At 39.1% G+C, this 72,089-nt stretch overlaps 1 protein-coding gene across 1 annotated transcript; it reads right to left on the reverse strand.

Annotated features, from left to right (window-relative positions):
- Nucleotides 1-21,267: 21,267 nt before the first annotated feature.
- LOC110911792 (eukaryotic translation initiation factor 5A) lies at nt 21,268-23,877 on the reverse strand. Its single transcript, XM_022156446.2, has 5 exons — nt 23,612-23,877; nt 22,870-22,992; nt 22,724-22,780; nt 22,555-22,629; nt 21,268-21,594 (listed from the first exon to the last, which is right to left on the reverse strand). Exons 1-5 carry the CDS (start codon nt 23,732-23,734, stop codon nt 21,493-21,495), a joined length of 480 nt encoding a protein of 159 aa, XP_022012138.1. The 5' UTR covers nt 23,735-23,877; the 3' UTR covers nt 21,268-21,492.
- Between the last annotated feature and the right edge of the window lie 48,212 nt (nt 23,878-72,089).

Raw genomic sequence — 72,089 nt, forward strand, 5'->3', positions numbered from 1 at the left:
ATACTCAGTGATATCTGGGGTATTATCCCGGGACTTCTGATTTTGCGGAAGCAATGGCCTAGTCCCCGTATAATACTTTCTGCTTGCTTAAAATAAAAGCATCGCCCTCAGCATAAAAATGATGAAACATTGAAAAATGCTAATCATGTGCTGTTGAAGAAAAGATTCTCTAAAGGGAACATACCTAAAGTCGAACCATCATCTCTTTGCTGAACAGAAGTTCTGACCTGAGCTCTCACGGTTTCGCATTTAACCCTTTACAGATATCATCTAGGTATACTCACCTGTAAGATTGAATATTGGGATCTGGATACGGGAGTATATTCAAGAGGTGGGACACACATATAAGTTTAAGTTCGTTAATTCATCTAAATCGTATCCTGAACAGATTAAAGTTTGTATGAAAATTTAAGAGGATCAGTATATCGACAATCTAAGTGAATTGTTTAAGACTTAGTATGTTATCAAGCTTAACGGTGCTAGTAACTTGTTATCAGCTGATATGATTCCCTAACACGCTCACCAAAAATATGTTTGTAAATAGTTTACTTTTATTGCATTTAAATTTCTGTAATTCATTTTCTAGTTTAGAAATTTTATTCAAAATCCAAAAAGATTTTTCATTTCTGCTTTATTTTTCCGACAAACCAAAGTGGAGAGTTGATCTTCAGATTCAGAAGGTTGGAGCAGATGCAGAAAGATTCGAAGCTGGATGATGAGTTGGGAGCTTCATATTTTAATTAAAAAATGGAAAGTCAAAACAAGTTCATTAATTTGAGACTTGTAATTTTTCAGAAATTGTTTGTATAATTTGAGCAAAATCAATTTGTTTTGTCTTGTAATCAACCAAGGTCATTAAATTGGACTTGGTCGATAAATTGAGTAATCAGGATCATTAACTTGGACCTGAATACTTAAGTGGATTTCTAAAAACTGATGAACAGTTAATAGAAGTTTAAGTTTTGAAAAGATTATAATGTTATATGTTTGAGAAATAGGAATCAAGATCCCCATGGCAAAGAAAATGTTAAAGTTTGAACCAGAATTCGAGTCCCAGCATATCGAGAGGGGGAGTCTGCGAAAGGGGGAGTCAGAATTCTGGATCAACATTCAAAGGGGAGATTGAAGATTAGAGTTTGAAGATAGATGATTGAAGGATGCTTTACAATATCAAGACAATTCAGGGCAGAGAACGAAAGATCAAGACTAAAGACTGAAGACTGGATGCTAGAGACTTCGTCAACATCCAAGGGGGAGTCTGTTGATGCACTGGTGTCTGTTAACTTCGTCTTTATAGAGTCTTGTAATGTATTAGATTGATCAGGGCACGCAAAACGAGAAAACGGGTATATAGGTAATTCCGCTTGAAATGGTTTGATGATATTTTTAAACGGAATTAGCAAGTTCAAACGAGATTAGTAATTCCGCACGGAATTAACTAATTCCGCGTGAACTAGTAATTTCGTTTGTACCGTCCAAGCGGATTTAGACCGCCTATAAATAAATGTGTTCCTGACTCATTTGAAACGAAATTAGATCATAGTCTCTGTGTCGAGGTGCTGTCCATTTGTCATTTGAATTGTAAAAAGCTCAGGAGATCAATAAGAAGATAATCAGAAGGAAACAAGTTGTTTTACATCATTTACACTGATTCCGCCTTTGAATTTGATGCTGAACTACTCAGATTAACTCGTTAGGGTCACAAGACGATCCAACACATTACCGTCCGACCGGATAGGTCAACAAGTCAGCACTAAATGAGATGAAATGATGACACTTGAGTCGGATGGTTATCCGGTCGGATAGGTCAACAAGTCAACTTTTAACATGAAATGCAATGGCTGAATTTGAGTCGGATGGTCATCCGGTCGGATTGCCATCCGACCGGTGAACTTTAATAGCAAAAGTCAACCTAGTCTAACACTTAATGAAATTCAATAAGGTGTAACTTGAGTCGAATGGTCATCCGGTCGGGTTGCCATCCGACCGGTGAACATCACCTTGAAGATGAACAATAACAGTCAACATACTCACATACTATCGAACACAAAATCCAAGATTTCTTCAAACGGCTTAGAATTAACTTCTGAAAATTTGTAGGCTTGTAGATCAAGTGTTTTCGCACATAATATCCAAAAATTAGCAATTTTTAACCGTAAAAACCCGTTTCATTTTGCGTTTTTCAGTTAGAAACGTGAAAGATATGAAAAGATGAAGAAATTGAGCAATTCTGATGCGATTTTTTATCTGATTCTGATGAATTTCCGTGCGAATTTGCGTGTTTGATCCGTGCAATCGAGCTCCTGCTCTGATACCACTTGTTAGGACCGGTTGTGACTCCAAACGATTGCGTAACGACACGTGTGACTGTAGGTCCCGGTTTTTACTCCGAATCGATTGCGAAACGACCGTGCGACGTGCGGAATCCGTGCACGAACGAGATCGAAACACACGAAACGTAATATAATCGGTGATTCTATTGAAGATGTGAAAACGTACAATGAACCGTTAATCACCTTGCCACTTTCTCTCTCTAGTTTCTCTCTCTAGCTTCTAAGCTCCAAAGTTCACAAATGGCAAAAAGTCTCTAAAACTAAGCCTAAGGCTTCTATTTATAGGCACAAGGTATAAGGGGTTTCCCCTTATTTACAAGAATGCCACCTTGCCCTTTTTCCTAACTATTACATCATTAAGTCTAGAATTCTTCATTTGCTGCTACGGTTCTGATTGACGAAGGCGATAGACATTCTGCACTTACAAACTCCCCCTTGGATATTGCCGCAGTCAATCCGTAGTCTAACTCGTAGCGACTTGTCTTTCTCTTCCTCTTTGAGTCTTCTCGTAGGTTTGATATCATCAGCAACCACAGACTCCCTCTTTCTCGAACAGAATCCCAGTGAATCTATCTTCAGCTTCAGCTACTCCCCCTTTCAGTAGACTCTTCAGGCTCCCCCTTTCGTCAAGCTTCTGTGCTTTGGGATCGACACCTGGCTTTCTGGTTACAAGCTCTTCAGGATAGATTCCTGGCATTTTGAATCCACGCTTCCGTTTGCGTTGAGCTCGTCTTCAGACTCCCCCTTAGACTCGGCTGTCGGGATCGTAGTCTGGAATTACATCTGCAACACTCATACGTTTATAAGTGACAATGTTTTGAAATTGTCCAGAAATCATATTTTGGCTCTTCTCTTTTAAACTTTCTAAATCAACATCCTGGCTCTAAGATATAATAATATGAATATATCCAGGATAACTTGATTTTCTCCCCCCTATCAACAAACTTCATGGATTTGGCTGTTTCAGCGAACAGAATCGTAAACAGGCTCTATTCAACTAATTTTAACAATATAATCATCCAAATCCCTCACAGTTAATCATCCAAGTCCAATTTAATGACCTTGGAGATTTCACAAACTATTTTTGATTTTTGATTTTAAAATTTCAAGTTTCAAATTAATGAACTTGTTTATTTTCAGAAACACAATCAGCATACTTAGATTTTGAAACTCAGCATCTCAGACATCGGTTGTCGAAAATAAAAAAGAAATCAAAATCTTTTTGTATTTTTCTGAAATACAAAGCAGTAAAGAAATATTTACAAACATATTTACAGACAATATTTTTGTTTGAGTTCGTGTTTATAGGATCATATCAGTTTATGACAAATCACTAGCACCGTTGAGCTTTAAACACTTTAAGTTCTAAACGATTCACTTAGATTGTCAGTATACTGATCCACTTAAAATTTCACACAAAGTTCAACTGTTTCGAGATACGAATTAGTGTATTAAGGACTTAAACTTATTCGCGTGTCCCACCTCAGAATATACTCTCGTATCCAGATCCCAATATTCAGTCTTACAGGTGAATATACCACAGATGATATTTGTAAGGGGTAAGATGCGAGGGCCGTGAGAGCTCAGGTCGATACTTCCGTATACGCAGAGAGGGACGGCTTCGACTTTTGGTGTGTCCCCTTTAGAGGATATTTTATTTACAACAGCACACGATTATCATTTTGCAATGTTTCATCGTTTTTTATGCTGAGGGTGATGCTATTTTTCAAGCAATGCGAAAAGTATTATACGGGGACTAGGCCATTACTTCCGCAAAATTAGAAGTCCCGGGATAATACCCTAGATATCACTGAGTATAAAGACCTAGTATCTCAGAAAGAGGGATCTTTCAAACAAGATTTCAGGGGTTACCTATATATCCGAGAGATGTTCCCCACGAAATAAGTAAGTTTGAAATTTAGATTTATATCTCGAAAACAATCTACTAAGCATGTAAAAACCTACTGGCATATCATCAGTGAGACCATTTATCACATTATAGCATTACAATTATTTAGCGTACTGTGATTGTCTACTGATGTACTATCATTTCCTCTTTTTACACAAAAACTCAATTTTTTTTAATTTTATCATGTTTTTGACTTTTTCAAATTTTCTTACGTTTTTGGATTTTCTGACAATATCTCTTACTCCCCCTAAAATTCAAAACCATTTAAAGAAAATTTGACAAACCGATGAAGATAGCTTTGTCTCTCCATCCATTTTCTGCTTTTCATGCTCTGATTTGCAGAAAATATAATGTACCCCCATGATTTACAACACATTGATCCTTTACAGTTTTGAAAACCGTTTTTCAATCTTGTGAAATTAATCATGTTTGTTCCGCCGTGAGGGTTCCGGCATATTCAAGTAACTTTTTTTTTAATTTTGATTTTTGACAAATTTAAACAAACATATTTTTTATTTTTCAAATTTTTGATAAAATAAAAACATATTTTTGGTTTTTTTTTTAATTTTTCAATTTTTAGAGTTTTTAGAAATATTGATTATTTATGTACAGAAACTGATAAACTCCCTGTTCAACCAAACCAGGGTTCAGCAGCCTTCTCCTCCTGTGCCAGGCTGCTCATCAATTCTGTTTCTTGACAAACTTAAGTTTTGTTGAGCACCTGCACATTCACAAAAACTCAATTACTTGAACAATTTTGCCCAGGTCTGTTGGACCTTAGGCATTTCAACACAATATTCATTCAGTTTTGGAAAATCTTTGTCAGTTTTCACAAAAACTTTTTCATCTTTGATTTTAACTTTTTCATCATTCTTAGAAGTCACTTGTTTCTTAACCACTCGGTTCTGTCCTTTTGAAGCACTTCTTTTGTAAAATCGTGACTCGTTTTGATTATTTTGACTTTGAACAACAACTTTTGGTTTCCAAAATTGATTTTGCTTTGTTATATCAACTGATGTTTGCCAACTTTGTGTTGTTCTGAATCTAGGTGTGTGAGAATTCTGGGTTTGTCTTGAATCAGACCTAGTCTGTTTTGGTTTCCAAGTTTGATTCGAAGCAAACTTGTTTGTGTTGTATCTCCAAGTTTGTTTTGAATCAAATCTGATAGACTTTTGTTTCACATCTTCAGACTTCTGTTTTTCAACATCAACAGACTTTGTGTTTGGACACTTGCGTGCAACATGTCCAATTTGATCACATTTAAAGCATGTTTTCTTTGAAATATCTTTAGCCTGTTGTTGTTTCTTTTTCCGAGCATAGAACTCTTCATTAGATTGACGTCTAAATTGGAGTTCTTTCTCTTCTTCCGAGCTTTTCCCATGAACAAAATTTGTTTTCGTTTGAACATTTTGTTTTTCAAAACTTTTATTTTGATTCTGTTTCTTTTTATAACCCAAGCCTGCTTTCATATTCTTCTTTTTGTAACCGGGTTTGTCATAAAAAGTTTTCTTGCTCTTCCCAGCAAATTTTGAAATTTCTGATTTCTCAATTTCAACCATCTTAAAAACTTTATCAATCTTTTCTGAGATCACATTTTGAATCGGGAATACAATATCTAAGAATAATTTGTCCGATCCAATCATGATATAAACCAATCCTTTTGAATCATCATTCACAACTTTCTCAGATTTTGACTGTTTAAGATAACCATCATGAAAATTTCCCTCATTTTCATCATGTGATTCAGACTTACCTTTGGTTGACTCATCTTTCAAAACGCTTTCAACAACCTTACTTACCACCTCTGAATCATCATCTTCATCAGATTTGGCGTAAGTCACATCTATACTTTCAGGTAATTGGTCAACTATGTTCAGACCTTTTGCCACCTTTTCCTCATCATAAAAAGTATAATTGTTTGTCAATGGTGGTGGTACCTGATGAAATTCTGAACCAATACCTTTTTTATTCTTGTCAGTATCTTTGTCATCTGGTGTGATGTTGAAAATGCGTTCGAGAATGTACGAAGAGTTATGATAACTTTGAAGTTTTGTAACAATCTTTTCTTTTTCAACCAGAACTTGTTTGAGATTAGCAACTTCATCAACATACTTGTTTAATTCAAGTTTCTTTTCTTTGAACTTTCTCTCATATAGTTCTTTGGTTGTTAAAGTTTCAGACAATCTTTGATCAAAACATTTGATTTGGCTCTTCAAAGTATCATAAGCTTCTTGTACTCTCTGACTCGACCTCTTCAAAGAATCATATTCCTTTTGAAAATCTTGAAACTTATTTTCTTTTTCAACACAACCAACACATTTTGTTGTACACATTTGTCTATAAATTTCATTTTCCTTTTCAAGATCATGACATTTCTGTGTCAGCTTTTCAACTTTTTGTTTCAAAATTTCTTCTTTTTCCATCATTTCTTTACATTTTATTTTGAAAACATTTTCAATTTTATTTGTTTCAATTTCTTTTGTTTTTATTATTTCATCTTTTTCAGTGCAGGCTTTGCACATTTCTATGCAATTTCTGCACTTGTTTTCATTGTTATCAACAGTTTCAACATTCGATAGATCAGAAAATTCACTTACCTCAGTCTCTTTCAGCACCGGTTCTTCTGTCTGAACTTCCTCTTTCTTCTCTTCTTTCTGTTCTTCTTCAATCTTCTCCTCTTCTTCAACAGCAAGCTTTGCTGTAATCTTCACTTCTTCAACCATCTTTTTCAATTCTTCTTCTTTTCTCTTCTTCATCTCTACCACCTTTGGTAAACTCGCTTCACAAACTTCCTTTATCTTGCTTTCCAAATTCGGCAAATATTCTTTATCAGATAACCTTCTTGTGTTGAAAGTAGCCTGACTTGGAATCAATTTTGTTACAGCTTCAAAATCCACTTTTGATGGGTTAACAACTGGATTACCCCGTGGATCCATGTAACATTCCAATTCATCATTCCATCTTTTGGCTTTCTGGGCTTCTTTGAATGGTTCTCTGAATTTTTCAATTTCCCATCTCGCATAATCTCTTCTCCACCATCTGTCATGATCAACATTAGCTACAAATGCATATCCAACTGCATCTTCTTCAGGGAGAACTTGACTCCAGTCATAACCTTCATCGTCATGAATAACCGCCATTGCCCTAGATTTTGATGACCCTTCATCGATCTGTTTCTGATTCACATTTGATGATCCACTGGAACGATGATAAATTGCTTTCTTGTAGTAATCATCTCTGAATGTATTCGTTTGTTCGTCAGTTTCCTGTTTGTACACTCTCTCTTGAAGTGTCCTTTCTGTTTGCATTTGAAACAGGTAACTTTTGCCTTATCAAACCCCAATTTTGAATCACCAGATGCCAAAGATGATCTTCCAGTGATCTCCATGAAACGTTGTGCTCTCCTCATTGTGCTAGCCATGCACCATTTAATATCCATTAACTCCATCTCCTCTGGATCGATCTGATCATAATCTTCTTTTGTCATTTTTGGGTTTCCAACTTTTCCCGCGATCAGACTTTCGTACGATTCCAGGATGGATGCTAAGAACACCATTTGTTACTTGGCAGCTTCAGCATTCAGGCTTTGAGAGTTTTTCAGATCTATGGCGATATTGCAATGGACTATGTTTGGATTTGAAGAATTTGAACCAAATGAATGATAACCCGGATCTCTTGAAGAACTTTGCTAAGGTGAATCCTTTGAGCTTCCAGCACTAAATCCCGATTTTGACTTTTGATCAAACATATTTCCTCTGTAATACTACTCCACATTCTGTTGGTATGTTGTGTTGTTGACTTTATTGGTTTTTCTGATCTCCAATTCATGGCTTTCAAGTCTTTCAATCAACAAGTCAACTGTAAGATCCTCAGACTTGATCGTATTCTTCAACATCAAAGCATAATATTGTCAATCCATCTCATCTGGCAACGAGTCAAACAATTTATCGACTAACTCTTCTTGAGAGTATACAATCCCGTGTCTTGCCAGTTCCAACTTCAAGTGCCCAAAACTCTCAATCATTTGACAAACTGATTCATTCTCTAAACAACCAAATAAATCATACTCTTTTCTAAGCAATTTCTTTTTGTTCTTAATGATTTCGGCACTTCCCAAACATTTTCTTTCAAGAGCTTCCCATAATCCCTTAGATGTTTTCTCATTGTCAAGTAGTGAAATAATGTCTTCTCTTACTGATTGGTGTAACAATGTGATCATTTTGTTTTCAGCTACAATATTTTTAACATCTATTTCTGTGAACTCTTTTTCATTTACTAACTCTCCTCCCTCTTTTACTGGTTCTATATATCCATATTTTAATTTTAACCAGCTTTCAGGAACGAAAGCTTTTACCCAACCCTCAAACCGATTTTTCCACCAGTTATAATCTTCAATCTGCATTAGTTTCGGTGGTTTCTGTTGGCTTCCATACAGATTATCATACTTCAAATGATCAGAAATCTCTTTCGAATAATTTCTTGTTTCAGATCTTCTCTCGGATGATTCTGAAGTGAAAGCGTTGTAAAACGTATTGTAGAATTCTTCGCTGCTCGACATCTTCAGATAATTTCTTGGAATTTGAACTTTGTAAATCTTCTACAGAAATTCACACAAATGATCAGATAATATTGAAAATATCGTTTCAATTAAATGTGCAATGATTTTTTATTAAACGAGAATTGGATGAACAAATGATAAACAATCAGATGAACAAAGCTTGCTGGCCGATCGATTGATGTTATTGTATGCTGGTCGATCGGTTGGGGATACAAAACAATTCGATCGGTTGGCAAATTGCTAGCCGATCGAGTAGGTAATTCGTTCAAATGGAAGAATGCAAGCCGAACGGTTAAGTTATCTTCTGTTCGATCGGTTAGCAATTGCTAGCCGATCGGTTAGGACCAATGCTTGTTCGATCGGACAGGATCAGAAGCTGTCTGATCAGACAGTACTTAAAGCTTGTTCGAACGGTCAGAGCTAGCAGATCCAAGAGAGAACAGAGTGTTGTCCGATCGGTTAGCCAATGCTACTCGATCGGTTAGTACTAATGCAAACCGAACGATTTGTACCAAATGTTGTCCGATCGGTTAGCTAATGCTAGCCGATCGGTTGGAGTGCTACTATTCGATCGGTTAGCGCGCTGGTCGATTTAACTTTTGCTAGCCGAGCGACTTGGACCCAGACGCTGTCTGATCGGTTAGCCAATGCTAGCCGATCGGTTGGGATATAAAGCTGCTGTTCGATCGGTTAGTCAACACTAGCCGATTGATTGGGACTTAATGCTGTCCGATCGAACAGTAACTAATGTTGTTCGATCGGCTGAACTCTTATGAACTGATGACGAACAGTTTCAGCAAAAACGATCACAAAAATGCAGATTTCTCCCAAACGGCTTGGAATTTTGACCTGAAAATTTGTAGGGTTATAGATCAGCTAATTCCGCACAACATATCAAAAAAATTAGCCAATTTGAACCGTAAAAACCCTGTCAATTTTGCAAAACTCATAGAAAAACGTGAAGAACAAGAAACTTAAGAAGAATTTGACAAATCTGGATATTTTTGGTTCTGAATCTGATCGGATCTTGTACGAATCTGTGCGTATGATCTTCGCAACCGAGCTCCTGCTCTGATACCACTTGTAGGTCCCGGTTTTTACTCCGAATCGATTGCGAAACAACCGTGCAAAATGCGGAATCCGTGCACGAACGAGATCGAAACACACGAAACGTAATATAATCGGTGATTCTATTGAAGATGTGAAAACGTACAATGAACTGTGAATCACCTTGCCACTTTCTCTCTCTAGTTTCTCTCTCTAGCTTCTAAGCTCCAAAGTTCACAAATGGCAAAAAGTCTCTAAAACTAAGCCTAAGGCTTCTATTTATAGGCACAAGGTATAAGGGGTTTCCCCTTATTTACAAGAATGCCACCTTGCCCTTTTTCCTAACTATTACATCATTAAGTCTAGAATTCTTCATTTTCTGCTACGGTTCTGATTGACGAAGGCGATAGACATTCTGCACTAACAGTGACGTGCGGAATCCGTACACGTGCGTGGATCGAACACAAGATCGTACAATTTAACGTGATTCTTATTGATCAATTTGATGATTACAAGCTCCGAGAATCACGTTTGAGAACTTTCTCTCTCTAGACTTTCTCTCTCTAAGCACCAAGCTCCAAGTTCTCAAATGGCCAAAAGTCCTAAAACTAAACCCTAAGGCATCTATTTATAGGCCAAGGCTTATAAGGATTTCTCCTTATTTACAAGATTGCCACCTTGCCTTTATAACTACATCACTTAACATAAATTCTAGATCTCTTCTATTTCTGCTACGGTTTTGATTGACGGAGGCGATAGACATACTGCACTAACTCACACCCCCAAAATACCACATGCGGAAACCCCCGCGAGGCGTGTGACGTACCAGGATCTAGCCACCAATCACATTGAACTCATAACAAGTTTTGAAATAAAAGCTTTCATTATCATAAAGTGTTACAAAAACATTAAATGTAATTCATCGTGTTCAGCGGAAGCATAATACATGTTTAACTAAAACCCAAGTGTATGAAATCATCTAGTCTCGTTTCAAGTTTCTATGTTCCTCAACCCATGACCACTCTAGCATCCCAGACAGCAAGTTCCACATCCACACGTATCAATAACCTACGAGCATGCACACACGTGTATCAGACAACGCTAGTGAGTTCATAGTTTTACAAAACGTTAGTTACCAAGTGTTCAGTTCCGTTTATTGATTACAATGTTGATAATACCCCGAATACAAGACGGCTCCAGATTATTTTGCCCTTTCTCTAATGCTCCTATCAAAGCATTGGTCATGACTAGGTCATTAGTTCACACCCGTCCTCTCAGGTACGGGGTGGGGGTGCCAAACCTAAGTAGCGCTACCAACTAATACCCTGTTACCTCTCAAGTAACAAACAACAAGGAAGGACTTTAATGGTGATAAGATGAGTGTATTATCCAACATTCCAGACTTACCCAAAAGATGTATTCCTCTCAGGAATACCCATGATTTACCCGAAACCTATCCCTCTCAGGGATACCCACTGACTGTCCCAACCACCGGGACGCATGCTCAAGAGGAAAGAACTCACCTTTGATTTGCTCGGTACATTAGGTTACTTTACCCGTTCCAAGTTGATCAACCAAACCCTACCGTGGTTACCAATCAACATTAGTTACACAATCAAACAGGTCACGTATTTGTACACAGGAAATCACATATTCGCACATAGTTTGCATTTATCACAAGGTCACCCTATATCAGGTTGCCATTGCACATTTCTAACACACATTCACATCTCATGTGAATGTTACAAAGTATCACGTAACATGACAGGTGAGTTTGCTATACACACTAATCAAACCAAGTTTCTTATTCTCATTGACATGCAACAAGGATCGTGAACACACACGAGTATTCATCATCATCAACAACACGGGCACCTATTGTTCAATTTACACAACGAAATACCTCTGTGACGAAAGATCATCTTTCGTCAGAGCGAGGTACGACGAAACACCCCATGTTTCGTCGGGATCAAGGTGTGACGAAGGATCATATGTTCCGTCGAGCAAAACAGTTACAGGTCTCATCAGTTACAATTCTACGTGTTCTAGAACCCTAATTCATCATCAACGGGTTCAACCTGATCATCGATCAATCATCTAGTCCCCAATTAACATGCAACCATCATTCAGTTAACCCATTCAAGACATAACAGTTCTCTTTCATTAACATACGGATCAAGGTTAATAACCTATCATGTGAATTATCACGCTAATCAAACAAATCATCAATCCAATACTCCTTCTAATATGGATCCATTCTCACAGTTTGCTAACATAATTCATTCATCTAGGGTTTCCCTAACCGTGGTATGCCAAGCACGTAACGTCACGTAAAAACATATTCAATCATAACACTCTTGTATCAAACATACAGCCCATCACAAGAAACATCATGTATATATATATATACTGAGCACCTAATAAAACATAGTCACAAGATAACCAATTCATGCATTCCATATAAACATCACAAATTAACATCTAATCGTGTAATCTTGAGTATCAGTGATGAGCACACTAACCGAGAGATGGGTACGGGCTGAATACAAGATACAAGCTTCACAAAAAGAAAGAAAGCTTCGAATGAGAAGACTGCCGCTGAGAGAGATCTAGGGTTGCCCAAAAGATGTCGAGTACACACATATATGCGCTCATATATCAAAGGAAGTGGGTTGGGCCTAATGAGCGAGCTGGGCCGGAAGCCCTTACGGCGAAACATCTGCTCAACGATGAAACATGTGTTTTGTCAGGCAACATGTCGACGAAAAACCCATTTAAGACTTCACTTTTGTGTTTCGTCAGGCAACATGTGTTTCGTCGAGTCAGACTTTTGGCGAAAGAACATCTGATAAACTATTTTAAGACTTCACAATTAAAACTAATCCATTCACAATATTCAAAGCCCAAGAGAACATATCACTTATATGTCTGATTCATTTAAGTCTTCGGCCCAACTTACATACTAACGGTCCAATAAGAGCTTATATTTGAGTAAAAGTTGTCGGCCACTACTCATTTCATTTAAACAAAATTGTAATTACGTGTAATATGCATTTGTGTCAGGACCATTATGTGATAGTGTTTTCGGCCCATGTGTGATTATATTGGAGGTCTAATTAAAATGTTGAAGATATAAAGGTTGTCAGCCACACTTGAAAGTCAAGATCATTTTGTGGATTCAATCGTCAAACGGAGGGTTTGGAAATACGAGTTGTCACATCATCCCCAACTTGAAAGAAATTTCATCCCGAAATTTGACAAGTAGTCGTAGGGGAGTGAAGCGATAGATCAAGATGACTGTGGGTTTTCCTCGGGTGCCACAGATGTGCTAACAAAGGCTTTAGACACATCTACCTTTGAAAACTTGATCTCAAGGATTGGCATGCTGAACATGGAATAACAGGCAAAATCCTATTTTTCTATGAATAAAAGCATTAAAATGTTTTTCAGAAAATCAAAAACTCATCCTTAAAAATAGCTAAAAAATGAAAATTTTCATTAATCCTTAAAAGTCTGCCACAACCACTATTTTGGTGCAAACATCTGTTCTGTTGATATTATCCACTGCTGCAAGTCAACCTCTGTTCCTTCATTGTTCTTGGTAAAAACTGTTGTCAAACATCAGTGTTTTAACCCACTGATGACTATCCACTCATAGTTAAAAGTCAGCCACTGTTTTCATTTTCACCACTGTAAACTACTGATATTGACCATCAGTGGTTTCCTAAACAACTGTCATCCATTATTCATCAGAGGTTATCACGTCGACAGTACTTAGCGGTCATATCTTTTGTAACCGCTACCACGTCAGCATTCACTTTTTCCCCTATAAAACCCTGATCAAAACCCCAAACAGGTTTTTCAGTGTCGAATCGAATTCAAAATTCCTTTCAAAATCAGTTTTCATAAAATTCTATCAAAATCACTCATCTTCTTCATTCGCTCTCAACCACCTTCGATTCGCCATGGCTCTCCCACTAAAACCCCCCATAACTACCTGTGTGTACTTGAGAAACCAAGTCAATACATAACCTTTCACTCCATTATTGATGCTCTCTCGTCTTCAAAGTATAAAACTTTGTTGACCTGTAATGCACCCATTTACCTGGATACCCAACGAGAATTCTGGAAAAATGCAAAGCTTGAAGTTAAGGACAAAAAGCCCTTAGCTATTACTTCATCAATAAGAGGAATCCACGTTACTGTCACACCTCAAACCATTTCAGAGGTTTCTGAAATCAATGATCTTACAGGTAAAAGTTCTTTCCCAAATGAAGAATACCAAACTGATTTGATTGAGAGAGGGTATGAGGAACAAATGAAAAAGGATACTTTGCAAAAAGGCAGTTTTCCACCTGCCATGAGATTTTTATTCCATACCCTCCTCATGTGTGCGTCAAATAAAACAACAACTTTTAATGAAATACCATTGAAAATCCAATACTTGGGTTATGCTTTAATGGCTAATGTTAATTTTAACTACTCCCGGGAGATTTTCGATGACATGGTCAAAAATGTTAATAGTTTCAAAGAAAATAAAAAACCATTTTTATTGTTTCCAAGGTTTTTAAGTTTTTATTTACAAAAGAAATTTTCAAAGGATAATGCCCATGTGCTTATTCAAGGATATCCTTTTCAGATAAACAGCCTATCTTCTGAAACTTTCACAAGGCTGTCAAAACCTTCCAAAACACAAACAGAGGTAGCTGAGTAGAATTTAGCTGAGACAACCTCTACTCCTTAGGTTCCTGTTGTTGAGCCCACCGCTCCTGGTGATCACAGTAGCAGACCCACTGCTGTGAAACCCACACCAAAATCACCAAAAAACCCAAAAAGAAAATTACCAAAAAGCCCCCCAAACCCTCCAAAAAGGTAACTCTGAAAGATGAGATCCCAGAGCTAATACCTGTGACAACACAAAAGTCACCAATAACCATTGCTGCTACTTCCTCACAGCAGATGGAAGAAAGATCTCAACTTGAGCCCTAAAACTCCTCCTGCATCCTCTCAAAAGGATCAGGTTGTATCCATAGGGACACCACATTATGAAGCAATAGATTCACTTGAATCTATCTTCCACAGCCTTGCTCCCGGGGCAAATTCTCTTTCAACCCCCATCCTTACTGCACAAATTCCACCATTAATTATACCTCTGTTGGATGCACTTGATATGGACCAGACACAAATCAGTTCTTCTCAACCACCTATCAATGAGAATGTACCTCAACAAGTGACTGAGTCTGGTTCCTCTATCCTTGCTAACCCACCAACAGCTGAGGAGGCTACACTACAGGAATTATAAGTAATTCCTGTCAGTAGTTTAAGTGGGGCAGCTACTACAGGTGTTGAATCCACTGATTTACACCTAGACAGTAGTTTCATTAGTAAGACTCCCTTGAAGACAATTTCTTCTTTGGGAACCAAAGTGACCATTGGTGTGTTTCCATTATACACTGGTGTGCTTAAAATGGTAACCTCTACTGAAGAAAGAAGTCCCCAGTACCAACACAAAGGGGCATCAGTGGATGATTTTTGGGAAACTTTCCCTAAGTCAACCACTGGTACAACCACTCCTAGTGGGAAATCAGATGATCCCATTCATTTGGGTGATGATTTAAAATACAAAGAATTGACGGAGAGGGTTGATAAAATTTAAACATCTGTTGCAGATATCAAAAATATGCTGCAACAGTTGTTACAATCTCAAAAGGCTGCACCCACTGCTGCAACATCTGCTCCTTCCCCCACTGAGCTTTGGCAAATGTTTCAACCTATGCTTCATCAACAGAGACAGTATGCTGATCAACAACATGTAGTTCAGCTTCAAATGTTCAGAAATGTGATGGAAGCTAGGTACAAAGATACACAAGCTGATATCAAGGCAATCAAGGCCCATTTGCTTCAAAGCACTGGCACTTCTCCTCCCACCATCATTTATGTTGAAAAGCCTGATGATGCCAAAAGGGGGAGAAAGCAACATCACCATCACAACAACCACCTGCCAAAAAGCAGAAGACAACAGTTGACACATCAACTGTTGTAGTGACAACAGTGGTTGAAACACCAGTTGTTTCAACAGCTGTTAGTCAAACACCCACCATTTCAATCACTACCACTAAACCCACAAATACACCACCAACCTCTCCAAAGCACAAAAGGAGAAGAGTAACAAACATTGTACTAGAAAATGATACTTCTCCACTTCCAACATCTTCACAACCACTGACCCTAGCCACCATTCCAAACCCTGTTCCAATCTCTTCAGTTCAAGCTTTTTATCCAAACACTGCCTTAGCCCCTTTGGGAGTACAATATCCACTAGATCTTCCAGCAGTCAGGGAGGAAATCAAATCCTTCTACTCTGAAGATGACCCTGAAAGGAGGAAACTCCCATCTCTTCAAGGATATCCTTTGCCAAGAAACATAGAAGAGTATCTGAAATTAAAGGCCAAACAAGCAGAGGATATATCTCAAAGAGACATAAAGGAAAAGTCTGACAAAGCCATTCAAAGGAATTTACAATACCTGCTCACCAAAGTCAGAACCTTAGAGCAGTTCTTAAAAGATCTTTGTCAGAAATTATCAGAAAAAGATGATGAAAGTATGAGATAACTCTATATTGAACACATCATGGCATACAAGAAATACAGGGCAGAAAAGCATCAGTACAAGGAATGGACCATTAGTGAACTAAAAGAGGAGATAGCCAGAATTCAAAAGATGAATGAAGACAAAGTAAAGCAAACTCCTCCAGTCTGGGTCAATTTCAAAAAGAATGTACCAGAAAGGGATTTGAAGCTAAAAAGAATGAAAGAAGAGCTTATAGCTGTTGATTATGGGTCAAGGAATCATGTTACAAGGTGGTCAGAGGTAAAAGTGTTAGATACATACAAAAGGTTGGAAGAGTTAAGGAAGAAAGATCTCACTGCTCCCAAAAAGCCTGATTATCCAGAAGCAGTGGTTCCAGTCAAACAGAAATTGCCAATTAAAAGACCCACTGCTCCACCTGCTGCCATCCTTTATCAAAGAAGGAAACAAAAGCAGATGGATGCAGAAACAAAGAAGACAAGGCTCAAGAAGAATACATCATGAAGATGGTTCTTCAGACATTGATGGCAGAAAAACAAGACTTAGCACAATCTCAAGACCCTGCCAAAGTTGTTATCACCAGGCCTCCATCTCCAAACTCATCAACAATAAAGTCTCTCCCAAGAAACCCACTGGATTCGAAAATACTAAAGTGGAAGTCTGATCAAAAGACCCACGTATTGACTCTGCTCAAATCCAATGGTGAAGTGAAGCATATATCAAGGGAAAATGCACTTGGTGGGTGTAGAAGATCTACAAGATCTCCTTGAGCTTCCACTGTGTAGGGATGAGGATGATGAGGATTCCATGAACTTTGAATTACAATTCAAAGGTCAAGTTAGGGAACTTTTGATGAGACAATTAAAATCCAGAAAAATGAAGTGTTTTGGCATCATCTGTTCTAGGGGGAGATTGTTGGGATTGAACCCTACAAAGGAACAGTTGATAAAGCCAAAACTGGATCAGATCAGTGATCATAAGCAGTTGTTTGCATCAAATCTTTCCCCTTGAAAGTGGCCCTAACATCTGATGACCTATATGTACTGCTCTTCACAACAACTGCTGATCCCTAAAGACTGTTGAAGATAAAGCACTGATGCTCAATCTACTTATATGGTTCAAGTACTGCTGAAGACACAAAGCACTGCTGGAGCTATAACAGGGGAATGAAGAAGCAGTAGTTTAGTCTTGTATTGTATTTGTTTATTGTAATCAGTAGTTTATGATCAAGGTTTGTATAGGTCAGTTGTTAGAGGTTGTTAGGAGGTTAGATGTCACTTCCATGGTGACGTCAGCCAAAAGATGCTCAGTGGTTGTTCTGTACTATACATAGAACAGTACCCTGTACTGTTCTATTAGCTCTCTTTATCACCAAGTCATTCTGTAGGAACAATCATAGTGAGCTCTGGCGGAGGGGGAGATTATGTGCATGCATGCATTTTAATTGAGAATTGTAATAAATACAATCATTCGATTTCATGTCAAACATGTTTGCTTAAACTTATTCTCTCATTGATTGTGTGTTGAAAGTTTATTCCATCTAATTCCGCTGCAACTATCTCTGTTTCATCTTCATTTTTGTCAAACAAACACAATCATAAGAAACTCAGATCCTAACACTAAGCTTCCGGTCAACCTCCATTTATTCCGACCAACCTCCATTTATTCCGATCTTCTTTCTCTGCAATCTTTTTCTTCTTTTCTTCCTAATAATCATATGATCTCTAATAATCATGACGAAACCAAACCAAAATTTTCCAAACATTACCAATCTAATGCCAATTAAACTATAAACACTGCTATTGTTCACAGCGGATCAACCATATATAAAACCTGTTTTTGAGCCAAACCATATTGGTTTTAAAACTGCTTAAGATTGAGGCAAAACCAAATATGCCCAAACCAGTTCTAAAAGAAAATATACAACTATACCAGATTGGATCATTTTGAAAACCGATTTCATTGCATTATTTAATAAGCCATTCTCCCAAACCGGATTCAAAGTACATCTATACTCAAACGGACAGATCGAAACCGACTGGTTTCACCCAAACAGGTTTCTGGATCGGTTTCGGATCATTGTAGGGTCCGGTTTCTAATCTGGCGCAAACTGATGACCCTTTTTTCCATAGGTTATTACTGTGGAGGAAGCGGTGGTGGTGATGGTGATGGTGGAGGTGCTGATGGGTTAGAGAGAGATGGGGGAGAAGAAGATGAGGGGGTGAGCCATCTCTTTTTGGTATATTTTTAATGACAAGGGCATTTTAGTAATTTCACATCCACTTAACACCAAAAAATAACCCCTATCCGCGCCAGGGACTATCAGGGAACGAAATTACAAATTTGGGGACTATAGCTCTAATTTTAGAAAGTTAGGGACAAAAGGTGAAAAATGGACATACCACGGGGACTATCCGGGCATTTTTTCTTTCTTTTTTTTACAAGGTGTAGTTTTTTACATTAAATGCCTTGATCCAAGACTTTAACTTTATCATAACACTTTAATAATTACAGAGTTGGTCTTAATTGTTGTAATTTTTACATTCGTATGGTTTTTGTCACTAACCTATGTAAGACTTCTCGGCTAAATACGTGTGAAATGACTGAATTACCCTTAAACAACTAAGGAAAAAAATAAGAGATAGGTCCACCCTCGTCTTCTTCCTAAGTCCTCATTCCCCCTGTATCTCCCCCTCTCTCTCTTTCTCTCTCTCTCTCTCAAATCCTACCACCATACGACCAAATCTTATCCCCCCTCACTCACTCTATAAGAATCGGTCGGCCACCACCATGGGTGGCAAAGCCGGCGGTGGCGCAGGTGAGGGCAACAACATCGGCGGGGATAACAGTCGCGGTGGTGGCTGGCCATCTAAGTCGTGCCCGGGTTTTGATGAGTGATTTTTCATGACTAAAACGACAACGGTTTTATCCATTGCGGAAACAGAGACCCGCTGAATTGTTGAAGTTGTGCGGCTTTAATTACCTGATTCAATCTTTATTTCCAAATACAAGTTAACAAGAACCATAGGCGAAAGCAGAAGTTATTGAATCTTGATTGACCAATGAAATTACCCAAAGCCTTGAAGCATAAGTATATAGTTGACTTTGTGGATTACTTTTTTAATAGCTGTTGATACACTATGTCTGCGGTCTATGTCATCGAGTCGTGTCGAGTAGGGGTGTGCACGGTTCGGTTCGGTTCGGTTTTTGGGTAAAACCAAATTCGTAACCGAAAGTTCGGTTTTTGGTTTTTAAAAACCGTTCGGTTTCGGTTTTTCGGTTTCGGTTTTAGCAACGGTTTGGTTTTTCGGTTTTTGAAACAAATTATGTAAGATTCAAAGCTTAAAAGTATAATTCAAAGTTTAAGAATCTTTCTTGAATGTAAGTTAATATATTTAGTCTTTTAAATTTATATTATTCACATAAACCTAACCTTCTAATATATTTTAATGTTTCTCCAAAGTTTTTGTTAAGACGTTCTCTTTTATAATACTTTGAAAACCATTTAACTTTTATATTAAACTTTCTTAGTTCTTGTAAACAATGAATAATTTTAATGATAAATAAACATGGTAATGTTCTTATTATAAATATTTAACAAACAAGAATAAAATTAATAATTCTTAGTAGCATGGGTAAACACTTAAACAATTTAAACATAAAAATATATAGATACGGTATACTACTAAAACTTATCGGTTCGGTTATTTTCGGTTATTGAAAATGATTATCCGAAAACCGAACCGAAATTTTCGGTTATTAAAAATCCAAAAACCGAACCGTTGGTTTTGTTTCGTTCCGTTTTTTCGATCCAGATTTTTCGGTTATTTCGGTTACGGTTCGGTTATTTCGGTTTTCTGCTCACCCTACTGTCGAGTATGTAATAGGACAAAATGTTAGATTATGTTTTGGTTGTAAAGTTACATCTGTACAGAGGTACACATCCGTGCAAATGTAAGCTAGTCCGCACGGATGTGATACGTTCGTACGGAGGTGCCTAGGTCCGCACGAAGGTGATTCGTTGTAGTATAAATTGACGTGATGACTTGGGGTTAATCAGATTTTGCACAACTGACAGCGAAGCTTTGTCAGATTATTTTTAAGATTGTAATTGTTGATGAATTAACGAAAACATTGAAAAATTAACTAATCTTGTTATGTCACCAAATCAAATTGGATTATGCACTCTTTGACTAGGTTATGATGAATTAACGAGAACATTGAAAAATTAACTAATCTTGTTATGTCACCAAATCAAATTGGATTCTGCACTCATTGACTAGGTTATAGATATTACCTGAGCTAAATGTACATGGATAACGGTCAGGCTAATATCTCTGAGACATTTAACAAGATTCAAACAATGAAGATCTCTTTCTACTATTTTTTTTACTCATTTTCTTCATTTCTCATAAATTTAACCGTCAAAATGGACTGATTTTTCGAGTATTATAGTAAACACGTTTTTAACAATGCCTCTGAAAATTCAGCATAAAATTCAATCAGAATCATGTTAAAATTGGCAAAAAGACTTGGTTAATTGATGTGGGTCCTACGAAAAGAGGCGAGTCAATGACAACAAAGGCCACGACTCAGGTGACCCTCAACCCGTTTAGACTCTTATTAAGTGGTCTAGAACACTGTGTCAAGCACACGATGACGTGGACAGCGAAGTGAAGTGACGCTAATGTTGTGTCCTTTCGTTGTTACTATTACTATGTGTCGCCGATCAACATGATTTCAAAACAACAGCTACCAAACAGTATGCTTACCTGAAAACTAAATGACATTAATAGCTAACTTCCTCGCCTCTACATACCCGAGACCTCAACGACCATAGCAACAACACCCTTGTATTTCAATACCTTAAAAGGTAAGAATTTAGAAAACACAAACCACAGACAACATTATCATAATTGCAGCCCTAAACCAATATCATAGCTGCTGCAATAAAAGAAATTCGAAGTACATTACATGGAAATAAAAACCTTAAGATGCCCAAACAGAAATACAACAGCAAAAGCGTTTCCTGCTGCTGCCAATGATGGTGTACGAGTTTACTTGGGGCCAATGTCCTTAAGAGCACAAATCTGCTCCTCCCCCATCGCTGACATCACACTCACCACCAGGTCCTTACCCTCTGCAAATCCATCCTTGATCTACAAAATAACCATAACAAAGTCAGCTTCCGGAAAATACAATACAGATCCTATCTCAAAAACATGTTGACAAACCATTAATTAAATATGAAACAATTCATGTGGTCGCAGCATCTTGTTATGAGAGAGATTACAGTCTCAATCAAGATAGATGATTTGACAGATTTCGAGAATAATGAACCCAAACACCAACCATAAAGTTATTTGTGTCAATGACATCAAGAACATAACATGTAACCCATTTATCTAAACAGGCCAAACGGGTTGTAATCAGGTTAAATGGATTATAAACAGAATGGCAAGTTGTAATGAATGGGGTAGCAAAAGGATGGCGAGTTGACTTTGTAGAATGCTTTTTCCACTCTTGAACTTTAAACAGGTTGACGAGTCAAAACTGTTTAATTAAAAGGGTTTCGGCCTTTTTATTAATTAAGCGGGTTATAAATGACAACCCGAAACCGGTATACTTTCATACTGTTTCTTAGTTCGTGTCAGAAACTGCCACCCCAAAACCTATATATTTCTCCACAATCCTCATTATCAACAAATCGATGTCCACTGATTTAAATACGTTGACACATTGCACATATTTGGTGGCACGAGTCAAAAATGCAATTTTCCTAAAACCAAGAAAATAATTCTTTTTAAACCAATAGAGAAGGATAATTGAACCTTTAATGCCTTTACAAACACACTTAGTTCTCATACTTTGTCTTTTAAGAACTGAAGAATGAAATTTTTACTTCAAAAGACAACAATTTTAATGTGGGAAAAAATAGTCGAACAACAGAAATATCTATGGCTAAAGTTCATAACATTTTTTTTTTTTTTTTTTTTTGTAATTTTTTCCAAAATAAAGCATATGGTTATCGACTTAGTAATACAACAGAACATCATATATATAACAACCCCGTAAGAATTAACATAATGAAGCTGATGTATCGCATGAGCATGACATACCTGTGTCAGGAGAGCATCATCAGTTGGGAGCTTCAGATCATCCTTAGTGTTGCCATTTTCAGTCAACAAACTCACCTGAGATAATATAATAATCATAAATGTTAAATAATAATAAGGGCAGAATCTTAAGTATTACTAATAAAATAATTCAAAACAGATAGAATCGTACAAATCCATCCTCAGAAATATCAATTAGCTGGTAGTCAGTACGACTGACATGAGGAACCTACAAAACATATAGAATAAAAGAAGCGTTAAATTCAAGAAACGGGATAAAACTGTAAAGAAAAAAACAGAACAACAGAGATTAATTACATCACAGTTATGGGACGAGGGCACAATATCTTCAAGCTTTTTCCCATTAAAGATGTCAATTGCAACAAAGTGACACTTAGCATGACCGTGCTTGCCAGTCTTGGAGGTGGAAACTTCTACAACCTGTTACAATTCAATCACATATTCTGAGAGGATAAGTTCGACTTCACAACACATAAGTCCACGTATATCATAAATCCTTAACATCTTTAATTAATACAAATTTAATCACAGGAACAAGCAAAGCACAATGACCCTTTAACATGTTAGTTAATTTATGTATGAAACCAATATATATTATTGTTCAGGAGCATAATATTGAAACACAAATCAAAATCAAAAACTAATAATTCACTTGTAGGGCGGTGCATCCGATTCGAGTTTTCTACAGTAACCCCTCGAAAGCACAAGCTGCGACTCAGTGAGTGTTACAATAATAATACTTTTTTAGGTTAACTAAAAAACAGTTATGTTCAAACTTCAAAGCACAAAAGTATAGATCTTTATCCCAATTTCTCTGTAATAATATCTCCTAGTCTCATCTTGTGTTGTACAGTACAAGCAATTAATGCACATCTATCTGAACTGAACTGAACTGAACAAAACAAACAAGACACTACTGAATATCCAAATTCAAACCAACAGATCTAGGTCAAACATCATATAACAAACCAATAATTACATACACAAATCACATAACAACAAGACAATAATGATAATCGAATATTAAAAAGTAGTAAACCTTGCAAGCACGATTCTTGATGACGATGTGGCCGCCTTTGCGGATGGTACCGGCTTGCTGAGGGTAGGTTTTGGAAGCACCTGCATCGGCCTTTGATTCAAACTGATGCTCTTCGTCCGACATACTTAGCTTTTCAAGGTGTAGGGATCCAACTGAAGAGCTGACTGCAGAGGCGTAGATGATATGTTATGTGTGTGTATCGAGGGTTTACTATGCGGGTGTGGGCGGTCCGGATATCTATTAGCCGAGTTGAGTTGAGTGACTCGGCCACGTGCATAGCATGCCCAACCATGTTTTAAAAAGTTATCACTTGGGTTGAAATGTTGTTGAATCACTAAATAAATTGCATGTTTTTGTTGTGTTTAGGATTCTTCTAACTTTTACCAAACTATAGTTTTAATCACTAGTTAGACTTCCTATGTTTTGTTGTGGGTATTCGATTGCTATGGTTTGATATGTTATAGTATTGGTATGATTTTGATACTCGGTATATTAGTCAAAAGAAATATGTCTAAGATTATATCAACACATGTTTTACATTTATCGGAAATCAAAAACTAAATACTGGTACTGATGTTGTTCGGCTAGTATTTGTTCGGTTACTGACATTCGATATAGCTTACGGTTAGAAAAAGTACTTTAGTGCGATACGTCAAGAAAACTATAAGAGCAAAGAATGTACTGCTACTAATGTTGTTTGGATGGTGTCGATTGGGTTCGTCGCATAAAGAACAAGAAAACAACTATACTTGACCAATTCATATTAAACTTTAATTGAATGATATATAAAGAATAAGCACGGCGCAAGGGTATATTCGAAATTATATAAAATCAAATATTATATTACTAGGTTAAGCACCCGTGTGATACACGGGCTAAATGATGTAACATACTATAAACGGTAAGGTAAGAAAATGTAAAACTAATTGAGTAACGTAATAAAGATTACAACTTAACAAAAAAACCAACCATATAATCCAAGTCTAAATAATGTGAAAAGGACTAAGCAAAATAAAACAAAGTCAATATTTAGAAAAATCCGTAACAAAATGCAACGATCCCGTTCAACATCTTATAACAGTCGAAGTGAGTTCTAATATACTTTTAGATTCGAAAAACATAAACTCCAATTCGTCCAAAGCTACCAGCTGCAAATTTCAACAACTTTCTTCAAACCTTTAAGATTGTATCTTGGATTACCCTTTAAGATATCCATTCTAATATCAACACGTCACTGATGACCATCCTTGTCCTTCACTATTAATTGAAGCATTTTATCTAAACCATTTTTAATAATCTATGTTAAAAGAAAATAAGAATTAAAATTAGAACAAGAAAATAAAAGTAAATGAATATGAAATATAAAAAATGGAAGGGTTACAAAATTGTTTTAAATGGCACGCTAAGGAAAACACCGGCATTTTCTTGCTTGATATTATTATGGACAACATCAACAACCATAATATCATCACACGGTTCATCATTAGAAACTTGAATGATATCAAGGGCAACTTGTTGCATAACCTGATCAACTAATCTTGTGGAGGACAAACCAAATCCTCACAAGAATTAAAAACTGTCATCTCAAACTTTAAAGCATAAAGTAAATCAAATATAATAAAATGTCCATCAATTATTGACATATCTGGTGTTTGATACCACTCCAACCATTAGTGATGTAAACTTCTTCACCATTTTTTTCAAAACGAACATACCACGTGTGATTAGGAACTTAGGTTATCATGATTGGGTTACATTTTACAAAAACTTCATGAATTCACACCAACTTTTGTTGACAATTTTCCAAAACTTACATGTATTTCAGGGAACTAAGTGGATGTACGCGCGGTCTCTTTGCTCAAGGATTTCGTTTATCTTACAAGTTATTATGTGTCGATGCTCCGTTGCCACTTTTGTAGGATTTGTTTGTTATATACCGCCTCCTTGCGGAGATGTAGTGAACAAAACCTTGATCTTTGTTATGAAATGAAGTTGTAAACTTTTCAAACAATTATCTTATATTGTGTTGTAAGCTTTAAACTTAACTTTTGTTTTGGATGTTAAACTATCAATGGCAATTTGGAGTTATTTTATATTCATGTAGAATGTTTACTTATCGTGTGCAATGAGAACCTTTCAGATCACACCTCGTGCTTCCGCCTTTGAAAGGGGTGTGACATCATTGACTTATTGGTTTTCCCCACTACATAAATTAATCCAAACATTTTTTTGAAAACTTTTTTTTTATAAGTCATAAGTTACTAAGGCGGTGTTTATTTTTTCAGATGTAAAAAGTCTGCAGTCTGCGGATCACATCTGCAAACGTCTGCAGGAGAAGAGGTGGACCAAATGTCTACGGAGTGTAATAAAAAGAGTGTTTGATTATCTCACCTCTTTACCCCTTCCTCTGCTCACAGTTTCTCCACCACCACCACTCCTCGATCACCCATCCTCCTCCGCTTACCCCGCCACCAAAACCCCAGAACAATAACAATACTTCAGAATCTTCATCTATCTGTTTTACTTATAGATCCAAACAGTTAGGGTTTCCATCTCATTCAAATCATGTCAGATCACGAAGATCACAAATCTGAGTCGTTGATGGAGAAAATATCGGAGAAAGTACAGATCTCAAGAATGATTCTTCCTCATCATCAGATTCAGATGACGATAACAATATTTCAGCGATTAAGTGAAAGTGAAGATCTGAAGAGGTGTCTGGTGGTGCGGTCTAGGGTTTACTGCTTCAAGTAAAGAACGATAACTGCGGTGGAGGTTCTTGACGGTAACTGGGTTTTGCTGTAAACACAGTTCTTATCCTTTATTTTTGGTATATGACCGGGGTTTGAGATTAGGAGGAGAGGGGTGGAGAGAGGGTTGAAAGAGGTTGGAAGAGGTGGGAAGACATTGGACCACGTCTGTGTGGGGAAGAGGACGCGCTGAGGTTTGAAGACATTTTTTTAATGAAATGTCTTCTAAAAACAAACGGTCTGCAGAGCTAAACGCCTGCGCGTGGTCTGCACGACGCAGACATAAGAGGTCAGAAGAGATTTTTCTAAAAAAACTAACACCCCCTAAATCATTTTGATAAAAGTCCTTTTTGAGTGAAATAAACAATCCCAGACACCTACTAAAATTCAATTTCTTTTTTTAATCATAAAAGCATATGTAATGGTCAAGCCCCATAAACTCCATAGATGTGAGGTTATACGACTCGTGGCAAATGTGTAAGGGGGTAGGGGCGCAGGGGCGCTCCACTAGTGATGGAATTTCATCACTCATAACATCCAATCAAGTTTCGCAACGTCATCGAGCTTTATTCCATCACTAGTGATGGATTTTAGTGGAAATGCCCATTACTAATGATGGTTTTTTTTATTTATTGAATTATAAATAAACAATAAAACAATAAAATTAAACATTCATTAAAATAAAAAACAATATTTCTAAAACAATAAAGTTATGCGGATATCGAATCTCTGCCACCCACTTTCCCCAATTCCTCTGTATAACTCCAGGGTGTTGAGTTTTCTCCAGTTAAGACCGTGGGGTATGGTGGGGTGGGGTGTAACAACCCGCACTTTCGTGCGTTATTACTACTCGATATACTCCTTACGCCTAGCACCAAAGATTCGGATCATAATGTACCCACATCAGTTACATCGCTATATCGCAATATTTTAGCATATTTCCACACATATTATCACTATCACATCACGTTACACTTGCTGACAACCACGAAGATGTCAAGTGAGGATCAATTCTATCCTCCTTGATAGTCGTAATGTGTCGCAGTGCAACTCATTACTAAAATACATCTAACGTTCACGATGGCATTGAGAAAGGGCCTATTCTACCCTCCTCGATGACCGTGAAGCGTCGAAAGGAAATCGAATACTCGAAACGAAACTCAGTTAATGTATCCCAACATGGAAATATAGATATGTAAATATGACTCAGTGTAGCAAATTATAATAAATATATGAAATATGGATGAGAATGTGTAACCAAACTATCGCAACGCTTAACGATCGAAACGGAACGCCAAAACTTAGTTTGCCGAAGGCATCTGATCGAATGGCAGTTCGATCGGATGGCCATCCGATCGGACAGCTAGCTGATCGGATAGCCAGCTGATCGGACAGCCATCCGATCGGATGGTCGTCCGATCCACAGCACCACTTCACCTCCCTTCTCCTCTTTGCTTATAACTACCCCTCAGTCACATTAAGAACACTTGATGTGACTGTTGTTGTTCGGCCAGGCGCTCCAACCCCTTTATCTCTCGATTTCTCGCGATTCTTGTAAGTTTTCAACTCAAATCTTGTACTTCTTTGATCTACATGCACTCCTCCACCTTTCTATCTTTTAAATCTCAACTTTTAACCGTGAAATCAACGGATTTGAGGTGTTCTAGGGTGATGTCATCATGAAGTTCTTACGAACTTCAAGTTTTGGCCTCATTCCACCAAAAACAACTCAGATTCTAAGGATTCCCACACGAATAAACAACATTTTCACAACAGATCTACACATAATCATGAATAAAAGGATTAAAAGATGGTTTTCCAACTTTCTTTCAACTCTTTTACACTCAAAGCACTCAAGACCGGTAGAATCGGAGCTTATACCGACCTTCTGCTCATTTCTAGTGTCGTGTTGGTCCAAGATCTGATTTCTAACGAAGAGACGACCAATTTTGGGTTAAACATGGAAAAACCGTCAAGAACGGCCAGAACTGATGGAACGGGGTGGTTCCCGGCCATTAGAACAAGCCGGACTTGATGGAATTTCAGTTGTTTAGCACGTCATAGCAACGTCTCGACCAAAACCACCGAAAAACCTTCAAACTTTGTCGAATACAGCTGGAGCCGATCGGACAGGCCAGCCGATCGGACAGGTCAGCCGATCGGACAGACCAGCCGATCGTACAGGCTAACCGATCAGGCAGCCCATCCGATCGGATAGCAGCCCATCCGAACGGGCCGGCATTCGATCGGATTATCATTCGTTTCTTGTTTATCCCGCTATCGTTTAACGCGCTATCAAACGCTCACGCAATCAGTCTGTAATCAGGGTATTCCCAGACACTTTCCCGCCAATCCAACCAAACTGTGTTAACCTACCAAATACGCACTGTGAGTATACTTGGACCCCTTTTTATCGCATTTTGGGTGTAACATACGTTCCTAAAAAATCGAACTTATCAAACGAATTATTCAATCAATCAATTTATCACTTGCGAATAACTATTATGCATAGATATACGTGATGCTAGTTGCATATGTGCTAGGACTTATACTCGTGACGTCCCACCACGACTAGTATAGTACTATTGCGCCCGACGGGGTCTAGTTATGCCATCGAAGAATCGAGCATCGAGGACTTAGCTGGTAGTATCAGTTTTGTGAGTATATATGTCGTGTATTACGTTTATGCATGTGGAAATTCGCAGCACTTTTTAATCTATTACGCTACTACATATCAAACTTGTATACTCGCCAATACTTTAGTATTGACATTATTTTAACATATGTTGCAGGTTTAGTCGCAGTCTACATCAAACCAAGCTAGGATGTCTAGAAACTCACCTAAAATCTAGGTTGTCGGATTTGAATTGTTTGAGAGAACAAGAAACCTGTGATGACTTATGTGATTGTATTATTTGTTAGTATGGGATGACGAATGTAATAAATATTATCGCAATATAGTTGTTATGGATTCTCTTGAGCAATCCGAGTCACCTAGTGTCGCGCCCCGATGATTCCGCCATCAGTTGGGGTGTGACAGATTGGTATTCCGCCGATGATTCATTTTTTCGTATTGTAGAATGAGAATAGAGATGATTATAGAAGAGGTGGAGTGTATTGTAGTTGGATGTGGTAAGAAAAAGAATAGAAGTGTGAGTTTTATAGTGAAAAAATATTTTTTTACACGTAGCCGTTGGCCAACGGCTTGTTTGGTTTGGCCATTGAGAGCCCGCCATGTCATATCGATAGACCCGCCCCACGCCCGGCTTTAAACTCCCGCCCCTTGGGCCACGCCCAAACCCAAGCCCACCTGGGGTGGTGGCTTGGGCGTTTTCAGCCAACCCACGCCCCAACCCATGCCCTATACCCCACAGTCTAAGATTAAATTACATAATGAATAGCTAAATGTGTTGTTTACATCTGAATTGGAAGAATTTGGATTATGTTCATGCATGATTTAAAATTTTGTGGAGAGCATAAAGACAGGGGGAAACAGAATTGTTAGAAATAGAATTTGGTTTACAACGTGTGAAGACGGCGACGCGTCATATTCACCACGCGTGGAACAAGGTGGTGGCGGCGGTGTTTCACGGCCCATAATTCGTTAAATTCTAGCCATCACCTGGCGCCCCGGGTGCTCTAAGAAAGGGGGGTTACGGAGAGTTATATAACTTGTGTGTGTAGTAGGGTTATATCCTTCAATTATACATGTATATGTATGTATATATGTCTATGTGAGAGAGAAAAACCAAAGTTCGCGCCGCTATGCGTATCACGACAATGCTCTATAACCCCTCCCCCCTCTAACGCCGGGTAAGGGGGTGGGGGCAGTGTTCCGGGGCGCCATAGAGCGTAATTGCCCAATATAGCGCGATATAACCCCTCACTATGCATGGCCTAACATAGTTTCACTTTTAATAAACTTTTATTTGGAACTTATGATGTCGATCTTCTTGATTTACACAAAAACTTAGAAAGCAGTCATCATAAGAATAAAAAGCTTCCATAAAAGATTATTCAATAACAGAAAACTACCAATGAATAAGGTCATAAACATCATATATTAACACCACAAATGCAAGATCACAAAAAAAATATATAATCCTTTGCGACCTTCAATACTCCTCAACTCGAGTAGCATCACGAGCCATCTCTTTTTGGTTTCTTTTTAATGACAAGGGCATTTTAGTAATTTCACATCCACTTAACACCAAAAACTAACCCCTATCCGCGCCAGGGACTATCCGGGAACGAAATTGCAAATTTGGGGACTATAGCTATAATTTTAGAAAGTTAGGGACTAAAGGTGAAAAATGGACATACCACAGGGACTATCCGGGCATTTTTCTCTTTCTTTTTTTTACAAGGTGTAGTTTTTTACATTAAATGTCTTGATCCAAGACTTTAACTTTATCATAACACTTTAATAATTACAGAGTTGGTCTTAATTGTTGTAATTTTTACATTCGTATGGTTTTTGTCACTAACCTATGTTAGACTTCTCGGCTAAATATGTGTGAAATGACATAATTACCCTTAAACAACTAAGAAAAAAAAATAAGAGATAGGTCCACCCTCGTCTTCTTCCTAAGTCCTCATCCCCTCTCTCTCTCTCTCTCTCTCTCTCTCTCCCCCTCTCTCTCTCTCTCAAATCCTACCACCATACGACCAAATCTTATCCCCCCCACTCTCTCTATAAGAATCGGTCGGCCACCACCATTGGTGGCAAAGCCGGCGGTGGCGCAGGTGAGGGCAACAACATCGGCGGGGATAACAGTCGCGGTGGTGGCTGGCCATCTAAGTCGTGCCCGGGTTTTGATGAGTGATTTTTCATGACTAAAACGACAAGGGTTTTATCCATTGCGGAAACAGAGACCCGCTGAATTGTTGAAGTTGTTCGGCTTTAATTACCCGATTCAATCTTTATTTCCAAATACAAGTTAACAAGAACCATAGGCGAAAGCAAAAGTTATTGAATCTTGATTGACCAATGAAATTACCCAAAGCCTTGAAACATAAGTATATAGTTGACTTTGTGGATTACTTTTTTTAACGGTTGTTGATACACTAGGTCTGCGGTCTATGTCATCGAGTCGTGTCGAGTAGGGGTGTGCACGGTTCGGTTCGGTTTTTGGGTAAAACCAAATCCGTAACCGAAAGTTCGGTTTTTGGTTTTTAAAAACCGTTCGTTTTCGGTTTTTCGGTTTCGGTTATTTCGGTTTTAGCAACGTTTCTGTTTTTCTGGTTTTGAAACAAATTATGTAAGATTCAAAACTTAAAAGTATAATTCAAATTTTAAGAATCTTTCTTGAATGTAAGTTAATATATTTAGTCTTTTAAATTTATATTATTCACATAAACCTAACCTTCTAATATATTTTAATGTTTCTCCAAAGTTTTTGTTAAGACGTTTTCTTTTATAATACTTTGAAAACCATTTAACTTTTATATTAAACTTTCTTAGTTCTTGTAAACAATTAATAGTTTTAATGATAAATAAACATGGTAATGTTCTTATTATAAATATCTAACAACAAGAATAAAATTAATAATTCTTACTAGCATGGGTAAACACTTAAACAATTTAAACATAAAAATATATAGATACGGTATACTACTAAAACTTATCGGTTCGGTTCGGTTATTTTCGGTTATTGAAAATGATTATCCGAAAACCAAACCGAAATTTTCGGTTAATAAAATCCAAAAACCGAACCGTCGGTTTTTGTTTCGGTTCCGTTTTTTCGATCCGGATTTTTCGGTTATTTCGGTTACGGTTCGGTTATTTCGGTTTTCTGCTCACCCTACTGTCGAGTATGTAATAGGACAAAATGTTAGATTATGTTTTGGTTGTAAAGTTACATCTGTTCAGAGGTACACATCCGTGCAAATGTAAGCTAGTCCGCACGGATGTGATACGTTCGTACGGAGGTGCCTAGGTCCGCACGAAGGTGATTCATTGTAGTATAAATTGACGTGATGACTTGGGGTTAATCAGATTTTGCACAACTGACGGCGAAGCTCTGTCAGATTATTTTTAAGATTGTAATTGTTGATGAATTAACGAAAACATTGAAAAATTAACTAATCTTGTTATGTCACCAAATCAAATTGGATTCTGCACTCTTTGACTAGGTTATGATGAATTAACGAGAACATTGAAAAATTAACTAATCTTGTTATGTCACCAAATCAAATTGGATTCTGCACTCTTTGACTAGGTTATAGATATTACCTGAGCTAAATGTACATGGATAACGGTCAGGCTAATATCTGAGACATTTAACAAGATTTAGACAACGAAGATCTCTTTCTACTATTTTTTTTACTTATTTTTTTTTTGGTAAAGGGTTACCCCGGTAAATTTTATAAATCGGAACAATAAACAACCAAGTGAGGAAGAGAATCAATCCTCAGTTCTCTAGCGTGGCATTCCACACTAGAGTAGACAAAACAAACAAGCACACCAGGCTAAACAAGTCGACAAAACAAAAAGATACTAGCCACAAACAGCTCCCACATCAGCCGCAGTCATCGTCCATTAGAATCAAGCCACGAGGTAAACTCCATTCTTGCGAAATCCCATGAACCTGGGTCGTCCGCTTGAATCTCATGGTGTGGAGCTTTAAACGAACCGTAGTAAGAATGAGATCAATAAGCTGGTCAGCTCCCCATTTCCTACCCGAGAATAATCTCTGATTCCTTTCCTGCCACACGAAATACGCCGCTGCACCTATAACAAGCTTCCCAATGACTCTTGTAGCACTCGAAGATGTTGCATGCAAAACCAAATGATCAAGAATCAGCGCCCAATTATTAGCAACCGTCTCCATACCAGCTCGATGTTTAACACCATTCCACACCTGAGTCGCATAATAGCACTCGAAAAATAAATGCTCATGTGAATCCGGCCCACGAGTACATAGCGAACAACATAGTAAGTTAAAATTTGCATTGCCCGAAGAATACCATTTACTCATCACATCCTGTGTCTTCAATCTCTTTTGAATCAAAAGACACATAAAAAAAGAATGGCGAGGAATAGACTGAGTGAACCAAACTACATTCGCCCATGAAATCTCCGGTTGGACATGGCGTATGCCATCCCATACTTCAGACGTATTATAATCTCCCACTCTGCCCGATCTAGACTTCCAAACAATCCTGTCTTCACATTCCGGGTTGAGAACAATATTATTCAGATGCTGGAGCAAAGGAAATCTAGAATACCACGAAGCAGGCCAGTTCCATTCCCCATTGCCATACACTTGCGCGACCGACGACTGAGGAGAGAAACCCGCATTTGCAACCAATCTAGGTGTGATAAACGAATTGAGCGGACAAACATCATCCCACCGATCAAACCAAACTAGCGTTTTCGAACCATTGCCTATCTTGGTCCAAATATGTTGCTGAACCAAGGGCCTTAAAGCTAATAACTTCCTCCACGTCCATGTCACATCACTTCTAATCGGAACATCCCATAGACTCCTCCCCCGAATACGATAAGAATGCATCCATTTGACCCAAAGCGACTCCCTAAGCGTAATAAGACTCCAAATATGAGCGACCATAAGAGCATTGTTCATATCTGCAATTCTCCTAATCCCCAAACCTCCTTCGCATTTAGGCAGACAAACATGATCCCATTTAACTTTAGCCTTCCCTTTAATATCATTCCCTTGAGCCCACAAAAACCTTCTCATCTTTTCTTCAAGATCCTGAATTATGCGTCTAGGCAGGATAAACACCGAAGCCCAATATATATGCATAGATGATAGAACCGACCGAATAAGTTGAAGCCGACCAGCAAAGGATAAGCACCTATTTTTCCAATTCGTTATTCTATTTTCCATGTTCTCCACAAGCCTATTACAATCTTTATACAAAAGTCTAGACGAGATGAGAGGAACTCCCAGGTATCGAACCGGCAAAACACCCACTTCAAAAGGCATAATGCTAGTGATTTGATCCTTAACAGCATTTGACACATTGCCAAAGAAAACAGTACTTTTACTCATACTTGGAACGAGCCCAGACATGTCTTTGAAGATATTCAAAGCCTCCAATATAACTTTAGCAGGGCTGTAATCTCCTCGTGTGTAACACCTCGAAATTTTGTGTCCAATAATGTGTTGACACGTGTCATGAGTTACACGTGGCATTAAATATTAAATAAAGGACTGAAGTTGACAAACCTAGAAAGTATGTAAGTTCGAGGGTTAAAAATGTCAACGAGGGGTAAATATACTGTATAGTAGCCCTAAATGATGATCGTACCCTCAAACGAATAAATCATGGATCGTACGGAGCGAAACGCGGAAGAAAGTGAGAGATTACAAACTACAGGGGTTAATTGTGTTAACATGTTTAATTTATACCTCTGAGTGACCCTTTGACGAACCCGAGACTTTGTAACAGTAAAATACGCTCACTAGAATATACAACATAAATTCCGCGAAGTTCCGTTTTAAAACGAGAAAGTTATGATCAAATTCGTATGCGAGGGCCGCGTGGAAGTCCCAGATGCAGTAAACATGGGCAGATTCACTGTTTGAGCTTGTGAACGATCTTGGATGCATTAATTGAAGCATGGGCGCCCCCTACATGTCCCCTAGCACTCAGGGACACCTGCTGATCATCCATGAACAATTGTAGGCAATGTGATCTTGTGCATCATTTTTCACTATAAAAGGCAATGTGATGCACCAATGTTCAACACACCTCAAACCTGCCTTCTAGTTCACTTCTGGAGCTCTAAAGCATTCTTCTAACATCTTTGGTCGTGCACCAAGCTTCTGTAAGTATGCCTACCCTTTTATGGCTTAGTTTTTGCATAGTTTAGCTTAAAAGTCAATCCGTCGTAATTAACGATTGACTTTACGATAAATCACAAATGGTCTAGTGGTTTGTCGAATCAAAGGTAGTTATATGTTGGTAATCATGTGGGCTTTAAACCCCTAAAAGGGCACCCTCTGATTCCCACTCTAACTAGTCCGAATGTTGAGTCAAACGTGCTTAGAAAAAGTCAACAGAAATGCTATTTTGCGATTTCATGCATAACCAGTAATGTAGATGGTGTGTAACTTGTTTAAACACTCATAAAACATGATAATAAGTATATTAACTAGTCTAAGCTTGTTTGATCCGACCATTTACTGTTTTGACCCGGTTCGGAGCCGAAAGTAGTAAAACTTTGACTTTTGCTTTGACTTCAGTTCTGACCCGTTTAAGTATGATTTTGATATGCCTTAGGACTCTCTTAGGACCAGGTTACATGATGGTATAACCCTCTGTGACCGGTTCGTTGCTTGTCCGAGTCTTTTACACATTTCCGTTAAATGCTTAAAAGTTGACCGTACGCCCTTTTTAATTTAAAACGAGAATTTCGGACATGTGAAAGGACCATAACCTTAGTTACTGATTTCTAAGCATGTCCCAAAAATTTCACGTCAATCCAAGGTCCAGAATAGGAGTTATGCTAAATAGCGCAAATTACGGAAACTTTAGTAATTAAATAGCGCAATTAGCATAACGCCTATCAAAACCCAGATTTCGACACCAAAACTTTTACACACTAATGTAAAATAATATTTTGGGATTTTTAAAGATTTTTAATTATTTTTAACCTGCTCATAACCTGCGGTTATGGCAACGGTTCGGTAAATACCGAATATACCCTTTTCGGCCATAACTTGAGTTCTACAAGGTCTTTTGACCCGATTCCAGTTGCTACTGATTTTAAATAATAAATAAAGTATTTTGGACTTTATAAACTGTTCGGGAAACTCAGATTTCCTGTAGAACTCAGAAACCTCTTTTATAATCTTTAAAAAGACCGAAATACCCCTACGGGGCATAAAATGGATTTAAACTCGTTACGGGCATTATGAAAGGTATCCTACTGATACCACAACCTCTTTAAAGCATATTGACTTATGAAACCAGTGTAGGACTCTTACGGTTACCCGTTGCGCCTTTTGCGCGCACGGTTCGGCTTATGTAACTAGTTTACATAAACTAGCCGAAACGGGTCAAACCATATTGTTTTGACCCCAAAATCCAGAGTGTGGTTATTATACCCATATAAAACAAGTCTTCAAACTTGTTGGGTCCAAATCACATTCCATTCCCGGTTTTCGCCTTTCACGCGATTAAACCGTAATTATCCTTTGAAACTGACCGGTCTAAGCTACGGCTAAATTAAAGACCCGTTAGGATTCTAATAGGTTATTTTAAACCTTCGTTCCAGAATAGGAGACCAGTAAAAGCTATTTGCAATTTATTAGATTAAGGATTTATACTTGCAAAGGTAAATACTTTTAACTTATTTTCCGTTATACGGGCTTGGGTTACGGTATATAGCATACCGCTTGATCGGGCATCAAATTCTCCACCGTTGAGTGGGTAATTGAATAAATTTGATCGGCTCGTTTAAACAGTCTTGTTACTTAAAGCCTTTAGGGGGTTAATGACCATGTCCCGGATATCCTTGGCAGCATTTTACGAAATGGCCACGACCTTGACATCCGGGTGTAGGCGTACACCCGGCATTATGTCCATAATTATAAAGGTATAGCCGTTGGTTTACCCGCCACGGTTTTATGCTATGTGGTGTGTCTATTAATCTTTAACCCGGACAAGATCCGGGCTACTGAACGCATAAGGAACATGTAATCCGTTCACAAGATTATAAATTTAAGTAATTCTCCCAAGTTATAAAAGAGTTTGTGCCTTGTGCATTCAAATCAATTTTAATAAACATTTTTACAAAAGTGTCGGTTGAATGTATTTACCAGTGTAAACTGACGTATTTTCCTAAAAAGATTAAATGCAGGTACTAAGCGTAATTGGCTGGATATTTCTCCTTAGCATCAATAAAGAGTCTCGCAAGCTTAAGATGCCTACGTCTGTTGAACAATTATTTTTATCTTATTATTGATCCCCTGTGGATTTTATTTCAACAATGGTGATACTTTGATATTACAATCAATGTTGAAATATATTTATCTTTATGCTTCCGCTGTGCATTCATATAATTGTGTGGTTTGACTATATTGTTGCCAACTATGTCACGGTAATCCCCCACCGGGCCCACCGGTGAGACACGTGGAAATCGGGGTGTGACAGGTTGGTATCAGAGGCAACGTTGAGTGAATTAAACACTATCCTTAAGTGTTTAATCTCAATGACACAATTGCACATACTTGAGTCTAGACAAGAACATAGGACAAATTCGAAATTTTATTCCAGTTTGTCTTTTATTGTTTATTGTGATGTAAAAGTTTTGAAAGCAGAAAATATGCCACCAGCGATTAGAAGAGGAAGAGGAGGAAGAGGCAAAGGGCCGATCACTACTCACAATGATCACGAGGCCGGACCCTCGAACATGCGAGCTCCTTCCAGTACAAGAAGTGAGGTGTCACGGCCCCCGACCCGGCTTGACCCGTTTCAGGAGCCGCGGGAGAGAAATCCTGCGGTATTTTAAATTTTAGGCGACAGCGGAAGTCTTTTTAAAACAAAACAGGATCTTTCAATATTTGAAACTGCCCGTTTTTTATAATTTAGGGATAAAACCCTGTAATTTACAATAAGATGATTTCACTGGGAAATCTTTATTTTACAAAACATGTTTCTTTATTTATTTACATTGAGCCACTTTTCTAAGCTGGTAGTGCTTCCTGGCACTTTTCTTTGCTCACAACAGATCACCTGAAACATGTTTTAAAAAGGTTTTGTCAGCGGGGAAATACTGAGTGAGTTCATTCTGGTTTTAGGAAATGACCCATAGTTATAAATTACAGCATAAGAGCGATTACAATGGTTCATATCTTATTTTTTTATCTGGCTTTCTGTCACAATGGTGACAAGTCACAATGGTGACAAGTCACAATGGTGACGATGGTCATACCACTATTAGGTCAATGAACTCTAATAGTGACGTTCCTCCCTAGTAGGTCAATGAACCTAACTGGGAGAAATAGTAATGTGCACAATACCCCACTAACCAATAAATCAAGATATCCACGACTTAGTCCCTGTAATTATAACACTTTGAAAATAATTTGGAGTATTGTAAAACAGTTGATAAAAAGAGAATGACTCACATTGCAGATTTAACGAGCAGTGTATAAGCCTACTGATTAGCCTTGATTATTCCTAATTTAAATAATCATGCACACACACAACCGGGATAATGATCAATATAGCATTTACGATAACTCACGAGATCAAATTCTCACAACGAACGACAAAGTGCGATACTTAAACATCCATCGAATTAACGACGAACGACAAAGTATAACCCTAATGTGGGCGGCACTTAAACATCCATTGGATATATTGATCGGTCGGAAAATGAATCATAATAGCGATCGAGTTATTACCCTGATTGCGGCAGCACTTCGTGAATTAGTGTGTGTTGTGGACTAAGTTAGCTATAACTCGACGTATCAAACGAATTTCTTCGTCGATTTTACCACAGAATGCAAGTGCCAAGGTCGGCTATTTATACACAAAATTGGACATGCTTACGGACCGTAAGCCTAACCCTTTACGGTCCGTAAGGGGACACCTAGGGTCATAGGGTTGCCACGCGTGGGACTAGCCTTGCTGAGTCAAAATTTGGTCCAATTAGACTTAAACAACGTTTTAAGTAGATAAACATCCAGCTAGGGTTTGCCCCCCTTGAGTTTTAGGGGCCCTGATCCTGATTCTGATTGTTCTGGAATTTTTAGGGTTAATGCAGAATTACTTGGGTGTCTCAATTATGGTTTCCTTATTGACTTATTATCATCCTAATTATTGATTTTAGTGACAGTTGTTACATCCTCCCCACCTTAAGAAAAATCTCGTCCTCGAGATTTACTAAAATGGATGAGGGTATTTCTGCTTGTCGTTTTGACGGTAAAGATTTGTCTAATGCTGGTTAAAGGTAAGTTAAGATCTTGACAGAATGAAGTATTTATAAAACTTTGGTTTGCACCAGAGTCAAATAATACTTTTGTGTAACCGTTGTAAACCTAGAACGTACCGGCTATCACATCTGGAATGAGTTCTGCTTCCTGAGCAGTCAGTTGGAAGGCTCTTACATTCCTTTTTGCTCCTTCTGCAGGTTTGGCTTTATTGTCAGATAGTTTGTTCAGTTTTGGACAATCTGGCCTAAGATGTCCAGCTTCTCCACAATTGTAGCAGACTGAAGATCTCTTCCTCCTACAGTCTTCTTCCTGATGCCCTGGAATTTTGCAAAAAATGCAGTATCCTTTGCATCTTCCAAAATGCTTTCTTTTGCAAAAATTGCAAAATGGACTAGTGGAAGATTGTCCATTCCCTCCTTCCATGAAATCGTTATGGTTATCCGAACGGATTACCTGGGTAATCTTTTGGGCTACTTCCTTCCTTTTATTTTCTTCTCTTGTCCGTACTAGTTCGTCAGTCAAAGTATTGGCTAAATCTACCGCATCATCAATCGTGCGAGGTTTCGCAGTCTTGACGATGTTACGGATTTCAGAAATCAATCCCCAAATATATCGAGAAATAAGTACCGGCTCTAGCGAAGCCAGGGTTGGTACTACTCGAGCATACTCGAAGAATGTCGTAGTATACTTTCGACAATCTACATCCACCATCCGGTGGGTTAGAAACTTGTTTGTCATTTGTTCCTTTTCATAGTCGGGACAGAATTTTCTTTCTACCAGGCTCTTAAATTCTTCCCAGTTCATAGCATACGCCATCCTTCTTCCTTTTGCTTGTAACACCGTATTCCACCATTCTAGCGCCCCTTCTTTGAAAAGATTTGACGCATACATGACCTGATCATCCTGAGCACATTTACTTATGGCAATTATGTCACACCCCTTTCTGCGGCGGAAGCACGAGGTGTGATCATGAGAGGTTCTCATTGCATACGAAAGGTAAACATACTATATGCTCGAAAATAACTTCAACCATTACATTGCCAAAATATAAGTCAAGTGTTTACAACACCAGATGGCATATTGTCCTAAAGGTTACAACTTTATTTAATAATAAACAAGCGACATCCACGAGCATAAGTAAGACCACACGCACATCCATCCTAGTTACCTGAAATACATGTGAGTTTTGGAAAAAACGTCAACATAATGTTGGTGTGAATTCATGCCGTTTTGTTTTGCATTTTTGTATACTTTGTATGAAAACATAGTTTGTGAATAAATCGAGTTTTCATAAATCCAGTTTCATGAATACACCACGTACTCATGTATGATTCATATTCTTCTTGAGTGCCCCACGTACTCAAGTATAATCCATGCCTTTCTTGAGTACCCCACGTACTCGAGTATTCATCAAGTTTTAGAATGGTATGTGTTTTTATGTAAATTAAGTCTTCCTGTATGTATCAGGATTGTTAATGGGTTGCAAAGCCATTAACATGTGACACGACATAGGAAGTCACCAAACCTTAGGCATTTAATTGGTATATCCTGAGACACAAAAGCACTACTCGGTACTCGCCCTCACCGAGAGTGTGGCTGCCCGGCACCCGTTAGATCTAACCTTTTGTTCTGCGGTCTAGGTATATTGTTGATTAATGGTGCTTCTGTACCCTATTCGTGACACGATTCCTCGCATCATTTTTCATAGCGCATTCTACTTGGTACTCGTTTCTCACCAAGCGCACTTCCCGTATTCTTATATCACATCACACTTGGTACTCGTTTCTCACCAAGTGTGTTTCTTGTATTCTTATATCGCTACACACTCGGTACTCGTTCTCACCAAGTGTGCTTTTTATTATCATACCATTTGTTAAACATAAAAATATTTGTAACATGTATTTCACCCCCGAAGTTATAAAACTGAAAACAGTTAAGAGAAAAGGGGGAGCATGAACTCACACCTTTGCGTTCCTGTGCGTCGTAAACTTCACCGGTTTGCTTATTTAACGTCGTAACCTATACGTGTTTTCTTAACGTTAGTCACTAGACTCGCGTCGTACAAGTTCAGTCACTCACTTTTGTATTCGTATTGTTGTGTTAAAAATATTTCATATTTTTAACTAAGTATTTTACTTATATTATTTTCGCAGATTAATATAAGTATCTCGTGTTTTGCACTTTGCACCCGAATTATGTGTCTTGTATATTGTATGTGTATTTTCATGTTTATACTCCTCATGAGTATTTAGTGTATTTTTACGTCTTAATACGCTAGCACGTATAACACATACTATATACACTTAGCACAGAAGTTGGTGATAAAATAATATATATTTTTCTCTCAAAAATATACATACTTATATCCATTTTTATTCTTGAAGAAATCCTCATTTCTTATCACCAAAAATTAGGGAAACCTTGGTAACACTTTTAAATACATTTTTAGGGAATAAGTTTCTTAAAAACTTATATTTTTTTCTAAGTGTCAAAATTTATAAAAATTTTGGCAGAGTTTCCCCTAAAAATAGAGGTTTCCCATGTTTTCAAAACATGTGTTTATTTTCTTTTAAATCGTCAACAATCATCAACAACACTTATCAACAATAATCATCCACAAATATCACTAATTTCTCCATTTCATGAACTTGGTTATTTACTAAAATTGTGTAGTAACTTACTAGCACATTTAGTAAGTCTTGTTATCTTTAAAAATAAGTTTAGTTTCTTAAAGACCTTATTTTTAAAGAATATAAAGTTTCACAACTTCTAGTCGGTTTTTATGAAAATTATTTCTTCGTTAAAACTTTTGTTACACAAGTGTCCATACACTTGTTTGTTCACAAAAATCACTTTTGTTTGTGTAAGATCCGGTTTAGAACATGTGGTTTCTTTTGACGCTTGGTCTTTTGAAAATACCACTTGTAGATTCATAGATCGGCTAGTTTTAAACACTATTTTACAAGTAAAAATACTTTTACACAAGTTCATGTTTCTCGTGTGGTAGAGTTTCACCTTTTAACCCTTGTACCGTCCGAAACAAGCTTATGTCAAGATCTATGATCTTAACAAAGTCGGGTTAAAAGGTGATCCGAGCTACCACAACGTAGATCGGGCCTAAATAGCCACACATTTCAATTACTACAACTTTTACACAACTTATATGCTTTTAACCAACATTATTCATGTTTTAGTAGACTTTTATGCTTCAAAACGCAAGTTTCCGAATTTTAACCGTTACATATCGTATTAACCACCTTAGATTAGTACAAGCATGAGTTTTAAGTGTTATACCTCTAGCTCGGGGCTAGGGAAGATTCTATGCGAAAAATGAGTGGATAAAAGCAAGATAACGAGGTCCTACGCCTTCCGTTTGTGCCAAGCTTCCTAATACGAGACCCTTGATGCTTGTATATACTTGGAATGTGATGAACAAGATTGGAAATGGATGGATGTGTATAGGGATGTTTGGCCGTGAGCTTTGTAGAGGGAGAGAGAGGTGTGGTAGTGTAGATGATGAATGAATCTCATGGGATCTTATAGTACTTACAATATCTTTCTCCATATCTTTGAGATTTCATGAAATCTAATAGAATCCAAGTAAAATCTATTTAAGATCTTGAGAAGATTACATAATCTTATATTTAGGCATGTGGGCCGATTCTTAAGCTAGTGGGGAGGGGGTCTAGTTGTAACTTTCAACCATTTCACATCTTCAAAGATCTTTGCCAACTCATGTAGGATCCAAGGAAGATCATGGCATATCTTGGCAAGATTTTGAGGATTTAGTAAGATCTCACAAGATCAAGAGTGGGGCCTACTAAGGTGACCGTCCACTTGTAGAGGGGGGGGGGGTATTGGTTGCATTTCAATTGTTAGTTACCATATCTAGTTACTTGTTAAATGTTAGATTTAGTGTGTTAAGTATGTCATATAATGTGAAGTGTGTTAGGGTGTTCGGGGACCCTAACTAGCTTAGAAAAATAAGAACAATGCTTCTAGCATTATTTTGGTGTTCCGGGTAATATCTGGTTGTTCGGCTAGACACCAATTCGTTTAAGTGTTAAATTACACTTTCTAGTGCCTTTTAAGTACCTTTCATGTACCCTTTCGATTCCCAACACCTAGGGAAATATTCTAGGTAATAAAACGACATTTCTGTATAATATTTCAGTGCCAAAATGCTGATTTATTGCTGAATTATATAAATTCTGTACTTAAAGTGCGTTTCGGGTGCCTTTTGGTGCTTATTTTTGCTTTCACAATGTCTATAAGTTAAACCCTTATATGTATCCTTGGGTTTTAATGTATTCTTGTCGTAGGACCTACACCTAGGCCTCCATTCTAATGTCTGAGTGCTTTCTGCAGTTCTGTTGACACATTGTGTCTTATCGGTGAGTTTACTTAGTATTTTTGACGCAACGCTCTTGTTTATGCATGAAGCAGTATTTTGTAGTGTACAACGTGCATGAATTCACTTGTTTAACATGTGTTCAGACATTGCTGACAATTAAGCACATAATTGTAGTCATTAAATAATAATTAAAATGTACGGAAGTTACCGGTTTTGTGCCAGTTGTCACAGTCTCCCCCCGTTAAAAGAATTTCGTCCCGAAATTCAGGTTGAACTAACTCTCGCAGGAGTCTTCTTGAATAGGTGGCGATACTTTTCTTTGAACTGGTCTTCGCGTTCCCATGTATACTCGGGTCCGTGCTTAGAGCTCCAACGTACTTTGACAAGTTTCACACTGCTCCTCCTAGTCTTGTTGACTTTCCAGTCAGTAACCTCAACGGGTTGTTCTGTAAATCGGAGGGCTTCATCAATATGCACTTCATCCACCGGGATGATCACGTTTTCTTGTGTTGGACTCTTCTTCAGGTTGGATACATGAAACGTATCATGTACTCCATTAAGTTCTTCCGGTAACTCCAACTTGTACGCCACGGTACCAATTCTCCTCAAGATTCTGAATGGTCCGATGTATCGTGGGCTCAGCTTTCCACGCTTTCCAAATCTGACTACGCCCTTCCAAGGTGAGACTTTTAACAACACTTTGTCTCCCACCTCGAATTCTACTGATTTTCTTTTCGGATCAGCGTAGCTCTTTTGTCGATCTCGAGCCGCCTTAATGCGCTCTCGGATCTGCGCGATCTTGTCGGTTGTCTCTTGAACAAGTTCAGGACCAACCATACGTTTATCTCCGGCATCTACCCAACATAAGGGCGATCGGCATTTGCGGCCATACAGAGCTTCGAACGGTGCGGCCTTTATGCTTGTATGGTAACTGTTATTGTAGGAAAACTCAACTAATGGTAGGTGAGTATCCCAGCTGCCGCCTAGATCCATGACACATGCGCGAAGCATATCTTCTAACGTTTGTATAGTCCGTTCGCTCTGGCCGTCTGTTTGCGGATGGAATGCCGTGCTTAGATCTAACTGAGATCCAAAGGCTTCCTGAAATGATTGCCAGATTCTTGAGACAAAGCGTCCATCTCTGTCTGAAATGATTGAGATAGGCACTCCATGACGTGCCACAATTTCTCTTAAGTATATTTCTGCAAGCTTTCCAGTGCTATCCTTCTCACGGATTGGTAGGAAATGCGCAGACTTCGTCAACCGATCAATTATTACCCATATCATGTCGTGCCCTCTCGGGGTCCTAGGTAATTTCGTTATGAAGTCCATCGAGATTTGTTCCCACTTCCACACGGGAATCTCTGGTTGTTGTAGTAGACCGGACGGTTTTTGATATTCGGCCTTAACCTTAGCACAGGTTAGGCATTTTCCAACATAGACAGCAACATCGCTTTTGAGTCTCGGCCACCAATAGTACTCTTTCAAGTCTTGATACATCTTGTCCGATCCTGGATGGATCGAATATCTCGATTTGTGGGCTTCATTAAGGATGACTTCTCGTATGCCACCATAGAGTGGAACCCAAATACGCTTCTTGAAGTATAAGGCTCCTTCTTCATTTGGCGCCATGTACTTCAATGCACCTCGAAGGTATTCAGCTTTACGGTTTTCTCCTTTAAGAGCTTCTCGTTGTGCATCATGAATGCGTGCAGTGAGGTTCGTTCGAATGGTCATTTCTAACGCTCGAACTCTTAGGGTCTTAACCCTTTCTTTTCGACTTAATGCGTCTGCTACAACGTTTGCCTTTCCTGGGTGGTACTTAATCTCACAGTCGTAATCATTTAGCAGCTCGACCCATCGCCGCTGGCGCATATTCAATTCCTTCTGATCAAATATGTGTTGCAGGCTTTTGTGATCTGTGAAGATTGTGCATCGAGTACCATATAGATAGTGTCGCCAGATTTTCAAAGCGAATACCACTGCGCCCAGCTCCAGGTCATGAGTGGTATAGTTTCTTTCGTGCACCTTCAGTTGCCTTGAAGCGTAAGCGATGACCTTTTGGCGTTGCATGAGCACGCATCCTAGTCCTTGTCGCGAGGCATCGCAGTATACCACGAAGTCTTCCGTGCCTTCGGGTAGTGACAATATTGGTGCATCGCATAGTTTGCTTTTGAGTAGCTGAAAAGCTTCCTCTTGTTTAACACCCCAGTCATACTTCTTGTCTTTCTGCGTAAGAGCAGTTAGCGGCTGAGCTATTTTCGAGAAATTCTCGATGAATCGCCTATAGTAGCCCGCTAAGCCCAAAAATTGCCGAACTTCAGTCGAGGTTTTGGGAGCTTCCCAATTCTTTATTGCTTCAATCTTGGAAGGGTCTACATGAATGCCCTTCTCATTCACAACGTGACCAAGAATTGTACTTCGCGAATCCAGAATTCGCATTTTGAGAACTTTGCATAAAGTTTCTCCTTTTTCAGTAGCTCCAAGATGGTTCTGAGGTGTTGCTCGTGCTCTTCTTTCGTCCGAGAGTAAATCAGGATATCATCGATAAATACAATCACGAATTTATCGAGATATGGTTTACATACGCGGTTCATCAGATCCATAAAGACCGCTGGTGCATTCGTCAGCCCGAATGGCATCACAAGAAACTCGTAATGCCCATAGCGCGTTCTGAATGCAGTCTTTGGTACGCTCTCTTCTTGGATTCTCAGCTGGTGGTATCCAGACCGAAGGTCGATCTTGGAATAATAGCTTGACCCTTGTAACTGGTCAAACAAGTCGTCAATCCTCGGTAGTGGGTACCGATTCTTGATCGTTAGCTTGTTCAGTTCCCTGTAATCGATACACATCCGCATGGTTCCATCCTTTTTCTTCACGAACAGAACTGGAGCTCCCCATGGCGAGAAGCTTGGCCTTATGAATCCTTTATCCAACAACTCCTGGAGTTGTGTAGATAGTTCTTGCATTTCGGATGGCGCAAGTCTATACGGTGCCTTGGCTACAGGAGCAGCTCCCGGAACCAAGTCTATACGGAATTCGACTTGTCGTTGCGGAGGTAGTCCTGGCAGATCCTCAGGGAACACATCAGGAAATTCCTTCGCCACAGGAATATCTTCGAGTTTCGGTTCCTCAGCCTTCTTATCTATAACGTGTGCTAGGAAGGCAACACATCCTTTCCTTAAGCACTTCTGTGCCTTCATGCAACTGATGATCCGAAGAGGTGCGTCTCGCTTTTCTCCATGTACGATGAGAGTTTCATCATTCACCAAAGGGATGCGAATGATCTTCTCATGACAAATAACTTCAGCTTTGTTCTTGGACAGCCAGTCCATTCCGACTACCGCATCGAAGCTACCCAATTGAATAGGTAAGAGGTCGATGCTAAAGCTTCGTTCACCAAGTTCTAGCGTGCACCCTCTAACTACTTCGCCCGATTCAACAAGTTTTCCATTGGCTAATTCTATGGAATATGGGACTTCTAATCTACTAGATTCTATTCCGAGCGTACGTTTAAATTCCACAGACATGAAACTATAGTCGGCACCAGTGTCAAATAATATGGATGCATAGTGATTGTTAACTAGAAACGTACCGGTGACCACGTTAGGGTCCTCGCGTGCGTCCCTTGCTCCAATCACAAATGCTCGAGCCTGAGCATTGTCTTTCTTTGGGCAATCTCTCATGAAATGATCGTTGCTTCCACACTTGAAGCATCCTTGGTTTCGCCCTTTCCCGTTATCATTCCTGTTACCAGCATCGTTTCCATTTTGATTCTTTCCCTTACTCCAACAGTCTTCTGTTCGATGACCCAATCTACCGCACTTGTCGCACCTTGGAATGCGACAAGCTCCATCATGATGATACTTGCATTTTTGGCACTTAGGCATGGTGCCTTGGTATCCTTTGGCTGAATTCTTTGCCTCCTTAGAGGGGTTGGTGTCACGTTTCTTGTTGGAACCCTTGTTGTTGCGAGTTACTTGATTCAGGTTCGCATGTTTCCTTTTCTTGTCACCGGACGACTCGGCATGCGTCACGGTCTTTTCAGTGGGGTTCAGCGATAATTTCTCCATACGAACACAATCTTCAGTGAGGCTGACAGCCAGAGTTACAGCCTCGGTGATTGTTTGGGGTTTAGCTGAAGTTACCATGCCACGAAATTCTGGGGCCAATCCCCAAATGTAGCGTTCAACGCGCTTGAATTCGGGAGTCACCATGTAAGGAATCACCCTAGACAAATCATGGAACCTCCGAGTATACCCAGTGATGTCAGCTCCTACCATAGTCAAGTGCCAGAACTCTGTCTCCAACCTTTGGAGTTCGGCACGAGAGCAATACTTCTCTCTCATCTTCTCCTTCAATTCATCCCAAGTCATGCCATACGCAGCATCATCGCCTAGGGTTTGGACTTGTAAATTCCACCATGTCAGTGCTTCGTCGACAAACAGCCCAGTAGCAAAAGTGACTTGCTGATCTGCGGTACACTTGCTCATGCGGATTGTGGCTTCAGTCTTTTCCGTCCAACGCACAAAGGCTACTGCTCCTCCAGTGCCATCGTAGTTCATAGGTTTACAGTCGAGGAACTGCTTGAATGTGCAACCTGTAATTAACCCAACCAATTCACTTATGAGCAATCGAAGAAATAATGAAACAAAGACCGCTCATAAATTTCTTCATGCTTAGTAAATTGTTCTAAGGTTACCTTGAACTGCGTTTCCACCGGACGAATCTCCATGTCCGTTACGCCTGGCACTGCTTGGCCCTCCACTGTCTTGAGTACGGTTCGCCTCGTACTGGGCGATAGCAGCAGAGATTCTCTCTTCCAGTAGAGCGTTCAGCTCTTCAGCAGTTTTTGGTAGTGGGGGAGGAGGAGGTTGATCATCATTGCGAGCATTCACAGCTTTCCTGGGTGCCATGTTCTGACAGAACATAACACAGCAGGGTTAGGCATTCGTTCGATATCGTCACACTAGACAGTAGTATCATATATATTTACAGGTATATATACCACATAAGTGACATCAGACAATTATTATTCTAACAGAGTACTCATTAGGCTTGCACTGAGGGAATCTATACGTGACAAGACTTGCTGTGATTTCTGTGCACTGAATTCCATAATTATGTATGCATCCATAATTACGTAACTCCTTGCACAGTCCACACAGTTCGTTTCATCCTCGTATTTCTTCCTTCAGGTAGACCATTGTTTTCAGGTAAAGTCACATATACTTGTGACATTTTACTACTAGTACATGCTAGTTATCACACATAATTGCAAGAAATTTCTCAGTTAAGACAAGTGCTACTCCTGTGCACCCTAAGTCTCGTAGTGTCTTTTCTAGACTCGTGTAGTCAGTTTCAGGTAGTGGATGTCGCGGGACATTTTATGCAATGAAAACTCTTTGAAAATTGTTTTTCGTGAAAGGATCCTAGTGATTGTAGACTAGACTCGAGAAGGAATCCTGGTTCACTACAATCGCAGCTCTGATACCAATCTGTCACACCCCTTTCTGCGGCGGAAGCACGAGGTGTGATCATGAAAGGTTCTCATTGCATACGAAAGGTAAACATACTATATGCTCGAAAATAACTTCAACCATTACATTGCCAAAACATAAGTCAAGTGTTTACAACACCAGATGGCATATTGTCCTAAAGGTTACAACTTTATTTAATAATAAACAAGCGACATCCACGAGCATAAGTAAGACCACGCGCACATCCATCCTAGTTACCTGAAATACATGTGAGTTTTGGAAAAAAAACGTCAACATAATGTTGGTGTGAATTCATGTCGTTTTGTTTTGCATTTTTGTATACTTTGTATGAAAACATAGTTTGTGAATAAATCGAGTTTTCATAAATCCAGTTTCATGAATACACCACGTACTCATGTATGATTCATATTCTTCTTGAGTGCCCCACGTACTCAAGTATAATCCATGCCTTTCTTGAGTACCCCACGTACTCGAGTATTCATCAAGTTTTAGAATGGTATGTGTTTTTATGTAAATTAAGTCTTCCTGTATGTATCAGGATTGTTAATGGGTTGCAAAGCCATTAACATGTGACACGACATAGGAAGTCACCAAACCTTAGGCATTTAATTGGTATATCCTGAGACACAAAAGCACTACTCGGTACTCGCCCTCACCGAGAGTGTGGCTGCCCGGCACCTGTTAGATCTAACCTTTTGTTCTGCGGTCTAGGTATATTGTTGATTAATGGTGCTTCTGTACCCTATTCGTGACACGATTCCTCGCATCATTTTTCATAGCGCATTCTACTTGGTACTCGTTTCTCACCAAGCGCACTTCCCGTATTCTTATATCACATCACACTTGGTACTCGTTTCTCACCAAGTGTGTTTCTTGTATTCTTATATCGCTACACACTCGGTACTTGTTCTCACCAAGTGTGCTTTTTATTATCATACCATTTGTTAAACATAAAAATATTTGTAACATGTATTTCACCCCCGAAGTTATAAAACTGAAAACAGTTAAGAGAAAAGGGGGAGCATGAACTCACACCTTTGCGTTCCTGTGCGTCGTAAACTTCACCGGTTTGCTTATTTAACGTCGTAACCTATACGTGTTTTCTTAACGTTAGTCACTAGACTCGCGTCGTACAAGTTCAGTCACTCACTTTTGTATTCGTATTGTTGTGTTAAAAATATTTCATATTTTTAACTAAGTATTTTACTTATATTATTTTCGCAGATTAATATAAGTATCTCGTGTTTTGCACTTTGCACCCGAATTATGTGTCTTGTATATTGTATGTGTATTTTCATGTTTATACTCCTCATGAGTATTTAGTGTATTTTTACGTCTTAATACGCTAGCACGTATAACACATACTATATACACTTAGCACAGAAGTTGGTGATAAAATAACATATATTTTTCTCTCAAAAATATACATACTTATATCCATTTTTATTCTTGAAGAAATCCTCATTTCTTATCACCAAAAATTAGGGAAACCTTGGTAACACTTTTAAATACATTTTTAGGGAATAAGTTTCTTAAAAACTTATATTTTTTTCTAAGTGTCAAAATTTATAAAAATTTTGGCAGAGTTTCCCCTAAAAATAGAGGTTTCCCATGTTTTCAAAACATGTGTTTATTTTCTTTTAAATCGTCAACAATCATCAACAACACTTATCAACAATAATCATCCACAAATATCACTAATTTCTCCATTTCATGAACTTGGTTATTTACTAAAATTGTGTAGTAACTTACTAGCACATTTAGTAAGTCTTGTTATCTTTAAAAATAAGTTTAGTTTCTTAAAGACCTTATTTTTAAAGAATATAAAGTTTCACAACTTCTAGTCGGTTTTTATGAAAATTATTTCTTCGTTAAAACTTTTGTTACACAAGTGTCCATACACTTGTTTGTTCACAAAAATCACTTTTGTTTGTGTAAGATCCGGTTTAGAACATGTGGTTTCTTTTGATGCTTGGTCTTTTGAAAATACCACTTGTAGATTCATAGATCGGCTAGTTTTAAACACTATTTTACAAGTAAAAATACTTTTACACAAGTTCATGTTTCTCGTGTGGTAGAGTTTCACCTTTTAACCCTTGTACCGTCCGAAACAAGCTTATGTCAAGATCTATGATCTTAACAAAGTCGGGTTAAAAGGTGATCCGAGCTACCACAACGTAGATCGGGCCTAAATAGCCACACATTTCAATTACTACAACTTTTACACAACTTATATGCTTTTAACCAACATTATTCATGTTTTAGTAGACTTTTATGCTTCAAAACGCAAGTTTCCGAATTTTAACCGTTACATATCGTATTAACCACCTTAGATTAGTACAAGCATGAGTTTTAAGTGTTATACCTCTAGCTCGGGGCTAGGGAAGATTCTATGCGAAAAATGAGTGGATAAAAGCAAGATAACAAGGTCCTACGCCTTCCGTGTGTGGCAAGCTTCCTAATACGAGACCCTTGATGCTTGTATATACTTGGAATGTGATGAACAAGATTGGAAATGGATGGATGTGTATAGGGATGTTTGGCCGTGAGCTTTGTAGAGGGAGAGAGAGGTGTGGTAGTGTAGATGATGAATGAATCTCATGGGATCTTATAGTACTTACAATATCTTTCTCCATATCTTTGAGATTTCATGAAATCTAATAGAATCCAAGTAAAATCTATTTAAGATCTTGAGAAGATTACATAATCTTATATTTAGGCATGTGGGCCGATTCTTAAGCTAGTGGGGAGGGGGTCTAGTTGTAACTTTCAACCATTTCACATCTTCAAAGATCTTTGCCAACTCATGTAGGATCCAAGGAAGATCATGGCATATCTTGGCAAGATTTTGAGGATTTAGTAAGATCTCACAAGATCAAGAGTGGGGCCTACTAAGGTGACCGTCCACTTGTAGAGGGGGGGGGGTATTGGTTGCATTTCAATTGTTAGTTACCATATCTAGTTACTTGTTAAATGTTAGATTTAGTGTGTTAAGTATGTCATATAATGTGAAGTGTGTTAGGGTGTTCGGGGACCCTAACTAGCTTAGAAAAATAAGAACAATGCTTCTAGCATTATTTTGGTGTTCCGGGTAATATCTGGTTGTTCGGCTAGACACCGATTCGTTTAAGTGTTAAATTACACTTTCTAGTGCCTTTTAAGTACCTTTCATGTACCCTTTCGATTCCCAACACCTAGGGAAATATTCTAGGTAATAAAACGACATTTCTGTATAATATTTCAGTGCCAAAATGCTGATTTATTGCTGAATTATATAAATTCTGTACTTAAAGTGCGTTTCGGGTGCCTTTTGGTGCTTATTTTTGCTTTCACAATGTCTATAAATTAAACCCTTATATGTATCCTTGGGTTTTAATGTATTCTTGTCGTAGGACCTACACCTAGGCCTCCATTCTAATGTCTGAGTGCTTTCTGCAGTTCTGTTGACACATTGTGTCTTATCGGTGAGTTTACTTAGTATTTTTGACGCAACGCTCTTGTTTATGCATGAAGCAGTATTTTGTAGTGTACAACGTGCATGAATTCACTTGTTTAACATGTGTTCAGACATTGCTGACAATTAAGCACATAATTGTAGTCATTAAATAATAATTAAAATGTACGGAAGTTACCGGTTTTGTGCCAGTTGTCACAAATTACTGCCTCAGTTTTCTCTAACCAACGTAGTGCCGCAGTTGCTCCTTCATTGCCTGCAAACTCAGATGGTTTACAAGCAAGAAATTCCTTGTAAGTGCAACCAGGCGTTGCAACTTTTATTTTCTTAGGGAGCGGCGCTTGTTGTGGTTCATTGTCATGATTAACATGATCATTGCCTCCGTTTACGCTATTACTGAAGTTATCTTCAGAAATACGTTTGCTAGGAACGAGTTGTTGTGGTTCTATTGGATTTTTAACAGCAGCAACGATTGCTGGGATAGCGTTGGCTATCCCTTGAGCTATCATTGTTGGAATAGTGTTGGCGATTCCTTGAGCAACGATATTTTCTATGTCCTGCCTAGTCATATATTGATCCCCTGATTGGTGTTTAGATTGATTAATCTCGTTAACTGGTTCGTTATTAGCGTTTTCCATCTGATAACTACTTTATAGATAAATAATTAGTATACAAGAAATAATCCAAGTTTACACTTAATTGCACATAATAAAATTTGTAAATTTTCTAAAATTTCATTTGTTTTATTGATTATATCATACTTTTATATACAACCATTTTATTATTTATTTTACACATACTGATTTTACTATTACTATTACATAACCATAGTTCCATAATTTCTTATCCTTTGTTAGATAATATTCTAGTAACGGCGTTCCCTCTCATCTGTCCCCCCAATCTCTTGGATTCTATTCCCATTATCCATTAGTTCTTCAGCAAAGCGAAGTTCATCCGTATTCTCGTTACTTATTGGTGGATTTGGTAAAGGTTTTGATTTGAACTGAGGAAAAAGCTTATAGGGATGGTTTTGTAACTGTATTTCGTTAATCAACCATTCGTCTATTTGCGAGTGGATTGAAGGGTTTGGAATAGCTGGTTCTAAGTTCATTGGTAGTTGTATTTCAAGAGAGCGATTAAAAATATTTTCATTAACAGGCTTAATAGTATTATAGCTTGCCATTATAAAATCTAACTCTTCCTGAGATGGTAACTTTTCAATTTGCCTAGAACTTTCCCCAATTTCTATTTCCTTGGGCTTGGGTTTCTCGAGAGGTAAAGCATCAAATTCTATAGGTTCTTCTATGTCTGGTATATATCTATTGAAATCTCTGGAAACCTCTACTCTTACTGGATAGAGATTTAAATTCTGAAGGGCCTCAGACAAGTTACTCATGCTGTTTAGCAAAATAGACATAGTCAGAATTCATAGAATTTATAGAAAACTTTTTAAATATTAGTTTCTACTGGGTACTATTAAAATAACTGAAATTTACATCACACGAGGTTTTATTTGTATATTTTATGATTTTCTTGATAAGACTTCTAAACTGTAGATAATAAAGGTACTAATACTTGAGTCAAATTATTTAAGAATTTGCATTACTGGCTACATTAACTAGCATATAAAGATTTGCTCAAACCGTACACAATTAGTCAGATAAATAAACAAATAATCACAAAATAGCAATTAATGGAAATTAAGTATTTTCTAAATACTTAATTGGCTTAAATCAGTGGCTTGAGAAGTGGCTCTGATACCACCTTTTTTCTGTCACGGCCCCCGACCCGGTTTGACCCGTTTCAGGAGCCGCGGGACAGAAATCCTGCGGTATTTTAAATTTTAGGCGACAACGGAAGTCTTTTTAAAACAAAACAGGATCTTTCAATATTTGAAACTGCCCGTTTTATATAATTTAGGGATAAAACCCTGTAATTTACAATAAGATGATTTCACTGGGAAATCTTTATTTTACAAAACATGTTTCTTTATTTATTTACATTGAGCCACTTTTCTAAGCTGGTAGTGCTTCCTGGCACTTTTCTTTGCTCACAACAGATCACCTGAAACATGATTTAAAAAGGTTTTGTCAGCGGGGAAATACTGAGTGAGTTCATTCTGGTTTTAGGAAATGACCCATAGTTATAAATTACAGCATAAGAGCGATTACAATGGTTCATATCTTATTTTTTTATCTGGCTTTCTGTCACAATGGTGACAAGTCACAATGGTGACGATGGTCATACCACTATTAGGTCAATGAACTCTAATAGTGACGTTCCTCCCTAGTAGGTCAATGAACCTAACTGGGAGAAATAGTAATGTGCACAATACCCCACTAACCAATAAATCAAGATATCCACGACTTAGTCCCTGTAATTATAACATTTTGAAAATAATTTGGAGTATTGTAAAACAGTTGATAAAAAGAGAATGACTCACATTGCAGATTTAACGAGCAGTGTATAAGCCTACTTATTAGCCTTGATTATTCCTAATTTAAATAATCATGCACACACACAACCGGGTTAATGATCAATATAGCATTTACGATAACTCACGAGATCAAATTCTCACAACAAATGACAAAGTGCGATACTTAAACATCCATCGAATTAACGACGAACGACAAAGTATAACCCTAATGTGGGCGGCACTTAAACATCCATTGGATATATTGATCGGTCGGAAAATGAATCGTAATAGCGATCGAGTTATTACCCTGATTGCGGCAGCACTTCGTGAATTAGTGTGTGTTGTGGACTAAGTTAGCTATAACTCGACGTATCGAACGAATTTCTTCGTCGATTTTACCACAGAATGCAAGTGCCAAGGTCGGCTATTTATACACAAAATTGGACATGCTTACGGACCGTAAGCCTAACCCTTTACGGTCCGTAAGGGGACACCTAGGGTCATAGGGTTGCCACGCGTGGGACTAGCCTTGCTGAGTCAAAATTTGGTCCAATTAGACTTAAACAACGTTTTAAATAGATAAACATCCAGCTAGGGTTTGCCCCCCTTGAGTTTTAGGGGCCCTGATCCTGATTCTGATTGTTCTGGAATTTTTAGGATTAATGCAGAATTACTTGGGTGTCTCAATTATGGTTTCCTTATTGACTTATTATCATCCTAATTATTGATTTTAGTGACAGTTGTTACATGAGGAACCACAGAGACGAAGAAGGAACCTCTTCGAACCTGCAAGACATTCCACCTCGCACAGTTCAACACCTTCATACCAGCACTCTTTTGGACCAGATTCGGAAAACAACCCTAGTAGCCCTCAACCTTCGTTTATACCTCTCCAGCGATCTGCTTCGCACCGTTCCTATGGTGATCCTACTCCTTTCTTTCAAAGCCGATTTAACCCGGCTGATTATATTCAAGAGCCGATAGGCTATAACCCTTTAGGACCTGAAGACCATTTCTCCGAAGATAATGCGGTAGATATGGATGAAGACACGGATCCCATAGAACCTGCACGAGGTACTCCCGATCATCCAATCGAGATCTCTGATGGGTCATCCTTTCATGGAACACCCTATCAAGGTCCCGACAATTATCAGGCGAGGTTTGACCAATGTAATTGGTACTTCACACCTTCTCATCACTTCTCGCCTCATGACCAACAGCAGTAACAGGATCCTTCTGAGGATTCGCGGTTCGAGGTAGTTACGCCACCGCCTCCACCGCCACCAGTTCAACCAGTACTGCCAGATCCGCCAAGGCGTAGGAGATCAGGCGCGCAGATGTCCACCCGAGGAGGGGAATTCCATTTCAGCAGCCCTCGCCACTCGAGTGCAAGTCACTTCCCGAAGAACCACAGTTAGGGGAACCTTCTAGTCACCCTGCAGAGGTGAATTCTGCACCAGTTGCACCACCTCCGCCACCTTTCGGCTATGATAACCCTATACCAGCGTACGCCGATTCCACCGCGTACAACCCGTTTGAGCAGCCGACTCACACGCACTACAACTATAACTATGATGCCGGTCCATACGTGGTAGCGGCTAATTACAATGCTCTCCATGGAACTTCTTGGAGACCAGATTACTCAGCTCATGGGTATCCAATACCTCCTAGACCTTCGGTTCAACAACCGTCGCAGCAGCCACGTTTTTCTCCACTGGAGCAAGAAGAAATCCTCCACCGTCTAAACCGTGTGGAACGAGACTTCGAACAAGAACGTAAGAGTAATCGTGGATTCCTTAAAGGCCTAGCAAACCTACTGAAAGGGAGGGAGAAACGAGATCATTAGTCTCCTTATATATTGTTGTATTTATTATTTCAATTTAGTCCCTGTGTGGACATTATCGTGTTTAGTCCCTGCATGGACAATTGCATTCCAGTCCCTGCGTGGACTTATCTTTTAGTCCCTGCGTGGACATCTATCTTTATATTTGGTCCCTGCGTGGACTTGTTTTCTAAAAACCTCTGCGTAGGTATTGATTTATTAAAAAGTCTCGTTTAGGGCAGCGTGTAATCATTACTATAAGTAATGGAATGTTATGTTATGAATTACATTTTGATATTATATATGAAATAAATCAAAAATCATTTTTTTTAAATTAATCTGCCTAAATAAAGAATCTTAATGGTGAAACCTAGCCAGGTGTCATTATAAGACCCGGCCAAGATGGTAAGACCTAATTAAAAGATTCAGATTTCCAGTTAACCGCTGTAAACATGTTAACGTTCTTGGCAGAGGTGATTCGTTAAAATCGCACGCGTCATTCTTATATAAGAATCCTTCTAAGGATTCCAAAGCCCAAATTAATAATTTGTAAATCAGGGGTTAAAATTGTCAATAAAGATGATTCATTTATTAAACATCCATTAGTGATGTAGTGCCTACGGGCCAAACTTATTAAACATCCATTAGTGATGTAGTGCCTACGGGCCATACTTATTGTCATATAAGACAAAAGGCAGTTGTAGTCTATGACTCCCTGTCAGAAAAGGTAAAAGGACTACGGTTCAAACCTTCATGCCTTGATTCTCTGTAATCCCGGCTTATATTTAAAAAAAAGCGTCCTTGTGACTAGGCTTTTGCGCCACTAACAATATTGTTTGTAATTAGGATAAGTTATATTCAAATCCTAAATAAATGTGAGTAACAAATTAACCAGATATGGTCTATGTTACTGATGTGTGTAAAATGCAACATATAAATCACATCAATTAAGGCATAAAACTAACCCTTTTTAAGTACTAATGTTGGAAAAAGAGTGTTTTTGTCTTCTTTTTGTATTTTCAGGATGAAATGAGCTCAAAATCACAAAAGAAGCAAAAAGACAACTAATTCTAGCATAAATACAAGAAAAGGAACAAAAGTAGACTGCCCGAACCCTCAACGGCACCTCCCAAGGCAAAGAAGAGAAAACAGAGACTGAACACGCCCCGTGTCCAGCGAACACGGGGGCGTGCCCAGGAAGCAGCAGAAAAGACAAACCAGTAGAAGCTTCCATTGCCCACCACGGGGCCGTGTCCAGCGGGCACGGGGGCGTGGTGAAAGTACAGCAGGCGCATTAATTGTAATTGAGAATTACAATTAATGAAGAGAGAGAATGTCAGACGGGCACGGGGGCGTGTCCAGCGGACACGGGGCCGTGCCCAGCCTTCTGTTCAGCCTATAAATAGGGGTGCTTGGCTTCATTCCATTTCATCCCTTGGCACACCACCTCTCTCACACTTCATCCACCACCCACCACCACCATAACACCATCATCCACCACCATCATCCATTGTCCATCGTAGAGTGTGTGAGTCGTCTCGGGATCCAAGATTGATCGTAAGAGTTCTTGACAATCAAGGCCATGTTTGCCTAAGTCTCTTACATCACTTGGTGAAGACAAGTGTTTAGTATAATACTTTTTATTTTTAATCTTTTGCACTTTTTATTTGGTTTTGTATTAATGACTTTAATAACTAGTTACTTATGTTGAAGGTGATCTTTCCTTATCGTTTGTCCGTGGTGTCTTGGCATTATTTTACTGTCTATATAAAATAAAAGATTTTCACCATTCATATCTCCACGGTCTATATGGAGGTATGTTGGCTACCTGGTCGGGGGTTAAGGGAACGGTTTGGTAAGGGTCTTGCCCTTGTTCAGCGTTTAGAGGTCCTGCTTGGGACCTGGGTCAAATTTAGTAGGATCTCCTTCAATGCCCATAGGTATTGGATGGTGAGGATCCAAACTCTTTGACCCCCTCATAAGTTAACTACTATTAATACTATAACCCGGCTATCTAGGACTGTATCCCTGCTGACTCAGACTACTTAGCCGAGGGTAACGTCACCGCCGAAAGCGGGGCCTACCACAATTTGCATTAATAACTTAATTCATTATCTTTCAATAATCCGACCCTTTAGGATTGTATCCTTGCTGACTCAAACTACTGGGTTGAGGGTAACGTCGCCTTCAAAAGAGGGGCCTACTACAATAACTAAGATAATCTCTTAAACAAGTGCAAAAGTGCGAAAATAATCAAAGGTTATACTAATACACGTGTCGGATCCAAGTGATTCATCTTGTCTATCTGTTTTTATTTTATTTTATTTTTCAGCATTTAGTTAGTTTTTATTTTTCTTAGTTTAAAACATTTTTCTCACTTTTTGATTTGGTTAGACGTTGAGGATAAACCGGTATTAAAAGCTCTTGTGTCCTTGGACGACCTCGGTATCTTACCAACACTATACTACGTCCACGATGGGTGCACTTGCCCATATGTGTGTTTAGTGTTAGTAAATATCGTGTTTTATAAATTTAAAACTTGGCTAAAAGTGTAAAAAGGGGCTTAAATATACATCTAAATTATAACACACTTCACGCACATCAAGTTTTTGGCGCCGTTGCCGGGGACACAAGGATTTTAAGAAAGTTAGGAATCAACGGCCTAATCATATTTTTATTTTTCTTTAATTTTTTAGGATTTTTTATTAGATTTTCAGCTTCTGCAGAGCTCAACACGGGGCCGTGCCTGCTGAACACGCCCCCGTGCTCAATCATTGGAACTGGCAATCCTGTTTTAAGTCAGACAGTAAGCTGAACACGGGGCCGTGTCCACTCAACACGCCCCCGTGCCCAAGATTCAGTTACTAAAAACAGAACCGTTAGATCCCGGCGGTTGGTAATTTCTGACACAAACATGAGTGATAGTAATTCTTTTTACTTTCGGCACTCTTATGGTTTGTGGTGTCGATTATGTGGAGGCGAACATGAGGAATTAAAATTTTATTTTCTCAATTATAGGCCCCACTATATAGACCCACCGATTCCTTGTAACCTTAAGAGAGGCGAAAGTAAAAATAAGCACTATCTCTCCCTCGAATGCGCCCAGCCAGATATTCTAGGAGAAATGCTCCTTGACGAGTTATTTCAACTAGAAGAACTAATTCTCAATTGGTCAAAAGAACTTAGGAAGGATTTTATAGATCCATCCCAAGATGATGACCATGAGGAAATGTTGGAACCGCATTCCGACAACCTCGTTGCTCCCGAAAATACCTTCATACCTAGAAAGGACTTGGACGATAGTCGTCCCTGTGTCGATTGTGCCGTGAAGGACTCCCCATCGACTTCGTTCGGTGCATACATAGACCTGAGCGATTCGGCATACACCTTCTTTAACGAGAGCCCGGAAAAGGGTTGGACTTGTCCACCTAGAATGAAAATAGGAATTACCCTCACCGATAACCTCTTGCGTTCTCGCCTTAGTATAGGACAATTAAGGTATCTTAGGCACTTTAGGGTTGTTCCAACAAATCAAGAACCACCCGATATAAATAAACTCCTTAGTAGCAACACAACTCCATGAAACAGCCTACCGACACGGGGCCGTGCCCGGTCAACACGCCCCCGTGTTCACTCAGAAGATTCTCTGCTGATTCTGTCAGAATACGGACAAAATGTGTCAGGATTTTCTCTGCACACGAGGCCGTGTCCAGTGAACACGGGGCCGTGTCCAGTGTGCTGTCGTTTTCTTTAAATGCAGCCTGAATCCTGCTCATTTTTTACCACTTCACCAAGCAGAGATTCCTGGGATCTTCACATATACCATCCAAGGTAAGTGCTAAAAGAAGGTTCCTAAGGGCCCTCTTGTCTTTTCCACTTTTGTTTATTTCTCCTTCTTCCAAAATTTTGCAAACATCCCCTCCATGGAAGCTTGGAAACCCATGATTCCAATCTTCTATGTAAGGTTTGTAGGATTTTTGGCTACGGATTCTTGTCTAAAGTTAGTTCTATAACTTTGTTTTAAATTATCTGAGCTTAGAACACGATAAAGTATATTAAAATAATTTAAAAACCTAGAAGCGTTAGACAAAAATCCTGCAGACAGCTGAACACGGGGCCGTGCTCACTAAGCACGGGGCCGTGTTCGAGGTACTGTTCTGCAAAAGTTTAGTTATCTTCGGCTTCTTTCGCAGAAAATGGCCAGCAGAAATAGCGGAACATCTTCGAGAAATAACCGAAATGGAAGAAGGTCGTCCACGGCAGAAGATTCCCTAGTGAACTACGTTTACGCTCTGAGGGAAGCCATAAACGAAATGACGGGAGTAGAGGAAGCATTGGTGGACCGTATTAATCATCTGACGGTAGGTTTGGAGGGCTGCCTGCGAGAAGTAAACCTCCTGCAACAGAGGTTAACCCTTCACGCTTCCCCGCCTTTGGTTCCGGTGATAACCCAAAAGGCGTGGAATGTAGTACCCGAGGTCATCATTCCAGCCGAATGGCACGCCATGCACCAAGTGCCTCAACCAAGGGTGGTGCAAGGAGTCCCGGTGAGCATTCCTCCTCAACACACAGAAGAGAATGAAGCTACCTTCTACCTCCCAAGGGAGATAGAAGAATGGCTTTGAATGACAACCGAGGAGCCATCTGCTAGAGAGTGTTACTACATCGGGAAGCTATTCCCGAAATTTTCCTAAATAAGTAGAACCCTTATGATAACCTCATGTATCCCCTAGTTATTTAGCTAACTTAATGTAATGTCTCTCTATGTTCACAATGTTATGATGGTTTTTAAGATTAATGGTTGTTTTGCGAATAAAACACACTCATGGTGGTAATGGATGAAAAAGGGAACGAGAAAAATGGAACCATGCACAAAGAACAGAGCAACCCGACACAAATCTCCATCACAGAAGGCTCAACACGGGCCGTGCCCAACCAACACGGCCCCGTGCTGAGCCCCCTGCAGGAAAACACCCAGTTCAGGTAACTGGACACGGGCCGTGTTCAGCGGACACGCCCCCGTGTCCAGGCTTCTGTTTCAATTCTCTAATTTTTTTTTGTTACTGGCACTTGACCACGGGGCCGTGCCCGGTCACCACGGGGCCGTGTCCAGGATGCCAGTAACAAAAATCTTTGCTTTTTAAACCACTTTTACACATCCTAATCGACCAAAAACCTTATTTTTGGACACATTGAGGACAATGTGTAATTTAAGTGTGGGGGGGATGCTAAAACCTTGAATTTGGCAAATCCTAAACACAAGCCTTACACAAAACTCTATTGGAACCGCTAAACACCCCAAATTTTTTCAAAAAACTTTTTCATTTTTTTTATTTACTTGTCTTAGTTTAAGTTGGGAATAACAAGTTCTAAAAAGGTTATATTTTTACAAGTTTACAACCGATAGCGTCGTGATAACAAAGAACCAACATAAGAAAATTATGAAACGGCATAACAAGTCTAGTTAAAAATTCGATTATATATACTTGATCACATTAAAAACCCATTCCCACAAAAGTGAGTTTTGAGCCTTTATTGAGCATAAAAATATACATATTTAGACTAAATGCTCATTTTTCGTTTCTTGTGTGAATAGCCGCTTGGTTCTTACAAATCTAGAACTTGCCACAACAATACATTCCCGGTCCTTACCAACTTAAACCCAAGTAAGTAAATGATGGAGGCATTAGGACTAACCATTTTTCTTTCAAAACCATTATTTTTCATTTTTTTATCACCTACCCAAAATCCCCCTAGATAGCCCCTTTGAGCCTAAACCTTTCATTTCATTACCCCAAAACCCTTTTTACCCACCAAAAAACCTTTTTTATTTTTCACCCTTTATTTTAGTAACAAGCTCGGTTTTTCGTAAACTCGCCTTTTTATGTGATGAAAAAAAAAATTGATGAAGTCAAAAACAAACAAAAGCTATATAAAAGCTTGTTTGGAGAAATACTTCAAAATAAAAAGTCGTTAAAGACAAGGTATTTTACGAAAAACCGACGCTTTTTACGATTTTCGCCCTTTTACTAACCACTAACACAAACCACCCACCTTTAACCCAAGCCTAACCCTTCACCCCAAAAGTCCTCTTGATATTTACAAAGGTAAAAAGTTAAAAAGGAGGAGGATTGATTGCTTGGCAAGCCTATGGAAAGCATAAGTTCCATGCCGCTCTCGAGTGATTCACTAAAAATATACACCTTCGGCCGAGTGTTGAGTGATCCCCCGTGAGGTATGTGAACTTGTATATAAATGGAATTTTAATAAGGCATGCTATGCCCAAATAAGTAATTTATCTTATGAAACGTTCAAAATAAATCATAACGAATAGGATTGTAAATAAATAAAAATAAAACTTACAAAGGCCTTGGATTCCCGACACTCTAGGACAAGCTAAAAACTTTCTCTTCTACCTATTCCATTTGGGAGTGTAAGCCACATTTAAAGAGTTTTGCTTGAGGACAAGCAAAAGTTCAAGTGTGGGGGTATTTGATGTATGTAAAATGCAACATATAAATCACATCAATTAAGGCATAAAACTAACCCCTTTTTAAGTACTAATGTTGGAAAAAGAGTGTTTTTGTCTTCCTTTTGTATTTTCAGGATGAAATGAGCTCAAAATCACAAAAGAAGCAAAAAGACAACTAATTCTAGCATAAATACAAGAAAAGGAACAAAAGTAGACTGCCCGAACCCTCAACGGCACCTCCCAAGGCAAAGAAGAGAAAACAGAGACTGAACACGCCCCGTGTCCAGCGAACACGGGGGCGTGCCCAGGAAGCAGCAGAAAAGACAAACCAGTAGAAGCTTCCATTGCCCACCACGGGGCCGTGTCCAGCGGGCACGGGGGTGTGGTGAAAGTACAGCAGGCGCATTAATTGTAATTGCGAATTACAATTAATGAAGAGAGAGAATGTCAGACGGGCACGGGGACGTGTCCAGCGGACACGGGGCCGTGCCCAGCCTTCTGTTCAGCCTATAAATAGGGGTGCTTGGCTTCATTCCATTTCATCCCTTGGCACACCACCTCTCTCACACTTCATCCACCACCCACCACCACCATAACACCATCATCCACCACCATCATCCATTGTCCATCGTAGAGTGTGTGAGTCGTCTCGGGATCCAAGATTGATCGTAAGAGTTCTTGACAATCAAGGCCATGTTTGCCTAAGTCTCTTACATCACTTGGTGAAGACAAGTGTTTAGTATAATACTTTTTATTTTTAATCTTTTGCACTTTTTATTTGGTTTTGTATTAACGACTTTAATAACTAGTTACTTATGTTGAAGGTGATCTTTCCTTATCGTTTGTCCGTGGTGTCTTGGCATTATTTTACTGTCTATATAAAATAAAAGATTTTCACCATTCATATCTCCACGGTCTATATGGAGGTATGTTGGCTACCTGGTCGGGGGTTAAGGGAACGGTTTGGTAAGGGTCTTGCCCTTGTTCAGCGTTTAGAGGTCCTGCTTGGGACCTGGGTCAAATTTAGTAGGATCTCCTTCAATGCCCATAGGTATTGGATGGCGAGGATCCAAACTCTTTGACCCCCTCATAAGTTAACTACTATTAATACTATAACCCGGCTATCTAGGACTGTATCCCTGCTGACTCAGACTACTTAGCCGAGGGTAACGTCACCGCCGAAAGCGGGGCCTACCACAATTTGCATTAATAACTTAATTCATTATCTTTCAATAATCCGACCCTTTAGGATTGTATCCTTGCTGACTCAAACTACTGGGTTGAGGGTAACGTCACCTTCAAAAGAGGGGCCTACTACAATAACTAAGATAATCTCTTAAACAAGTGCAAAAGTGCGAAAATAATCAAAGGTTATACTAATACACGTGTCGGATCCAAGTGATTCATCTTGTCTATCTGTTTTTATTTTATTTTATTTTTCAGCATTTAGTTAGTTTTTATTTTTCTTAGTTTAAAACATTTTTCTCACTTTTTGATTTGGTTAGACGTTGAGGATAAACCGGTATTAAAAGCTCTTGTGTCCTTGGACGACCTCGGTATCTTACCAACACTATACTACGTCCACGATGGGTGCACTTGCCCATATGTGTGTTTAGTGTTAGTAAATATCGTGTTTTATAAATTTAAAACTTGGCTAAAAGTGTAAAAAGGGGCTTAAATATACATCTAAATTATAACACACTTCACGCACATCAGTTACCATGGTTAATGAATTGCCATAAAAGAGAATTCCATAATAAACTCCTAAATAAAACTTTGTCATTATCTTCTGTAGCAGATTCAAGTTACAATGGCTGGTCCAAATGAGGTGAATAGTCATTCGAAAGAAGATGAATATGATAATGCCCAGGTTCATTTGACGAGCGCTAACTTAAAAGCTCTAGTCGATGGCGCTGTTAAGGCAGCCTTAGATCGACAATACGAAGAGTACACCGAGTCCCGGAGCAGAACCATATCTAAACCACACTCAAAGCCAAAAACCCACTCAAAATCTCACAGCAAACCACCCTCTAAGCCTAAGAAGGACGATGATAAGCATTCATCCAATGAAAACAGTGTTCATCCTAAGGAAAAAGTGTATACTAATGCATCTCGCGCCAGGGGTTGCACCTACAAGTATTTCGTATCTTGCAAACCCCGAGATTTCACTGGGGAGAAGGGCGCGGTAGATTGTATGACATGGTTAGACGAGATGGACACCGTGGTGGACATCAGTGGTTGTGCAGAGAGAGACGTGGTAAAGTTTGTTTCGCAATCATTCAAGGGCGAAGCCCTGGCTTGGTGGAGGTCGTTGGTTCAGGCCTCGGGGAAGGCTGTTTTGTACAGCATGACGTGGGAGGAATTCATTTCTCTCATCACGGAAAATTACTGCCTTCAACATGAGGCTGAAAAGATAGAGTCTGATTTTCTATCGTTGGTTATGACAAACCTTGACTGTCAAGCTTACCTCACGAGCTTCAACACAATGTCCCGGTTGGTTCCGTATCTGGTAACCCCGGAGCCAAAGAGAATAGCTCGTTTTATCGGTGGTTTAGCCCCCAAGATAAAGGCAAGCGTAAAGGCCTCTTGGCCAGCTACCTTTAGATCTGTAGCTGACATATCTTTGTCCCTTACTCTGGATGCGGTCAGACAAAGATCGCTGAGGAACAAAGAAGCTGAGTAGAGAAAACGTGAAGACGATACTTCACGAAGATCGAGCAAGAAGCACCGTGGAAACGGTGACAACAAGAAAGGGTCTGAGTCAAGGAGAGATGGGCAACAATCTGGTGAGAAGCCCAAGTGCAAGAATTGCAAGAGACATCACTTTGGAAAGTGTAGACTCGAATCAAACTCGCAGACTCAGACAAAGTCATTTGCTTGCGGGATATGCAAGTCCAAGGACCACAAGACCTTGGATTGCAAAAAACTAAAGGATGCAACTTGCTACAGTTGCAATGAGAAGGGGCACATTAGAACCAACTGCCCTAAAAACGCCAAGAAGCCTGAAGAGGCCAAGAAGACCAATGCAAGAGTCTTCAGGATGGATGCGAAAGAAGCTGTGCTAGACGATAAGGTGATCACAGGTACTTTCCTTGTAAATGATGTCTTCGCAAGAGTACTTTTTGATTCAGGCGCTGATAAGTCTTTCGTAGATCATAAATTTTGCAAATTGCTGAATATGCCTGTCAAAACCTTAAATGTGAATTATGAGGTAGAGCTAGCAGATGGCACCATAGAAACCGTCTCCACTGTGTTAGATGGATGTGTGATATCCATTAAGATTCACTCTTTTCCTCTATCTCTACTTCCCTTTAAATTGGCCGGTTTTGACATAGTATTGGGTATGGACTTGTTATCTCACAACCAGGCCCAAATCGTCTGCAACAGAAAGCAAGTGGCGATAAAGACTCCGTCTGGTGAATCGCTTACCATTCGGGGAGATACCCAGTATGGATTGCCTGAGCAAGTGACTATGCTCAAGGCTTCAAAATGTTTAAAGAAGGGTTGTGTCATCTACATGGCAAAAGTGATTATTGATGAGCCTAAACTGAAGATAGAAGACATCCCCGTCATCTCTGAATACCCAGAGGTCTTCCTGGAAGATCTACCTGGTCTGCCACCAGATAGGCAAGTGGAATTCAGGATTGATATCATCCCTGGAGCAGCACCTGTTCCTAGAGCACCTTACAAGTTAGCACCAACCGAAATGAAGGAGTTAAGGACACAACTGGATGAACTGCTAGCAAAAGGTTTCATCAAACCTAGTTCGTCTCCTTGGGGAGCACCAGTCTTATTTGTCAAAAAGAAGGACGGATCGATGCGTCTGTGCATCAATTATCGCGAGCTTAATAAAGTCACGATAAAGAATAGATATCCTTTGCCGAGGATCGACGATTTGTTCGATCAGTTACAAGGGGAAAGTTATTTCTCGAAGATTGACTTGAGGTCAGGCTACCATCAACTGAAAGTCAGAGATGAAGACGTACATAAAACCGCATTTAGGACTCGTTATGGTCATTATGAGTTCCTAGTGATGCCTTTTGGGCTAACTAATGATCTCATGAATCGCGTTTGCAAGCCGTACTTAGACAAATTCGTCATCGTTTTCATCGACGATATTCTTATCTACTCGAAGAACCAAGCTGACCATGAGAAACACCTTCGCTGTATTCTCAAACTCCTGCATCATGAGAAACTCTATGCCAAATTCTCTAAGTGCGAATTCTGGCTTCGTAAAGTCCAATTTCTAGGACATGTTGTCAGCGAGCGTGGTATCCAAGTGGATCCCGCTAAAGTGGAAGCTGTCGTGAATTGGCAAGAGGCAAAGACGCCTACAGAGATTCGTAGTTTCCTGGGGTTAGCAGGATATTACAGGCGCTTCCTCGAAAATTTTTCAAGGATTGTTGCGCCCCTAACTTCCTTGACCAAGAAGAAAGTAAAGTTCATTTGGGGCCCTAACCAGCAAGAGTCCTTTGATATTCTGAAGCAAAAGTTGAGCAACGCTCCTGTACTGACATTGCCTGAAGGTACAGAAGAGTTCGTAGTTTACTGCGATGCATCACACACTGGCATGGGGTGTGTGCTTATGCAGAAAGGCAAGGTTATTGCCTATGCTTCAAGACAGTTAAAGGTGCATGAAAAGAATTACACCACCCATGACTTGGAGTTGGGTGCCGTTGTGTTCGCACTAAAACTGTGGAGGCATTATCTGTATGGTATCAAGTTTGTGATCTATTCGGATCATAAGAGCCTTCAACATCTGTTTAATCAGAAGGAATTAAACATGAGGCAGCGCCGTTGGATGGAGACTTTAAATGATTATGATTGTGAAATCAGATATCATCCCGGCAAGGCGAATGTAGTCGCTGATGCCTTAAGTCGAAAGGAAAGGGTGAAACCCATTCGAATCAATGCCAAGAGCATCGAAGTGAAGAATAATTTGATTGAAAGGTTGTTAGCTGCACAGAGGGAAGCTGTGTTGGAAGCTAACTATCCTAAAGAAAAGGTAGGAGTAACTGAGGAGCAGTTAACTCTTAGCAAGGACGGAATTTTACGATTAAATGGACGAATATGGGTTCCAATTTATGGAGGACTACGAGATGTTATCCTCCAGGAAGCCCATAGTTCCAAATATTCTGTTCACCCGGGAGCTGATAAGATGTATCAGGATCTAAAGGCAAATTATTGGTGGATAGGCTTGAAAAAGTCTGTAGCCGCTTATGTAGCCAAATGCTTGACTTGTGCGCAAGTCAAAGCTGAGCATCAAAAGCCGTCAGGCTTGCTACAACAGCCTGAACTTCCCGAATGGAAGTGGGAATGTGTAACTATGGATTTTATTACCAAGTTACCCAAGACGAGGAAAGGAAATGATACAATATGGGTTATAGTTGATAGACTGACTAAGTCAGCACATTTCTTACCCATCGAGGAGACTTATAGCTCCGACATGTTAGCCCAGTTATATGTTGATAAGATTGTAGCCTTACATGGCATACCTATGTCTATTATCTCCGACAGAGATACTAGATACACGTCGCATTTTTGGAAAAGTTTCCAGCAATCTTTGGGCACACGTTTGAATTTCAGTACGGCTTACCATCCTCAGACAGACGGTCAGAGTGAGCGTACTATTCAGACGTTAGAAGACATGCTACGTGCATGTGCGATCGATTTGGGTGGTAGTTGGGATAAGAACCTACCATTGATCGAATTCTCCTACAATAATAGCTACCATACCAGCATTAAGGCTGCGCCCTTCGAGGCATTATACGGTAGAAAGTGTAGATCGCCCGTTTGTTGGGCGGAAGTTGGAGATGTCCAATTATCAGGACCAGAGATAGTCTTTGAAACGACGGACAAGATTGTCCAGATTCGAGACCGTCTCAAGGTTGCCCGAGATAGGCAGAAAAGTTACGCAGACCGAAAGCGTAAAGATTTTCACTTCGAAGTAGGTGAAAAAGTGTTGCTTAAAGTATCACCCTGGAAGGGGGTGATGCGTTTTGGTAAGAAAGGCAAACTAAGCCCAAGATACATAGGACCTTTCGAGGTTATCGAACGTGTCGGATCCGTTGCCTATAAGTTAAACTTACCAGAAGAGCTCATTGGAATTCACAATGTGTTCCACATCTGCAATCTGAAGAAGTGCTTCGCTGATGAATCACTGGTGATACCACATACAGATGTGCATATAGATGAGAGCTTAAAATTTGTGGAAAAACCTTTGTCGATTGAAGATCGACAGGTAAAGAAGCTTCGAAGGAAGCATGTACCTATTGTTAAGGTCAAATGGGATGCCCGTAGAGGTCCCGAATTCACGTGGGAGGTTGAATCCACGATGAAAGAAAAATACCCTTATTTATTTCAGTAAATCTCGGGTCGAGATTTATTTTAAGGGGGTGAGGATGTAACACCTCGAAATTTTGTGTCCAATAATGTGTTGACACGTGGCATTAAATATTAAATAAAGGACTGAAGTTGACAAACCTTGAAAGTATGTAAGTTCGAGGGTTAAAAATGTCAACGAGGGGTAAATATACTGTATAGTAGCCCTAAATGATGCTCGTACCTTCAAACGAATAAATCATGGATCGTACGGAGCGAAACGCGAAAGAAAGTGAGAGATTACAAACTACAGGGGTTAATTGTGTCAACATGTTTAATTTATACCTCTAAGTGACCCTTTGACGAACCCGAGACTTTGTAACAGTAAAATACGCTCACTAGAATATACAATATAAATTCCGCAAAGTTCCGTTTTAAAACGAGAAAGTTATGATCAAATTCGTATGCGAGGGGTTAAAAGCGTCAACAATAAAAGTTAAGGCATTTCGGATAGTAATTAAACTAACCGAGGGCTTAACGGCACGGGTAAAGTCACGAGGCCCTTATTCGTAAATAATCGAGGGCCAAATCGCAAAGTTACCCCTTCGGAACCGAAAGGTCAGGTTAATTGATGTGTGTAAAATGCAACATATAAATTACATCAAATGAGGCATAAAACTAACCCTTTTTAAGTACTAATGTTGGAAAAAGAGTGTTTTTGTCTTCCTTTTGTATTTTCAGGATTAAATGAGCTCAAATTCATAAAAGAAGCAGAAAGACAGCTAAATCTAACATAAATACAAGAAAAGGAACAAAAGTGGATTGCCCGACCCCTCGACAGCATCCTCCCAAGCAAAATAGAGAAGGCAGAAGACTGAACACGCCCCGTGCTCAGCCAGCACGGGGCCGTGCCCAAGAAGCAGCAGAAAAGACAAACCTATAAAAGCTTCTATTGCCCACCACGGGGCCGTGTCCGGCGGACACGGGGGCGTGGCGAAAGTACAGCAGGCGCATTAATTGTAATTGCGAATTACAATTAATGAAGAGAGAGAGTGTCAAACAGGCACGGGGGCGTGTCCAGCGGACACGGGGCCGTGCCCAGCCTTCTGTTCAGCCTATAAATAGGAGTGCTTGGTTTCATTGCAACTCATCCCTTGGCACACCACCTCTCTCACACTTCATCCACCACCCACCACCACCATAACACCATCATCCACCACCATCATCCATTGTCCATCATAGAGTGTGTGAGTCGTCTCGGGATCCAAGATTGATCGTAAGAGTTCTTGACAATCAAGGCCATGTTTGCCTAAGTCTCTTACATCACTTGGTGAAAACAAATGTTTAGTATAATACTTTTTATTTTTAATCTTTTGCACTTTTTATTTGGTTTTGTATTAATGACTTTAATAACTAGTTGCTTATGTTGAAGGTGATCTTTCCTTATCGTTTGTCCGTGGTGTCTTGGCATTATTTTACTGTCTATATAAAATAAAAGATTTTCACCATTCATATCTCCACGGTCTATATGGAGGTATGTTGGCTACCTGGTCGGGGGTTAAGGGAATGGTTTGGTAAGGGTCTTGCCCTTGTTCAACGTTTAGAGGTCCTGCAAGGGACCTGGGTCAAATTTAGTAGGATCTCCTTCAATGCCCATAGGTATTGGATGGCGGGGATCCAAACTCTTTGACCCCCTCATAAGTTAACTACTATTAATACTATAACCCGGCTATTTAGGACTGTATCCCTGCTGACTCAGACTACTTAGTCGAGGGTAACGTCACCGCCAAAAGCGGGGCCTACCACAATTTGCATTAATAACTTAATTCATTATCTTCCAATAATCCAACCCTTTAGGATTGTATCCTTGCTGACTCAAACTACTGGGTTGAGGGTAACGTCGCCTTCAAAAGAGGGGCCTACTACAATAACTAAGATAATCTCTTAAACAAGTGCAAAAGTGCGAAAATAATCAAAGGTTATACTAATACACGAGTCGGATCCAAGTGATTCATCTTGTCTATCTGTTTTTATTTTATTTTTATTTTTCAGCATTTAGTTAGTTTTTATTTTCTTAGTTTAAAAATCTTTTCTAACATTTTGATTTGATTAGACGTTGAGGATAAACCGGTACTAAAAGCTCTTGTGTCCTTGGACGACCTCGGTATCTTACCAACACTATACTACGTCCACGATGGGTGCACTTGCCCATATGTGTGTTTAGTGTTAGTAAATATCGTGTTTTATAAATTTAAAACTTGACTAAAAGTGTAAAAAGGGCTTAAAATATACATCTAAATTATATACACGCTAACACGCATCAAGTTTTTGGCGCCGCTGCCGAGGACACAAGGATTTTAAGAAAGTTAGGAATGAACGGCCTAATCTTATTTTTATCTTTCTTTTTAATTTTTTAGGATTTTCTTAGTTTTTCAGCTTCTGCAGAGCTCAGCACGGACCATGCCTGGTCG

This window comes from Helianthus annuus, chromosome 8, assembly GCF_002127325.2.
Source record: "Helianthus annuus cultivar XRQ/B chromosome 8, HanXRQr2.0-SUNRISE, whole genome shotgun sequence".
NCBI lineage: Eukaryota > Viridiplantae > Streptophyta > Magnoliopsida > Asterales > Asteraceae > Helianthus > Helianthus annuus.

What these genes read in the sequence shown, in the direction of transcription:
- LOC110911792 (XM_022156446.2), bottom strand. Translation starts at nt 23,734, where the DNA reads ATGTCGGACGAAGAGCATCAGTTTGAATCAAAGGCCGATGCAGGTGCT. An exon ending in TCAAGAATCGTGCTTGCAAG is followed by an intron (nt 22,993 to 23,611) that starts GTTTACTACTTT and finishes GAATTGTAACAG; the next exon opens with GTTGTAGAAGTTTCCACCTC. An exon ending in ATATTTCTGAGGATGGATTT is followed by an intron (nt 22,630 to 22,723) that starts GTACGATTCTAT and finishes ATATTATCTCAG; the next exon opens with GTGAGTTTGTTGACTGAAAA.